The sequence below is a fragment of the Anastrepha obliqua genome, chromosome 1 (genome assembly GCF_027943255.1).
Source record: "Anastrepha obliqua isolate idAnaObli1 chromosome 1, idAnaObli1_1.0, whole genome shotgun sequence".
In the NCBI taxonomy this organism is placed as follows: domain Eukaryota; kingdom Metazoa; phylum Arthropoda; class Insecta; order Diptera; family Tephritidae; genus Anastrepha; species Anastrepha obliqua.
The window spans coordinates 27,604,051-27,666,265 of NC_072892.1; the positions used below are offsets into that span (position 1 = coordinate 27,604,051).

At 37.7% G+C, this 62,215-nt stretch overlaps 3 protein-coding genes across 3 annotated transcripts; 2 read left to right on the forward strand and 1 right to left on the reverse strand.

The window, feature by feature from the left end:
- Positions 1-22,152: 22,152 nt before the first annotated feature.
- LOC129235451 (28S ribosomal protein S5, mitochondrial) lies at positions 22,153-31,588 on the reverse strand. Its single transcript, XM_054869295.1, has 2 exons — positions 31,411-31,588; positions 22,153-23,303 (listed from the first exon to the last, which is right to left on the reverse strand). Exons 1-2 carry the CDS (start codon positions 31,529-31,531, stop codon positions 22,207-22,209), a joined length of 1,218 nt encoding a protein of 405 aa, XP_054725270.1. The 5' UTR covers positions 31,532-31,588; the 3' UTR covers positions 22,153-22,206.
- Positions 31,589-32,267: 679 nt separating this feature from the next.
- On the forward strand, positions 32,268-33,485 carry LOC129248220 (brix domain-containing protein ZK795.3). Its single transcript, XM_054887691.1, has 2 exons — positions 32,268-32,486; positions 32,775-33,485. The coding sequence occupies exons 1-2, from the start codon at positions 32,315-32,317 to the stop codon at positions 33,464-33,466; spliced, it is 864 nt and encodes a 287-aa protein (XP_054743666.1). The 5' UTR covers positions 32,268-32,314; the 3' UTR covers positions 33,467-33,485.
- Positions 33,486-37,264: 3,779 nt separating this feature from the next.
- Positions 37,265-55,791, forward strand: LOC129236433 (trypsin-1). The gene is made up of 3 exons (XM_054870826.1): positions 37,265-37,706; positions 40,449-40,835; positions 55,331-55,791. Exons 1-3 carry the CDS (start codon positions 37,448-37,450, stop codon positions 55,684-55,686), a joined length of 1,002 nt encoding a protein of 333 aa, XP_054726801.1. The 5' UTR covers positions 37,265-37,447; the 3' UTR covers positions 55,687-55,791.
- The last annotated feature ends 6,424 nt before the right edge of the window (positions 55,792-62,215 follow it).

Consider the following 62,215-nt stretch of genomic DNA (forward strand, 5'->3'; position numbering starts at 1 on the left):
AAATTCAGTTAGTTTGCGTTTTTATGCGGAAGACGCCGTGGAAAAAAAGTATATGTGTGTGTGTATAATTTTCTTGCGTTGTGATTGTTCTTGTAGCAGCTTACTAAACCCATTTAACGAGAGACCCAGAAAGCGTGCTCTGTCTCGCCATCTGCTGTCGTCATCAAGGCGAATTCGTGTTTTGTTTTGACAGTCGGTTCGCGAAGTTTCACTATTCGCAACAATATGATCAATTGAAACGAAACGATTGAAATTAAATTTTTAATTAAAGTTTGTTTTTAAAATTTTCGCAAAACTTCTTATTTTCTTTTCGACTTTTAATTCATCATGAGTGCATATGGTTTATGCATTATATTTAGTATGTATACTGATATACAAAAATCAGCTGAACAACGTTCACCCTCACTCTTTGTAGAGAGTAGAAACTGTCGCACATTCACCTAGTGCGAATACAACAGTTTGAGAAAAGAAAACTCTACACTATGAATAAACTGAGGAAAGAAAACCAAAAACTCTGGCACAGGGTGAAATAAATGCGACATTATTGCGAGAAAAGAAAACAGCATTTAATTTAGAATTTTTGTCTTCGTCGAGAAAAATTGGTATATGGACGGCTCAGGCGCTTGAGGTAAGATGAGGTGCGATCGTGTTATGAATGAATATACTTTATATCCAAAAACGTGAGCTTGCACTTATGAATGAATTTGTTTTTTTATTTATAAAATATTTTAAATTGCTGAAAGCCTTCGCGATTAACGAGTTATGATGTATAGTCTGCGTCTATGAAAGTATTTTGTTTTTGTAATCGCAACTCTAACGCAAGTAAAAATTTATTATTAAAATTTATTGCTTATTGTTATAAATACTTTGAGGACAACAACTCTTCCACATAACGATTGCAAAATTTTTTTGTTCGCAAATATCGCGTTGAAGCCAGCTTCTAAAACATTTTCAAAATAGCAGCGGCATAGCAAACATAGGAAACGTAGCCACTTAAAAAATTTGACTGCTATAAAGTAAAAATATATTGTTCGAAGTAAAATTTGGTGTGGAAAAAAAGAGAAAATAAGTGGATTTCTTTTTTTAGACCGATTTTTAATACAATAAGGCTATATCAATAGTTTTAGACTTGTTAAAGTTTTGAAAAATTCTATATTTCAGCCATTGTCCTGGCTGGCAAAACAAGAATGCGTCCACTCTTTTAACGATTAGGCATCTTCTATTCGCAGTTTCTCTGCTCACTATCTCTCTGCTCGACTCACTTGACAAAAAATTTGGATTGAATTTGAAAGCAACAACAAATTTATGGAACGAAATTTGCCACAAACGAGTATGGTTATACCTCAAGAATGATAGAGAAGCAGATTGTGTCTTCCGAATTCCCCGTGTCGTAAGAGCGCATAAATAAACAAGCAAAAGGAGGGGGAATTACTTGTTTGTGAAGAGGAAGATTAGACGAAACTAATAGAAACAACCAAACACATACACACACCTATATACTTGCCTGCCACGGCGTCTTCCGCATCAAAACGCAAACAAACTGCAAATGGAGGCTTCATATTAATTTGTGCTTTAACACACCGCACTTCGTTTTCTTTAAATTGATTAGTTAAAATCTCACAAATCACAAAACTGCCAAGCCATTCACTGAATTTTCACAAACACGTAATTTTTCCTACTTTTATTTGTTTTACCCGTCTGTTTTGCATTGCGAGCTGAACTGACGTCATACTTGTCAAAATCGCAAGCAATTAAGTAACTTAATGCAGCGAAGATTCAACGGCACCGCTGGCTAGGTCATGTCGTTCGAATGGATGCACACGCTTCAGCTCTGAAATTGTTCGATGCGGTACCAGCTTGTGGTAGTAGAGAAAGAGGAGATCTACTTTGGAGAACAACTTGACCAATTATTATTGATTTATCTTGTGTCCTATATCATATTTCTTTGTTGCAAGTGGCCGCCGTAGCCAAATGAGTTGGTGCGAAACTACCATTCGAGAGCGCATAGATTCGAATCTCCGTGCATGAAACTACAAAATGGTAGAAACAGTTTTTCTAATAACGGTCGCCCCTTAGCAGGCAATAGCAAAATTCCAAGTGTATTTCTGCCGTGAAAAAAAAAAAAATAAATAAATAATTGGCGCGTACACTTCTGTTGGGTGTTTGGCCGAGCTCCTCCTCCTATTTGTGGTGTGCGTCTTGATGTTGTTCCACAAATGGAGGGACCTACAGTTTCAAGCCGACTCCGAACGGCAGATATTTTTATGAGGAGCTTTTTCATGGCAGAAATACACTCGGAGGTTTGCCATTGCCTGCCGAGGGGCGACCGCTATTAGAAAAATGTACCGTGAAAAAGCTCCTCATAAAAAACCATTTACCGTTCGGAGTCGGCTTAAAACTGTGGGCTGTGGAAGAACATCAAGACGCACGTCACAAATACGAGGAGGAGCTCGGCCAAACACCTAACAAAAGTATACGTGCCAATTATTTATTTACTTTTTTAAGAGATAAATAAATATTAATATTTAAAGATTTACGCTTCATATCTGCAATGTTGTAACTTTCAACAATGAAGGCAGCTACGGGAGTGTATATGAATATGTTTTAATATCGATAAATTATTGTTAAGATGCCATTTGTTTTCACTTCTATTTTTTTAATAAAACTAAGTTTTTTTTCATTGGAAACACAACATGCATTTGTTTCTTTCTACTACTTTAAAAAAAATAGAACTATGGCCCAAAATAAATTTCCATACAAAATTCCAATACTCAGAATATTAATTGTACATTATTTTGTCTCTACAGAGTTTTAAAAAAAAGGAAAGGAGTTTAAGCTGTTTAGAATTTGTTTCAAATTATTCCTAAAAAAGATTATTATAATGCAAAATTTAAGACCGCTCCGAATCCTACAATTTTTGAATTTACTGTAGAATTCTTGTAGATATGCGAATGCTATAAGTGGTTTGGTAGTACATATGTATAATTGAAACATATAGTATTTACACTAATGTAAGAATATGTATTTTTATGCTATAAACAAGTATATAGAGTATCTAATTTTTCTTTTACTATTTTATATTTTATTTATTTTAAATTCAAAACATTTATGCAAACTAGCAAATCGTTGTGTTATTTCCTGTAATATTTTAAAAAGGAACATGCAAACACACATAATTAATATTCATTGCAAAAGGCCGTCGGCAATAAGTCAATTTGATTGCCTACAGGCCATGAACGAATTAGAAGGGCTTAAAATGCTTAAAATTAAAATTATATGACCAATTTGTTTTAGCTACCTCGATTGTACTGCCTGGAGCACAACGTTTCGGAGAATCTGGCAGAATATACCTTTCATAAGCTGCACTCTCAACTTCCCAATAAATCAGGGTGGTTTAGCAAAGCCCACTCCAACAGTGATGAGAGTCAACTGCAAAAACGCGTGGAAGCGAAATAATTAATTGGAATTAAAACGAGAACGCTGAAATATGTGAATTTAATAAGATTAAATAGTATATCTATGTTATACAACATTAACTTGCATATATTGGTAATATTTTATTAATTTAAAACATTTATTTCAGCATTTTTCCCAATTTCCCCCCAACCTCCAATAGAACAGAAGCAAAAGTAAAAATATTATATATTACAAAAATTTCGTCACATTCCATTTGAATTAAAATTGCAATCCGTCGAAAACTCGCATCATTGCTAGAGTGGATTTTGATGAACTACCTTCTGTGAGTTGATTTACCCAACAGTAAACTATTTCAACTAACACGGCCATCGCCTGCCGTTCTACCTAGTGAAAATTCGATTAACAGTATACCATCATATTATCTGCTAATGTCACTACTGTTGCTGTTCCTGTTGCCGATATGCGCTCTGCTTGTACTTACGCTTCGAATGAAAGTGGATCGACAAAATGAAATGACGCAAAGTATTGTAGTTTCATTTGCACTATTGTATGATTCTAGCTCCAACTAACTGCATGTCAACGGTTCAACGAAGTTTATCATTTTCTTCCCTACTTTTTCCTAATATAAAAAATTTTTGTTGGTCTAGTGCCAGTTGTTTTGTGCGCAAAAAGGCTGGAAGGAGGCATGGGTTCTTTTTTTCAAGTGCCCAATTTGGTAGAAAAACAGTTGGTGTTTAGCAGAGCTTGTTGTATGCAGTTTACAGTGCAAGCCTGAGAGAGGAAAGCATTTATTGCTGAACGCTGTTACATTGCAAAATATAAGCTCCAACTTTATGCCGATTGTGCAGAAGAGATTAAACAATCTCAAGCTAAAATACGTGACAAATTGAGTTAAATTCACAGATAGTTTTTTTTTAATAGAACGGATTTCGGGCTTTCAAATGCTCAGGTTACTAAAGCCATTGATATACAGCCCTCCCTTCTCAACAACATTTCTCTTGTGTTGCCTACGAGTCTTTACGAAATTTTAAAATCTTTTATTAAGCTCATCTTCATCAGGGTATAAGTGGAAAATGGCGCCCTCGAGACACACATCTTTCTGTTGTATGCTAGCCTGCAAAGTCGATCATCGGGAAACTAATTCATTGGTGATACAATTAACCTCTTAAATTGGGTTAAACGAATTCCTAAAATGAATTACAGTAGGTTCTGTTTTTATGCGGTAGATACGTTCCGCAAGAAACAGCATAAAGAAAAAACAGCATAAAAAAAGCTACTAGTTCTATAGTAAAACTATAGATACGTTTCAAATGCTAAAACCGCATAAATCTGAAATAATCGCATAAAAAAGGGCACTAGTCCCATATTATTACTATAGATACGTTCCATAGACCGCATGAATCTGAAATAATTAAATAAAATCGCATAAACAAAATATTGTATCTTTGAAAATTATATCTTTATATATCTTCCATACTTGTAGGGTTAGCATTTCTGATGCAATCTGTGATGAGTTTTTGCTTAGCTGGTTTAGAATCTTGTTTATATGTACAATTCCCCATAGGTCGACATGCATTTTGTAATTTAAAAAAAAAACCGCACTATTTCAAAACCGCATAAAAAAAAGCCGCATAAAAACAGAACCTACTGTACACAAAATAGAAAATTTGTTAGAAAATTTGAAGAAAAATATATTTATTTTAAAAAAATGTTGTGCTCGGCACTAAACTTCCAATACTGATTTCATTATGTCATGCCGCCGTAGAAAGAAAGTGCTGTAGAAAGAAAGGGCGTTGCTTATAGGGCCGCGCTGCGATCGGGCGCAATGTGAACCATGTGGGATCGCTACCGGGAGTTGAGAGAAGACGAGAAGAAACGAGAGGCCGGAGTATGGGAGTGTGAAGAGTTTCAGATGTTGGCCTATAGGAAATGTAAGCTCAATCTATAAGAAGTGTGATCCTGCAATATATACCAAACAACGGGGAATTAGTAATCTAAATATCGCGTACAAGTCTCTATCGAGCGCATTGTGCGAAAGACTGAAGCCCACCATTAACCAACTGATTGGACCTTATCAGTGTGGGTTTATATTTGGAAAGTCCACCATCGACCAGATATTCACAATACGCCAAGTCTTGGAAAAGACCCATAAAATATGAATAGAAACACACCATCTTTTCTTCGATTTTAATGCCGTATTTGGCAACACGAAAATGAGTTGCCTAGATACTGCGATGCCCGAATTCTCGCAAAACTAATACGGTGAAGCAACACCAGCGGTTCGATCAGAATTGGGAAAGAATTCACCGAGCCATCTGATACCCAACGGGATAACTTTCAAACGTGCGATTTCTTACACCGATGTTGGAAATGATTGTGCGAGCCACATAACTTAATCGCTCAGCACTATTTGTAATAAGAGTGTACAATTGCTGGCGTAGGGAATGATATTAAATACATCAACTTAAACAATCGCGCTGTTGGTTCTGCTTTTTCAAAGCTGGATAAAGAACCAAAGGAAGTAAACGAGGACAAAACAAAACACATCTTATTATCAAACAAACAGTCGGCGAACTTGCGTATCAGCATCCACGTTATTGTTGACAGTTATGATTTTGAAGAAGTAAGAGGCTTCGTTTAGCTAAGAACCAGTATTATTATTCTTATTATTATATTTTGCCCCCTTCGTGTATTCAGAGTATTTCTCGGAGTCCAACTTCCTCAATAAAGTTTAGTGCTTATCCTTTTTTATTTAGTTTCATTTCCTCCTCTGGTAAAATATGTTTATCCAGGTGTTTGCCCCGCTTATGTAATAGCGTCAGTGTAGCCAGTCGGATGGTGTTGGCCCCGTTTCACGTCCATAGTTTACAGCTTCCTCGTCTTCTTCGATTTTAAATTTGGATGTGCATCCCTTATACATCTCCTCTACGCGAAGCTCCTCTGCTCCTCCCGTGTGCAGGGCAAGATTTGGGTAGAACCCTTAACTATGGTAGCATAGCTAACATCAAGTTTCTTAGAGCTTAAATTGGTTTTCTGCCCAGCTTGTGGCCAGATTTTTTGCAAGTTATGTCCACCTTTTTGGCACTATTGCTTTCAACTGGACTGATTTCAGCTGTGTCGCATTTCCTCTACTCTGTGTACATTTGAGATTTCGTAGATACCGTTTGGTGCCAGCGCCACTCAGTCCAGTCATTTTTCTATTCTCCCCAAAGCTGGAAGTTTGCACGGACGTTTGTCCAGTACTCATGCGTGGGATAGCCTCGTTAAATGTGCCTAATTTAGGGCCTAATTTCCTTGCACTTTTCTTCCGTAAGTATGCCACTTTACTGGTCACAGTTTCTGTAAAATTTATCATGTATCATGTGGCGATCGTGGACATACAGCTCCCCTAGATCGGGCCGCAGGGATGCGGTTTGTGAACCATCATGCTTTATAATTTTGTCCATATTTTTTGGTTCCGTGAATTATGAGGAAAGGACGTCCGTCATTGGGTGCAGAAGACTTTTCGGATACATGGAAATTAACATGGCATACCCCAATTTTCAAAAGTGGCAAAAATAATGATGTTGCTAGCTATAGATCAATCTCCAAGCTGTCTACAATTTCGATAGTATAGTGAAGCGTATAGTTAAGAGTTTAATCTCACGTCACCAGCATGGCTTTGTCGCTAAACGATCTACGTTTACCAACATAGCGATTTTTAGCGAATACTGCATTGACACGTTTTTATCTGGGCTCCAAGTTAATTGCATACAGATTTTTCCAAAGCATTGCATTCTATTGTGCAAGTTAGTCATGTTTGGTTTCCACTCTATATTTCTGAAGTAGCTGAATTCCTATTTAAGTAATAGATGCTGAGTGGTCTCAATCGAAGGTTTTTTGTCTATTTCTATTATTGCATTATCTGGCGTATCTCGGGGAAGTATCCTAGGACTTTTACTTTGTTCTTTTTATTAATGATATAGGCAACTGTTTTTCGTTTGCTAGACTCTTACTTTATGCTGACGACCTAAGAGTGTTCTCTTCGACTAAGAGTTCTGAAGTTGTCTCTAAGGTTCAATAAGTGATCTATATATTGCCCTTCTGGTGTTGTCGGTCTCACCTACATCTCAACATCAATAATTGTTATAATGTTACGTTTTACAAACTACATAACGTAGTACGATGGTCGTACAGTAGCTCTGATACCAACCCCTTGACGAGATCAAAGACCTTGGTGTAATCTTCAATACCTCTTTTTTTGTTCAGTAATCACATACATTTTATCATATCTAAATTATATGCCGTTTTGGGCTTTGTTCGTCGAAAAAGTTCGAATTTCACAGTTCCCTAAGCTCTAAAATTACATTGGACATCTTTTGTTCGTCCAAAGCTTGAATAGGCTTGGAGGCCTCATCATAAATTTGTTATTGATAGAATTGAGCGTATTCATAGGGTTTTGCTTCAATATACCCTTTCTTCCCTAAATTTCTCCACTCCCATCCCTGCGTACAATTCTCACCTGCTTTTGATTAACCTTAAGTCCTTCGAAAGCAGAAAATATTTCTTCTTCCTTGATTTTTGTGCATGGCTTGGTGAGTGGTGTAGTCGATTACTCCGCTTTACTGCTAGCTGTTCAATTTCTTCTTTCAGCTCGAATTACGCTAGAATCACCCCATTACTGCGTTCACTTCGAGAAATCGACAAGATTTCAAATAACAAAACGTCTCTGACGAATATGGTAGAAATCACTTGGCAATAATATTATACGTGCATAAATATTATTGATAAGTAACTCCTGTATACATAGCCTTACGACCAAGATCGAAAGGCGTTGGCTGGTAAGGATATTGCCCTCTGTACATCAGTTGACATTACGGGGGCATTCGACAATGAAGAAGGTATAGTTAGGAAGGAAATAGATAGACTAATCATAACGTGGGTTTCCAATATGCTGAGGAATAGAACGACAATCTTTGAAACTGGGCGAAAAATATTATGTGTCAAGTCAACCAAAGGATGGCCCCATGGACGCGTTTTATCACCGTTCCTTTGGGTATTAATCATTGACGAGCTCCTACAGACTATTAATGATTTCGGATGCGAAGTTCAGGGCTTTGCTGACGATCTAGTCATCATGGTTAGAGCTAAATTTGACTCTAGTATAACTGATCGCATGCAAATAGGTGTCGGGAGAAAGGATTTTCGTCTAGGGACCCTTAAACAAGGGGACGCTGATTTAACTCTATCTAGGGACATGAAATATCTGGGAGTAATCCTTGATAAAACCTTGACCTGGAAAAATCACTTATCGTTCATCACAAATAAAGCCTTGAGAGTATGCCAAGGCTTTACGGTAAAACATGGGGCCTGCGGCAAAAATGATGGCGTGGTCTTATAAGGCAATAATAGTGCCCATGACCACCTATGCCTCTCTGGTATGGTGGCCAAAAGTAGACCAAACTAAGACTCAGGTAACACGTAACAAGGAATAGCCTGTCTGAGCGTAACGGGATCAATGCGAACATGCCCCACTGCGGCTTTTGGAATGTTCACTAGACTCATTCCATTATATCTTGTAGCCATAGGGACGGTAATCAGTGCAGCTCTAAGGCTTCCTAATCTATTGCATCTCAAAGAAGGCAATCTTACAGGGCATGTAAGGATTCTGGGTTCAATCTTGATCTCTCCGTGCCTGACAGTTCATGACAAGATGGAAAGGAAACTAGAATTCTCCAAGAAATTCAAAGTGATCAATAGTGACCGCTCAGCGTGGAGAAACAATGAAATATTCTGAAAACAGGGCGCACAGGTGTGGTTTACTGATGGGTCCAAAGTGGAAGACGGTAGAGCCGGGGCTGGAATTGTCGTATCACACTTCAGAGAACATAAAACTTTGAACTGAACAACTAACAGGACACTGTACACTTAATTATCACTTGAAAAAGATAGGAAACGATTCCTATAGACTCTGCAAAGAGGCACGAGAAACAGCAGAACACGTTCTATACGACTGCCCAGTAGTGGCACGTCACAGATTAAATGACCTGGGAAATGGGGCTATAGATCCAAACCTCCTGGTAGAAATTAAGCCTACAGCAGTTATTACAGGATTTATTAACAGCCGTTATTACTGGAAAAGCAATTGTAGGGAAATTATAACTTTCTGCATTTTCATTATTTAGGCATGTTCGACTCTTTATGGATGTCGGACACAAATTTATCTTCGCATGCAATCAGTCGATATCGAGACTAATACGACACTTATTCTGAGCTTACTTACATAGATAAACAGCAAAGTGAGTTTCTTAGAGCCTTATACTCGTGTGACAGAAATTTTGTATTATCTTGGAAAACGTAATTGTCCTAATTCTAGTAGTCAACAACGGCTTTCATAAAAAACATTGGATTGTTTGACAATATAAAAGCTTTATGCACATATGTATCTATGAAGAGATATTACAAATAGTATCGTCTATAGGTCAATAAATATTTTCTGAATTGTTTTTTTTTTTTTAATCTGTCGCTTCTTAACATATCAGTGCCAAAAACGGCTTGTGGTCTGAATTTTTTTTTTTTAGAACTTTTTTCTCTCTTTTCTTTAAAGAACTTTTTTTCATAACTATTGGGAAATGTTCCCATAAATACTAATTTTATTTTATTTTACTGATATTTTTTTCGGATTGGAAAAAATCTTAAAATTTCGATTCATGCGTAAAACATTTTTCTGCAATGGGTAAATTAAATCATCTAATTTTACTTTTTAAATCACTGAAGAAAATTGATAGTGTATGAGAGGTTTCTAGATGTCGATCAAAAATATTTAATATAAGGAAATGCTTAAGTTGAAAAGTCCGAATTCGCGTTTTTTTGTTTTAATTTCCTCTTTCGACTAAAGCTATTTTTTTTATAAATTATGGTGAATATCAAGTAAAATTCTTCTCGGGGTTGTTGAATTGGGTTTTGAGTAAACTGCTGAACTTCTTGGTATACAACAATTTACGTAGATATATGTGCATACGTGAGTGAAGGCAAACATACAAATGTATTTAATTAAATATGCATAAGTAAAGAAACCATTGCTGGAATATCACGCCCTAACTTATTTTCCTCTTCAACACAACAGTAATTTTGCCCAATTATTGACAAGGCGTGGCTTAACTATCGATTCGCTGTCCGATTGGCTAGTTGACGGTGATAAATTACGCTTTCCATCTATATTGTGCCGTTTCGCTCAATCGCATCAAAACTACATATAACTTACTTTTAGAAAGTTGTAGGAAAATTACTAGCCTGTGTAACAGCGTATGAGCAAAAATATACTCGATAGAAAATCAGTGCTTCATGATGTCTCTCGGAAGGTTTCACTATCATCTCGCGTTGAAAATATAATCATTTATAAAAGTTTTACCACTGGGAAAATTTTTTTTTAATTTTTATTAATAATAATTTTATTTTTCGTGGATGCAAAATTTGAGTTAACTAATATATTTTTTTATTAAACTCAGCTGCACAGCAGTATTTTTTCTTGCTAATTACGAATATTTGGATATTTCATTAAAATATGTACATACATACCTATGTATAGCTGGAAAAATTACTTATTCGTGAGCATACGCCTCGTAAATGTAAAATACATTCTTTATCGTGATTTCGAATAAAATTTAATGAGTAAAGGGTATTCCGACTTCAAAGGAAAATTCTAAACTTTAATTTAATATCTTGGGTTTTCCAATACTCAACATAAACATAGTAGCAAATATCGAAAGTGATTCAAGTGGCGCTATAGCTAAGAACGTGTGGTGCTACTTTGTAGACTTTTTTATAAATAATTAAAACTTTAACCGAATAACATTTACTAACATCAACCAAATTTTTGCACTGCCTATACACGAATTCCAAATTTTTGACACCAAGATTAATAAATCTGTAGTATGATAATATAATTTGTAGGAAAATATCGAATGGTGAATCTTTTATTCCGTTGTTTTACAACTCAATTGTGAAGAGATGAAGAAACTATTTTTAATTTGATAATTTTGTTTTTTGCAATGGATCGCCTTATATGTAGGTACCTATTGGCAAGCTGTTTCTGGCCAGGCAACGCCACATGCCACACTCTCTAAGACTATTTTTTGTGAAGCCCCGCTGAAATTCAAAGGTAGTGGATATTCCAGCTCTTATAAAAACAATGCACGGCGTGCTATGGCAGAGCATAGGCGTCATATCGTGTCAGGTAGGCGAAATAATTATTGACTATTTTATTGGGTATGGGAATAAGTTTCCGTCCTTTCTTAGCTAAAGTTACGAATTATTTATGTGAAGTATGTGCCATTGGAAGCTACAACTTTACTCCATCTTTTAGGCAGCATACGGATTCCTCTGACGAAAAATTCGAGCTCTTTTGGCTTGATCCATTCATTGAGCCAGTTTGCGACGCTCTCGTAAGAAGTAAACCCTCCTCCAAAAAGGGCTGACTGCATTGATTCGAACAGATGGTAGTCCAAGGTGCAATGTCTGGGGAATACGGCGGGTGGGGCAAGATTTCCCAATTCAGTCCCTCTAAATATTTCTGGACCGATTTAGCAACGTGTGGCCTGACGTTGTCGTGCAGCAAAATCAGTTTATCATGTCTACCGTCCCATTCCAGCCGCTTTTCTTTGAGAGCTCGATTCAAACGCATTAGCTGCAGTCGGTAACGATTGCCAGTGATAGTTTCAGATGTTTTAAGCAGCTCATAATAGATGGCATCCTTCTTATAACCCCAAATGCACACCATAACATTTGAAACATGAATATTTTTTTTCGCTGTCGATGGACCTGGTTTACCTGACAGGCTCCAACATTTTCGACGCTTGGGGTTATCATAATAGATCCATTTTTCATCGCCAGCGACGATGTGATGCAGAAAACCTTTTCTTTTCCGCCGTTCAAGAAGCACCTCACTCGTCACCAAACGTCTCTCGATATCCCTCTCCTCCAATTGATGTGGCACCCAGTTACCTGCTTTCTGGACCATTCCCATCGCGAGCAAACGTTTACCGACGGTTGATCTGACAACATCCATCTCTTTAGACATGTCATCAAGGGTTCGACATGCGTAGTTGAGTATCTTCGGATTTTTTCGGTGCCCCTTCGCGATCTTTATCACTCACGCCGATATTGCCACTTTGGAAGCGTCGAAACCATTCTTTACAAGTTGTATTTGATGGAGCGTGATTACCGTAAATATTGATCAATATACGACATGTTTCAGCTACACTTTCCTTTAAAAGGTAATAATGAACGTCAGGTAAAAAAGGATATTTACGCTTCATACAAATGTCAACTATGTACTGCGATCGAGACCTCACCTCTGTACTTTCATATCACCAGTATATTACTAGAGCGAACACAAAAATAGTATCAACAGCGACACCCCTTTAAACATTTAAAAATTAAGTTTTTAGAGAGATGATTTGGATTCCATTCCGTTCAACCATCTCTGTATCATTGTACGGCAAGATATTTAGTTTTTCATTTATTTAATAATAAACCAGTAAGTATTACATTTAATCAGCTTCTATGCAAAAGATGGTCGGATGAAAGCATGCCTGCCGATTGGAATTTAAGTATGCTCTGCCCAATCCCTAAGAAGGGTGACCCTGCAATCTGTGCCAATTATCGCGGGATTGGTCTTCTAAGGTATAAATAAGGTCGAGCGTATTGTGTGAAAGGCTGAATCCCACCATCAACCAACTGATTGGACGTTATCAATGTGGCTTTAGACGTGGAAAGTCCACCATCGACCAGATGTTCACAATACCCCAAATCTTGAAAGAGGAGAATCGACAGACACCATCTTTTCGTCGACTTCAAACCTGCATTCGACAGTACGAATAGGAGTTACCTGTAAGCCGCGATGTCAGAATTTGGAATCCCTGCAAAACTAATACGGCTATGCAAAATGGCGTTGCTCAATACCAGCAGCGCCATCAGCATTGGGAAGGAACTCTCCGAGCCGTTTGATATCAAACGAGGTTTCAGACAGCGTGACTCTCTGTCGTGTGACTTCTTTAACCTGATGTTGAAAAAGATCGTGCAAGCCCCAGAACTTAATCGCTCAGGCACAATTTTTATAAGAGCGTACAATTTTTGGCGTATGCCGATGATATTGACATCAACAACCGCGCTATTCGTTCCGCCTTTTCCAAACTGGATAAAGGAGCAAAGCGAATGGGTGTGGTCGTGAATGAAGACTAAACGAAGTACATCCTGTCATCAAACAAACACTGTTGACAGTTAAGGTTTCGAGGTTGTAAAAGACTTCGTATATTTAGTAACCAGCACTAATGCCGATAACAATGTCAACCTTAAAATCCAACGAGGAATCTCTCTTTCCCACAACTGCTACTTTGGACTAACTAGACAACTTTGCTATTCAGTTGCCTCTCTCGACGAACAAAACTAACACTCTACAACGCGCTCATCATGCCCGTCCTAACGTATGGCGCAGAAGCGTCGCTTGGAGAGTTTGAGAGAAAGATTCTGCGGAAGATTTTTGGACTTTGGCGCGTTGACGAAGGCGAATATTGCAGGCAATGGAATAATGAGCTGTATGAACTTCACGACGACATAGACATAACCCAGCGGCTACATTGGCTACGTTGGCTGGGTTATGTCATCCGAATGTATACAATCGCTCCAGTTCTGAAAGTTTTCAATGCGGTACCAGGTTGGGATAGCAGAGGAAGAGGAAGATCTCTTCTGCGTTGGAAAGCTCAGGTGCAGAAGGACTTAGCTTCACTTGGTGTGTCCAACTGGCGCCGGTTAGCACGAGAAAGAAATGACTGGCGCGCTTTGTTCAACTCGGGTTAAAACCTCGTAAGCGGTTCTCGCGCCAATTAAAAAGAAGATTACATTTAATATAGATTACAACGAATTATAATTTAAAATTATAAACCAACTAATTATGTCATTCCGTAACAATTGGAAACGGTTTTCTGAGTGAGAAAAATCTAGAACAGAAGAATTTGAGAAGAATTTTACAGCGCTGAAAATAGGAGCATTAATAGTATAAGTCGATAGTTTTTAAAATTTCCAAAGAGAAAATGACATTATTTCTTAAGCATCTTTGTGGAACAGCGAAATGAATCCGAGTAAGTATGGGCAGTCTACGGTAGCACAGCTAAGTTGTAGACTAAACTAAGGATAATAATATTCCTACCAGTCGCAGTCACAGTCCATAGTGAGCCGGCGTAAAAACACCTGACGCTGACGATTATCGACAGGGTACCCTGTTGGAAGCATACCTCCAGACAACTGGACATCAGTCTTAATGGGTACCTCTAAAGTCTGGTCCAGTACCGGTTATCAGAGGGGCCGGCTGTCATCAACGCTGAGTCAATCTTGTATCGTGTGCCAATGAGTGCTCGGTCAAGCTTTGCAAAGAGGTAATTTCCTCTTTGAGTCAGACCTTGGGTCTTTTCATAGGGCTGACATCCCTAACAGGTCGCAGTCCTGGGCCTGAGTGAAAGCTGAATCATCCAAGCAGGAAGATATGTTAGAGCTTGTCCAACGTCTTAACGAAAGACTACCCACCAATGACTAGATGATAGTTCGAGTTGGCGAGTTCAAGGATAAGTAACGTTATGTTGCTTTTGCCATCAACGAAGCTGCGCTCTAAGCTCTCGCCCATTGTGGGAAATAATAAACTACGGCTTCTACTCCATCACAATGAAGGCCCTCGGTACATTTTGTCTGAGGATCAGCTCCTGGGATGGGAACGCTAGAAGCAGATTTTGACTCTACACTCACTGCTGCAACTGAGGACGAGATCTCAGGCACAATGGAGATTGATTTCACTGTCTCTGAAGATGGTACGAGTTCTACAGATTAGCCTACATCACTCAAAGGTAACATCCGCTGTTTTCCTGCTGCGGGCTTACAACATTGCACAAAAGCTCGTTTTTATCCAAGAACTCTTTGTCGTAAAGAAAGGGTTTTGCAGATCAAACTGAGATACCTACCAGGTGGTGACAATACCGGCCTAAGGTTGGACCAGTGCTTGTATTCGCCTTACAAAAAACCTTTCTAATTTTCCAATCTCTCAATACAATGTGTATCAGCGCGGTGCTGGTAATGATACCCATCTGGCTGATGTCACCATACGACAGCCAAGATTTTCCTCCGTTAGACTGCAAGGTATAGTAGAAGAGGCAAAACTTAGGAACATCCCCACTGTGAACAGCGCTGACTTCAACTCGCACCATTTGCTTTAGGGCTCAAAGAACACTGACACTCGAGATGAGTCACTTCCAATATTATATTAATGCATAATTTGAGAGAGCATCAATGGCTGACAATTTTCTGAAGAGTCTTCTCCGATTATCTCTATAAGAACTCTCCGCACGGTTAGCATACCGTTTTAAATCTATGGAGCGTATCTTTCTAAGAGCAAATATGTTTCTCTCGCTGAGCTTGATCCGTCGTCTAAAATTAATAAAGTGGTAAGCTTTGTAACCAAAATATGTATGTATGCATGCTGTCGCATGCATCATGCCCTGAACCCATTCAAAAGGTAGACGGAGATCACCGTTGTGAAATCTGGAGATCTTTGCCTTGAGTGAAAATAGGTAGGTAGGGGAAATGGTTGGATTACGACTCTAAAACTCCCCAAGTAGCAAAGCTCCGTTTGATACCATATGAGACCTCCAACAAACAGATATCTCCAGCCAGCGAAAGCTGTTTCTGTAATGGAAAAGATTGATGGGATTTTGGTTGGCCTAGTTGCTTTAATCGTCTAGCTGCCAAACCCGGACATTTACAGTAAAAAGGCTCAACAGTCCCCTTCTCTGAAAGGTTTCCACAGATTCTGCAATGGGGGTTATATAGTATGATAAATCTAGCTTTTACGCATGTGAACCGATCGTCCTATGACCGTTACACAGCTACGAGTTTGGAAATGGAATTGCGTGGAGTCCCAGGACTTTCTGTGTCCTCGGTCTATTGTACTGGGGCTAAAGGGTTATCGAAATAGCTCTTGAAGAAATGGAGTCCCATCTTTCTTACGCTTTTCTGAGAAATAAACTGTGCAAACAGTCAAGGGGGTACCGATGGCCGGGTAGGAGTTCTCTGAAACCAATTCCGTCCCCTTCCCGGCAACCTTATCAGCAATTTCATTCCCCTCTATGTTCCTATGTCCTGCAACCCAGACCAGAGATATGTTACCTACACACCCAAGGTATTTGATCTCCTCTTTACAGGAGTTGACTAGTTTGGATCTGCACCATGGTGTCGTCAGTGTCTTTATTGCGTAAATGAATCTTCCTAGCATCTAATCTCATAATAAGTATTTAGGTCACCCGCATTCAGAAGAAAATTACACTTAGCAAGACAATAATATAAGTAATGCATAAATAAAAAGCAAAAATAACAAAGAACCTAAGAGACCACCCTGAGGAACACCAGAGCAAGCCACATGCGAATATATTACCAATTACAACAACACTCTTTTTCTTCTTCTTGATCGGCGCGATAACCACTTAAACGAGTTTAACAAAGCGCGCCACTCGTCTTTCTCGTGTTAACCAGCGCCAATTGGACACACCAAGTGAAGTCAAGTTCTTGTCCACCTGATCTGATCCTGACGGATAGCTTCCTCTTCGTCTGCTTCGACCAGCTAGTTCCGCAACGAATACCTTCAGAGTTGGATCCTTATGCGCTTCATTAAGTCTATGCCGGTGTAAAACTCATCGAAAATTGTACAAGTCCAAAAATCTTCCGCATAATCAATCTCTCAAAAACTCCAAGGGACGGCTCATCGGATATTGCATCGTCTAAGTTGCTGTGCGATACAATAGGACGTTCATGATTAGAGACTTAAAAAGTGTTAGTTTTGTTCGTCGACAGAGGATTTTACTACTTAATGATCTACTTAGTCCAAAGTAGCATTTGTTCACTTCAAGGCTGGCATTATTATCGGTGTTAGTGCGGGTTTCTAAATAAACTTCAAAATTATAACTATTATTATTAACAGTGACGTGGGTGCCGATACGTGAGTGCGCCGACTATTTTTTGGTGATTTCCGGTGCGGTTTAAAATCGACGAAAAGATCTAAAGCAATACTGACTCGGTGTTGGATTTGTTGTGGGAGAGAGACTTCGTCGCCAAGTACTTACGTTCACTCCGTTAGACTAGCGTCTCGCAAGAATCCGCAACCTCTCGCTCATTTGCGCCCACACCCAACGGAAGAGAAGGACGATGCGATCAAAGCTTTTTTATGGGTGCCTGGAACGTTCCTATAAGCGGTGCTAAAAATCGTGCTTGGCGACTTCAATGCCAGAGTGGGCAAGAAAGGAATTTTTTGTCCCACAGTCGGGGAACTCAGCCTGCACAACGAAACATCCGGTAACGGACAGAGGCTGGTCGAAACATAGCAGTCTGCAGCATCGGATTCGAGCATAAAGAGTAACACCAGGCTGCGGGGTTATCTCCTAATCAAAGATGTCCTACTTCAAATGTGCGTACGATCCGAGGACTCAACATCGACTCGGATCATTACATTTTTGCAGCCAAATTTCGCACACGGCTGTGCAGCAAAAATTGACATCTGATTACGCAAAGAAGGTTTGACATCGGAAAGCTGCAATGGCAAGAGACAACCAGAAGATTGGCCACCCGACTCTCACTCCTGGTCTCAGAGCTTACATCAGCAACATTTCTCGTTCTTTACGGATCCCGGCGAGCTCGAAAAAACAATTGATACGGCGAGAAATGTCATGCTGGCGCGCAAAGCAGAATGCCGCCTATAGGGCCACGCTGCGATTAGGAGCAACGCGAGCCATGTGCGATACTCTCCGTCGCCAACGTGTAAATGTCCAAAAATCTTCCGCAGAATATTTTCTCGAACACGCCTCATCGGAAATTGTCATCGTTCATGCTTCTGCGCCATACGTTAGGACAGTCAAGAGAGGATCTTACTACTCAGTTGCCTAGGTAGTCTAAAGTAGCACTTGTTGGCAAGAGAGATTCTCCGATGGATTTTAAGGCTGACATTTTTATCGGTGTTAATGCTGGCTCCTAACTAAACGAAATCAACAGTAACATGGATGCCGATACGTGAGTGCGCCGACTGCTTGTTTGATGACAGGAGGTACTTCGTTTTGTTCTCGTTCACCACCAGACCCATTCGCTTTGCTTCTTTATCCAGTTTTCAAAAGGCAGAACTAACACCGATACTTCATCCGACATAATGGGTGGGAATTCGTACTCTGGGAAAATTTCCCGATCAAGTGGTGGTTGTGGGAATAGGTGGTGCCGATTTTTCCAACTTTTTGGTCACGTCTTTGTATTCCAAGCGCCAGGAATCTTTGTCAGCGCTGTCACATAGAGATCTGTAAAAACTGATGCTCTATTTTAGCTCTCTGGTAGTTTCACCTCTACTTTCATGCTACACATTAGGTATCTTACCATGTTTGTGGCTCCCTCTGGTAGTACGTCAGCCAACATCAACTTTAATACTTCTTCAACAATGATGCGTAGTTTTCAGCCATTTGGTTTATCCCTAGGTTTGTTAGCTTTATTAGCATATTTCTTAATCGTGAAGATGATTGCGTGGTGGTCCTTATGCGTATACTCTGCACATGCCTAGTAAGGTCTAAACCCATCTTTTTCAATTGTAAATTGGTCACCTGTGTTTAGGAATATCACATCAAAGGTAGAGTGCTGTAATGAGAGCATTGCCCTTAAAATTTATCCTACGACTCCCCATTCACGAGCCCACACATCAAAACCGCCTCCAATTACCACAGGAGGCTAGGGTTTTATGATAAGTAGCAACTGTATGACACCAGTTCCGAAGCTCCTACACATACAAAACATATGTCGACTCTTAGCTGTTCTATTTTAATACGTATTTTAGCACTGCTCCAAACAGTGGGCATACGTTGCGTAAACCCAAAGATGGCATCACAAGAACTGCACTACACTGGAATCCCCAAGGGAATCGCAAGCGCGGTAAGACCAGCCAACACGTGAAGGCGAAAAAAACGCCCATTCCTGGAGTCAAATTAAATTCCTAGCTCTAAATAAATCATTACCAATTTGTTTCTTAAGGGCCTATGTTCCTCCTAGGAACTATAAGAAAATATTATACACCTAAACATCAATTGACGTCAGCAACACACAGCTGGTTATTTTCAGTCTTATTCTGCTCACTTAAACGGGCGATTTTACATTCTTCTCAATTACCATATTCTCCAGAAGCTCTTGTGCCGCCTTGCAATGATTTAGGTTCAGTTGCAGAAACTCCATCGTGCACGTGCTTTTCTTAATGCCTCTATGCAGTAAGAACATTTTTTCCCACCTGTTTTGTGCTTCGCCAGGAATGAGTTCCTTCAAGAGCTGATAGCTCACCTTTACACTCAACGCCTTTTTGGGTCGTCTCCCGCAGTTGAAACATGATATTTTCATGTCGAACGAGTTGTTACAGCTCGTCTGGTGGCCAAACTTGAGGCATTTAAAGCATTTCATCGACTGGATTCTCACACATATTCGGCCAGTTACCCATTCTGCCTGACTGCACCTGCAGCTAGAATTTGTTAGCTACAGGGACTGGCAGCAGTAGAGTTGCCGTTTTCCACTATAGGCATTTCTAAGTCTTTATACCATCGAACTCTTTTTCGAGGGCATTACAAAGCTCTTGTTTAGTTGTAATCTCATCAAGATCTTTAATCTCTATAACCACTAACGCCTAACGCTTTTTTAACCACATGTTGCTAGCTGGAAAAGTAGGTATCCGCTAGAAGGTTTGCGACTTAGATAATGGCTTCTCTAACTTTTTAAGTTGTGGATCACTCATAACTTGTTCCGAGTACACCTACATACATACGATCTCCCACTATTGCTCTTTATTATTAGCGCATCTGGGAACACAAGTACATATATACGTAAATATGTCACGACATGAAATGTGCTAAGGGCACTTCTGTCATGAAAAAATACTAAATCTAGTACTTAAAGCATCACGATAGATCTACTTTACGTGCGGTCTACACGCTGACGGCATCATCGGTCCTTATTTCTTTCGAAATTGTTCGCATTGTTTGCAGTCGAAGTTCTTCGAAGACTTTCATCATTGGTGGAAAGGGGTTTGATAAACCACCTTCGATGAGGTGATCCACCCATCAAAGTTCCTCCCCTCACATTTCCGGATATTCAAGAAGGGAAATTACGTGTTTCGGTAGAAGAAGAGTCAGCGAAAGCAATGGGAACTGTCAAACCCAAGAAATTATACATACACGCATGCTCTTCTGCCACGGCGTCCTCAGCAAAAAACTCAAACAAACTGCATTTGGAGGTATTTTCATAATTCGTGCTTTCTCAATTTAACACGCTGAACTTCGTTTTCATTACATACAGGCCGCTCGCGCAGCTGATGCACGGGCCGAAAGACGCGATAAAAGAAAATCAGTAATGTATGTAATTCAAACGCAATAGTGTGATTGCATTATATTTGGCTGGAAAATTACAACCAGCGATTGTTCGTGAGCTCGAGCATTTTAAAGTAAATAAAATTTTTGTTTATCGCACCATTACTCATTACAATGATACTGGTAGCGTCGCGAAACGTCATGGTGGTGGTCATCAAAAGACTGGAATGTTCATACAAAAATTTGAGTCATCGATTGGCCCCCAGGGCGTAGAACCCGCCACTGATAATGGTTTGGACCGCTCTCTAATCGTTTTCATCTAGCTTGACGTCAAGGTAAATACGAAATATTATCGCGAAACGGCAGATATATAATATTTTTTAAGGAGCTATTTCATAGCCGAAATACACTCGGAGGTTTGCCATTGTCTGCCGAGGGGCGACCGCTTTTATAAAATAAATTTTTCTTCATTTTGGCTTAACACCGAGATTCAAACCTACGTTCGCTTTGAATTCCGAATGTTAGACCAACCCATGCGGCTACAACGGCCGCGATTTCGTTTTCATTAGGGTGTTTAAAGTCACAAGTTAAAAGTCACAAATCTTAAAATCACAATATTACAAAGCCATTCATTGAATATTTACAAGTAAGTAATTTCTGCCCCTTTTGTTTCGTTCACTTCAAGCAATGACGTCAGGCAGTGGTCAAAATCGCGAAATATAAAGTAGCGGTCTTGGGAAAGCGCCACCTTTATTTTTTGTACACAATGATATATGCCCCCTTCTGTGGGTTTTCGTCGTTCGAATATAGGGCCGCAGAGTTTCATATCATGAAGCAAACATTTTTAGAGATGTGCTCTTTAGCATACCGTTATTTGGCTTTGAGCGAATTTGATAGACTCAGCTGGTGAGCTGACGTCACTTGGGATGTGTTTATGAAAAACTGAAATTGTGTTGGTGATATACGCAAAAAAATGAACCAATCAACTTCGTTGCCGTTTGAATAACGACTAATTGGACGAGTGTGTGAATACATGTGATATGTATGTGCAATTGTATTAGTGATATACGGAAAAAATTAACACAATCTTCACTCATTTTGCTTCGTTGCTATCTGAACAATGACTCATTGGACGAGAATGTGAATACATGTGAAATGATCGTGCAGAATTCGGCTGCCAAATCTCCCAATGGTAGTCGCACACCAGCTCATTCAGCTACGGCGGTAATTGACCATATAACTGACAGTTTACTTAAAAATTTGTTGTATTATAATTATTCTATCGTTTATTATTGCTTCATTTCTTTTCTATAAATTATAACATAACAGGTATGACTCAAGTTAATCTTGTCTCATTTTTCATTTTATTTTTACCATATAATAAAATAAATCAAAAAAATTATTCAAAGTATTGAAGACCGTTGTTAAATGCGTGCATATTAATGCGTAGCTTCACTTGATTTCGCACTTGTTCCGCTCTCCTTTTGTACAATTCGTATCCTTTGGTATTCACATAAAATGGGGGGAATTTCTTCTTATTTAAAATAATTTTATCACCCAAAACATATTGAGTATAGTCCAAAATCTCATTTCTTTCGATTTCATTTGGTGTTCTACAATAATCTGGCTTTGCTATAATTCGTGGCTGCAGACCAGTTTCATTACGAAACTCTACAACAAGCAATTGTTTTTCTCCTGCGATTTTCTCATGCGTTTTCTGTTGCAGTAAACCCAAAAAAAATGCTTTCACTATGTGCTGCAAATTTGTTGAGCCTTCTATTCTGGCGTGTAAATTTTGGATTCCAATAACTTTGCAAATGGTTTGTATTGCACGGTGACAAACTAACCCATAGCCTTCAGGTTTTCTTTCTACAAATATCCTTGTTTGCCCAAATGCAGAAGAAAAGTCGTGAAATACTGTATGCCCGTCACAGAGATTTATTTTCATAACTTTTTGAGCTGCTCGATTTTTGGATTTTCTTAAAGCAGTTCGAACTTCAGGCGCTTTAGCAACAGCGAAACCAGCCAAACCCTGTCCGTTTCCAGTAACTGAGAGAACGGAGTAGCGCCTCTTTCTCCCCATATTTCCTTTCATAATAAATACAATTTTATTTTCAAGCACTCTTGTGTCGAAGTTATCAAAATTTTCTTCACCAATCGCGTCTGGTGGTCCAATGCTTCGACCAGGCATTTTTGCTCCAGACCAGCCACGATCTATTGGGCTTAGCTTCATCATTCGATAACTGCTCATTTGGTCCCGAATTTGATTAATATTTCTATCAACTTTTTCAGGTAAGCTTTCGTGCTGCGTTAAAGCCTTTCCTCTGACGATGGGAGCATTTAATCCAGGCCATAGAAAACCTTTGGTTCCGACACCTATTGTCTGACCTCTGTTCAGATCCTTTGCTATTTTTTTACCAGAACCCTTTCCTCTGCCCCTTTTCTTGCCAGCATTACTGACTGAAGTGACACCACGCCAAATTTCATCAGCCGATACTGAAAAGATTAGAAGATAAAGTAAAAGATTACATTAAGCTGATTTTTTGTTTATAAGAATAACAATTCTTCAGCACTTAATTACAAGCGCGAGAAAATCGCTAAAGGGAACTCATAGAAGATGAGTTCGCTAAAGCAACAACACATTTACATGTATTTTGTTTCTGCAATTTGGTTGTTGGATTGTCAAAATTTCAATGAAAATGTAAACAAACAAATAGGGCAACAATAAAGAAGCAAGTCCAACTAGTAAATACCAAGAAAAAAACAGATCAGTTACTACAGCGAAGCCAGCTCGTTTGGATACGTCTCAAGTTAAGCCGTAGCCGAATCACATTCAGAAGGTTTCCGGCCTACTGAGATAATGAAACATCAAATCATACAGGGTAGATACAGCGGTCGCCGTAGCCGAATGAGTTGGTGCGTGACTAGCATTCGAACGACATACGTTCGAAAGTCCTACAGCAAACAGCAGAATGAAAAGCAAGTGTTTTCTAAAAGCGGCTGCCCCGATGACAATGGCAAACCTCCGAGTGTATTTCTGCCATGAAAAAGCTCCTCATAAAAAATATTTGCCGTTCGGAGTCGGCTTAAAAATGTAGGTCCCTCCCAACATCAAGACGCACACCACTAATAGGAAGAGGAACCTCGAGCTCGGCCTAAAACTCAAAAAAGGTGGAAGCGCCAATAATATATATTATAATTTCCATTTTATTTATTAATTCAAAATCCATCCATCCAAAATACAAATTTTCCAAGCACTGCTACGGTAAGAGCATCAACAACGACTACAATACGCTATTCGTTTTCCATTATTAGCAACGCAAATTGATTTTTAAATAATGTTTTTATATTGAATAAAGCGCATTTCTACTTAAATGGTTATGTTAACAACCAGAACTGCACTGTTTGGTGCGTTGTAATGGTCGAAAAAGTTACCGGCCGGCCAGAAACAATTTCTGGGGTTCTTACTTTAAAATGCTTGCATCCTCTTTTTCTTCTTCTTGATTGGAGCAATAACCGCTTACACGATTTCAGTCGAGTTTAACAAAGCGCGCCCGTCGTCTTTCTCGTGCTAACTGGGGCCAGTTGAACACACCAAGTGAGGCCGAGTCCTCTGATCTTTCCAACGTAGATGACGCCTTCCTTTGCTACTACCAGCTGGTACCACATCGAATACGTTCAGAGCGTTTGTATCCATTCCGACGACATGACTCAGCCAACGAAGCCGCTGGATCTTAATTCGCTGCGCTATATCAATGTCGCCATAAAGCCCATCGCCTACGATACTCGCCGTCACCCACGTGCAAAAGTCCAAAAATCGTCGGCAGAATCTTTCTCTCAAATATTCTAACGGACGCCTCATCGGATAAATGCCTACATCACCCTGAATTAATCAAATGTGTAAATTATTTACCCAGCGTTGATGGAGGCTGAAATAGTGTGAATTCTCTATACGTAATCATAACTTAGTTCCTAAGAATTTAGAGGTCAATACTCAAATTATCAAATCATCTTCGTATACAGCCTCATGACAAATAAATAAGAGCACGCAATTTGTTCAAAGGTTCTTTTTCTCAGTTCCAGTGCTTGAAAAATTTTGCCAACAAAAAGTCGTCCCTACCTCCTAAAACTCTAAACTTGGTTTCTTTATATTGCCCACGAATTTATACCGTTTCATTGGATCGATGGACAACAGATTTGCGTTTATTGCGGGTATGGATCTGTTGATTTTCTCAACCTGCCTGTTGCCTCCAGCTACCGCAGTTGTTGTTGCATGCTTCTTGTTGTTACATCGGCATGAATGCAGCGCCTTTGTCGCTGACCAAACAGCTTGGGCTTCCGAATATGTCGGACCACTCACTTAAGCGTCGAGTTGTTTCGGGTTGCCGTTGTTTTTGTTGGAAATAATCAGACAAATTTTGAGAAACCTTCGACATTTGCGAAAATAAATTTGCAATTTTTAGAAGTGGAATCCATTTGACCAAGGTAATTAGCATGCAACGTATTCAGTGGACTGTCGATTTCATCGATACAGTATACCAAAATACCGTTCTTTTCCCCATCTTCTTGTTAAATATAATACACCTGGCATCAAATAAGGAATGAAATAGTTTTGCCTTATGTTATGCATCGTCCTTTGCGTAGCGAAATGGTCAGTATTGTGTTCTTTCCGTTTTATGTTCCACTCCATAAGTTTAGGTACTACCAACAAATTGTTTCCGTCGACCCTTTCATTGGCCCACCTTTAACTTTATAATCTTCATACGGACCAGTCTTTAAAACCTCGAAATCGCCCTCACATGAGTATCGAAGCTGAGTCTGCTTCAACCCACATTGCTCCAAGAATCTTCGTGTTGCATTCTCCGCCCGCGCGATCTTAAATTTTATAGTTATAATCTTGAAGATATAATACAAACTTAAATTCTGTACCCAGGAAATACAGTCGTTTTACTTTCGCTTCTTGCGATGTCGTTTTTTTTTACCATAAGAAAACTGCATGCATTTCTTTATTTGCCATTTGGAGCTAAACTGCATTGAAACCCTCAATTGATGAATCCTTATAAACCTTCTGTCATAAATCCGCAGTACTGCTTAAGCGTTACTTTTGGCACGCGGGTCGAAATATCTAGGAGCGGAAGAGTGTCGGTCGACCTCGAGCTCAAAGATATATCGGGTCGGGACTCTTAGGAGATGAGACGGAGTCGACTTCCAGCATTGTTCGCGGGAGTGTGAGAGGGCACCCGCTTCAGTTATGAAGAGAGCCACATTCGGAACCGTTGCAGTGAAAGGCAGAGTGGGTTCGAGAGCAACCAACAAGCGTCGTTGAAATCGCGGCTCAAGCGGCAACGTTCTCAATAGAAGGAATGTTCTATCACAACAGCCGCTAAGCAGACCGGCCTCCTTTATCCCTGGGATAAAGAAGAGTAAGACTACGCCATATTTGTGGGGAAATGAAAGAAAGGGGCGTCCACGTCGTGTTATGAGTGTGGGAAAGAAGAACCCTGAACCTCCACCGGGTGACACTTTGGTGCATTCAAGCGAATTGTATGCGTCGATGAGCGTTCGGCTTGTATGTAAAGACCACTTTCCCGTTCCCCAATTCAGCTTGAGTACGGTGAAGCCGAAGTAGTCCTGATCCTGGATTCGAAGCTCAGAACGAAGAATCAGAAGGAACAGCTATTTATTGCTGGTGCATTTCTAGCAACCACTTTTTTTACCTAATCTCAACAATGAGCACAATGACAAGGTGGAGCCACTCCTTTGTTGCTAAGAGAGATCCTAGCTGAGGCGAGATGAAGAAAGACAGGCATCATCATTGGTACCGACGCGAATTTCCCCCACACTTGTTGGGGAATTACAGGCAGTAATGCAAATCACTTCTTGATTTTGCCCTAAGTGAAGTTTTCATTATATGACCTCAGTCCCTTTCTCAGTGACGTACCGAATATCAGATTAGAGGGTGCTTAACGCTCATTCCAGACTGAATAGATCTTCTATAGGAACCTTAGGAGTACGGACCGAAACTACGGACCGGATATTGTAGAAATCTGCAGAATCGCCTATCGGAAACACCGGTGGAAAACTTAAATATTTCGAAGAGATCGATAGATGAATTGGATGAGTCCGTCGCCTCTGCGTGTAACAGGGCCCTCAAGAGCTCTTGTCAACTAAGACTGCCCCTACAAAGTAAAAGGCGACTTGGTGGTGAACTGAACTCCCTAAACTCACGGCTTCGTGTAGACGGCATTGTAATACAGAAAGAAGGATAAAGCCACCTTCGGGATAAGAATTACACAAAGTAGCATTAGGAATCTACAAGACTGAAATTAAGAAAACCAAAGCAGACTCATAGAAGATTCTATGAAAGCAGTGAAGTTTACCATAAGTCCACGAGGCTCAACGTTTCTACGCCCATGCGACTACTTGGAGTGTTTTGAACGATAAGCAGCAATAGAGTGCTCTAGTTGCTTCTCGATCCCAATTTTTCGACAGATGCAAACAGAGCAATAACAGCTAGGATAGCGTGCTAAACCTTCTTCGCACCCAAAGTTGCTTGCTGGAATTCGCCGCCTGGCTTGGCCGCTTTGAGTCCTTGTCTGATGAAACCCTCTGGAGAGGACGACGTTGGTTAAGAAGCTGTAGAGGGTCCACAGGTCTGCCCTCATTGGAATCTATGCACGCATCGGACGAGCGCTAGAGTAGGGCTTAACGCAATGCAGAATGTGGTACCAGTGAACATTAAAGGCAAAACTGATACTAACGAACGCAATCAGATTAGCTGTTCAGGCCACAAGGTAGAATTAAGGTAAGCCCGCCCCACTATCCTTAAAAATGTTAAGTTTATCCGCATGGTGACTGATGCACATTTTCTCTGAGTTTAAGTGAAACCAAATGATAGAAAAAGGTTTTTCTAATAGCGGTCGCCCTCGGAGTATATTTCTGTGACGAAAAGGCTCCCCATAAAAAACCATCTGCCGTTCGGAGACGGATTACACCAGGAGGTTTGCCATTGCCTGACGAGGGGCGACCGCTATTAGAAACAACTTTTTCTTCATTTTGGTGTTTCACCGAAATTCGAACCTACGTTCTTTTTGAATTCCGAATGGTACTCACGCACCAACTCATTCCGGTACGGCAGCCACCGTGACATACGCCATAATTTTCCAGCGAAAGCAGCTGTTCTAGCAAACTAGCGTGGACACCTACGCCAGGCGGATCATAGGTATCCTCGAATAAAGGATTTCAACTTAGAAATTCGGACCTAATAACCCAACATAAGCGGACTGGATGGGTTGAGCACTTGAAGACCTGAAACTTTGTCGTTCGGTCTACCGTAAGGTCCTTGCCGAACCTGACGAAGAACAATGACAGCGTGGCAGTCATTTTGGATGGTTGCACTTCGGATCAGAGGAGTTCAGCTACTTTACGGGCAATTTATAATGCATTCTCCGGTCGACAGTTCCAAGCGTCTTGCTACTAGACGTACCAAACAATTGTGTATGCTTCTTTTCTGCAGACATTGGTCCGACGGTATCAACAAGCACTTACAATTTGACCTTGGCCCTACTCATTATTCCTGGCAAATCGAAAACAGGGAGAGGTGCCCACTATTGAAACCTGGAAAACCCGAAAAAAATCAGTCTTATCGTCCGATAACTCTCCTTCCAGGTTAATCGTGGGCTTAACAAAAACCAACCTGCGAGAGGGCTGTCTTAGTTGCTTTGGGCCTATTGTAAGCCCCCAGTGCGGGAACTAACTAGCAACTCGGGATTCTCTGCACAGTCTGTTCCGGGCGTCAGACCAGAGTATCTCGGAATCTGACATGAGTCAAATGCAATTCCTGCAATGGCTGGTGCCATTTTCGGAGGTACTCCAACCTAGTTTTATTATCGTCTCGATTGAGAGATCTGCCCGCTCATTTCCACGAAGCCAACTGGACCGGCTTCGTGAAATTTACCGAAAACACCTTCGCCGCTCTCCCCATCCGTATTGATGTGCGCGTAGACGACCGCGTATTCAGCGAGCTGCTGAAAGGATCCAGGATATACACATGATTCCCACATGAAGCAGCCGTTTTAGCAAACGAGCATGACCTTCTACGCCAGGCCGATCCCGCGGATTTAAATTTGGAGATTTGGCTACTGGTCACCCAGCATAAGCGGACCACATGGAAACAGCATTTGAAGACCTGCAACTTTACCACTGGTTTATAAGCTCTGATCCACCGTAAGGTCCTGTCGAACCCAACGAAGCACAACCACAAGGTGGCAATCACCTTCAGCAATTGCACTTCGTCAGACCCGAAGAGATCCGCGAGGTATTTTAGTCGGTGATTTAGTTTGCATCCTCCGGTCGACAGATCCAAGCTCTATGCTCTCAGACGACTGCACAAACTGCCGAACAACAGTGCGCCACTTACTTTCTCCAGCGAGGAGGTTCAGGTGGCCATCAATAAAGCAAAAACTTCTTAAGCTATTGGCCTTGACGGACTTAACATGCTGATGCTGAAAAACTTGGGTCCACTGGGAGTAGGATTCCTACCAAGGGTACTCAACTTGTCTATGGCAACTCTCATAATTCCTGACAAGTGGAATGCAGGAAGTGTGGTCGCATTACTGAAAACTGGGAAAACTGACATTACACTCACCGCCATAAACACCCTAATTAACCAAAGGCTTAACCAAAACCGCCCCTGCGAGAGGACTGTCCTAGTAGCCCTAGACCTGAAGAAGGCTTTCAATACAGGCAGCCACTCCACGTTAGTATATGACATTATATACTTGACCCTTCCGCCGGGGCTGAAGAGTTGGTCCGCAAACTATATGAGTGGTCGGGATTCGTCAGTCATCTATGGAGACCATAACTCAAAACAGAGGAGGATAATGCAAGGTGTTCCGCAGGGTAGTGTCCTATCACTCTTGCTTTTCAAATTCTACATATCAATGCTTCCCGTCAGGGAGCACAATAAAATGCTCAGCAGTTTCTGCTTGGATGCTACCGAAGGTTTCACCCCTGCAGACAATTGCTAGAACTTGAGCCACCTCCCAGGCGCATCGGGAGACATCTCTTCGACTATTCTGCCGAGATCCAGGACAAAACGAGCTTACAACTACTGGACCGGACAGTATACAGACAGAAGCTTAATGACAATCATCGGGAGAGACTTACCACCTTCATAAACTACCGACCAACCATTACCTATTGCAGATGAAGACCTTCAGCTGCCTCGTGGGAGACGCGTTACTTCCCAATTACGTTGCAGAAATTGTAGCGGGTTAAACTCCTACCTATCCAGAAGCAACCCCGACATACGCAATATATGCTCGACATGTGATAGTGCCCTGCTCGATACCCTATTCACACGACTCCTTGAGCCCACACACCTAGCACCCCTCTCCCTTTGGATCCAACCGGACGAAACAGCATGTTTTCAGGTCCTATTGTTAGATGAAGAAGACAATGATGACATGTTACAACACCGTACTAGCAGGCGGCCGTCAGGCACGCTTCAAAAAAATAACCCTCATAAATTAAAGAGGCATATGCGTCAAGTATGCGGTACGATAACCCCCATCCCCATCAGGTCTGTTCATATAAAAGTTATCCAGTAACTTGCCATTAATATAATTTCCGAAAATTCACTCTCAAAGAGAAAAATATCGAAAAAAGTACTTGAACACAAAACCAGTAACAATTTGCAAGTTATACGAACAGCTGATTAAATTATTGACAGGAAAAATCACAAAAATTAAATTTTTTCCTCTTGAGCTACCTCATATTAATTAAAAAAAAAATAATAATAAAGCAAATGGAATGCAAAATAACGAGCTTCGGAATTACATGATTTCATTTTGTCCACAATAATTTGTTCCATTTCATCATCGCTGTAAGATGAAGAACATTTCATTAGCAATTGCAATTCGCTAATTTTAATTCATGCTTATTGTTACTTTGTGATAGCTGTTTTTCTCATTTGCAAATTCTTACAGTAAAAATAAATCCAGTAAAAAGTAACCCCTCAAAATGAAATGGCATTTTACACTCTCACTTTCCCCTACTTTGCAAGTTTTTTGGGTACATGAACACCAAAACGTTATAATTTGTAACAATTGTTACAAACTATTTGCTTCATGAACAGGCCTATCATTAAATTCAAACCGAACTGTTTAATTTGTTTGCATTTTTATTCTCATTTGCAGGCTTTTGACAACACAATATTATTGTCAGAACCAATGAAATATTATTTTCGTTTAATATTGGAACGTGATGATATTAATAAATTGATTTACATTTAATTTTCATTAAGGTATTTTTATTATAAATACGAGTGTAAACACGTGTGTGGCTGCATATTTTATGAATTGAAGTCTATGTGCCAACCTGTAGTGAAGATGCTGAAGGCATTTTAGAGGAAAACAATTACAAAACTATTATTTCCGAAACGATGGGAGTTATAAAGGTTATTCAGGAACCCCTTCTCAACATTTTCAGAAGTTTTATCACATAAATCATTAAACTTTTAGTAGTTCATTAAACATTTATTTTCAAAGTAGAATCGGAAGCGATGTAACCGGGAATCGAATATTACGCAATATTTACTTACACTTGTTAAAAAAACTAGTATGCCGCACAGAATTTGTTAAGCCACTATTGTTAGTCCCAATTTTTGAAACCAAATGTTTATAGAAATTACACGCAGAATACTGTAACACTTGGCGAAACATATTTGCGCTAGGCCTACAATAATACTCGTAAATATTTTGTACTCGATTTATTTCTTTCCATTTATAGTAGTTTTTTATCGATATTTCTCTAAAGGGTGAAATGTATAATACAACCGTTTTGTACTGAATGGTACCGTCATACACAAACCATTATGCATCACAAGTACAATTCATGTTTTCTTCGTTACACACCAATAATGATAGAACAGAAGATTGCGTCTCACCATGGGCCTTTCAGCCCAAGAAATCAACAAATGAAAGAAGAGGAAGATAAAAACAGTAAGTGGAAAGCCAAGAATATAGGAAAATAATGTTCGCCTAGTTTCTGCACTGATGTTGTTCAACTATTAAATTCGCTAAAAATAAGGCAGCGACTTTCGCCACTTTCTGTATTTTTCATATCATGGTCGTACACAAAAAAATAGTATAAATATAATTACCAGACTAAGAAGCCTGCAGTGTGCGCACGTAGAGAACTAATTTCCTGATTAAGAAGTCAGCCGCTAATTGGCAGACTTTTTAGTTTCACCGCTTTCACTATTTAGCTGACGCCGATTAAGTTGGTGTAGTATACGTATCTTCAAATCACGTCATGTTATTCAAGAGAATTTTACTAAAGAGTTGGCCGATAGTCCGTAGTGAGCTAAAATTCTGCTCAACATATTGTATGGTGTGGTCTTTACATTATATCGATATATCTAAATGGATGATATCGATAGTTTTTGAATTGTTTTCGTCTCGTGTAGTTGCAATTTGCCAAAGTTTATTTTGAGTTTCAGCGCTATGATTCGAAGGCAAGCACGTTTAAGGCGAGAATTCTTGCTGGAAAAAGCAGAAAGAAGCCGCATTGAAAAAAAAACTTCGAAAAACAAAAAACTAGAATTATTGAAGGGAAGTGTGGCAAATAATCCTTTGTATTCGGCTTCCACAAAACAGAAGCAAATTAAATACGGCGGTAAGTTCTTAACAGAGAAAATTGTGTAGAGTAAGTCCAAAACGCTAAAGAAGAGAACCCTCCTACAGACAGTTTTCCACTTTTTTCATCATTGCGGCTAAACTAAATCAGATAACGTGAAATCGAGTTGAAATTTGAGTTTGTTGTTGAGGTTTCACAAAACGTGTGATACATTTTTTCAGTTTGGAAAGTTAGAGGGTTAATTTAATGTCGCTACAAATATTTATATTTAGTTAAATATCTACTGTGTTGCGAAATATAATTTTGGAAAAAAAATGTTTCTTTCAGATGTGGTTGAAGCTGATGACGAGTACAGATATGCTGGTTCTTATAGTCCAAAAATTATGATAACAACATCGCATGATCCATCTGCAAAGCTAAAAATGTTTGTAAAGGAATTGAGGTTGATCTTTCCAAACGCGCAACGAATGAATAGAGGCAAGAACGATTTGAAACAATTAACGCGGGTGTGCTGTGCTAATGATGTGACAGACATTATAGTGGTCCATGAGCACAGAGGAATACCGGATAACATCGTTATTAGTCACTTACCAAACGGTCCTACAGCGTTTTTCAACGTTTCAGATGTTGTCATGCGCCATGATGTACCTTTTATTGGCACTATGAGTGAACAAAATCCGCACTTAATCTTTCATAATTTCAAAAGTAAAGTAGGAGAGCGGGTGACGAATATACTGAAGCATCTCTTTCCCACTCCCAAAACAGATTCTAAGAGAGTTATAACATTTGCTAACCATGATGATTATATATCGTTTCGTCATCACACATATAAATACGAAAAAGATGGATTAGAGCTGACAGAAGTAGGCCCACGGTTTCAACTTAAATTATATCAAATTAAATTGGGAAAATTAGATGAAATACAAGCGTCCGATACCGAGTGGGTACTAAGACCTTACTTGAATACAGCTGTTAAGAATAAAGTTTTATCGAATGAAAGCGGTTGGGATGGCGATTAAATAAAACATTTTTTATGCAGTTCATGTGTTTTTTTCTTAAATTAGATCCCGTGAGCGGGTTCGGGGTGTAGGAATCATATTATTTGTCATGCCAATTATCCGGCACGGTAACCACTTTGCGTGCTTGGAAAAAGAAATGGAATCATGAGGGGACTTAGCACTGCGGCCTGAATTCCTTTAAAGGAATATATCGTGTCCAAGGAACCTACAAACATTCCTTTAGGAAGGTGAAGGACTGGTGGATCGTCTCAGAAATGGAGCTAGATGATGGCTCTACATAGAGCTGCGTTTAAAATTGCAACACATTAACCAAGGTCGTTGAACAATTTCCTTAGGATGAGTATACAAGAGTTTGATCATATTGATTAAGATCCTGACGGTCGTCTCATCCAATATATTTGCAAAAAAAAAAAACAAGGAAACCAACATCAGTCGCGGAAAGCCTGGAAGTGATTTACCGTTATTTAGTAACCAGCGATAGTTTTTCTTGCTTAATGCGGGTTTTTTAAGTAAAAAATTCATTCATTTTAGTCTCGTGATACTCATCGCATAAAAGCTGCAGAAATACCATGATGCAATAACCAGAAGCAGTGTTAGTCAAGACTTAAATTTAATTTAGTTTCAATAGAAACTTGGAGGTTGTTATGGTGCTCACACTCAGCAACGTAAACGTACACCTCTATCAGCTGACACGATGAAACAACGATCTACGATACTACATAACGAAACGGTAATGAGAATTCATTTACATGGGGCTCTTATTACTCAGCACGTCATATCGATTGTACCAGGGTTGTTTTTCATCGTCTACGTTTACAATAGGCCTCTTCTATTCGCCATTTCTCCGCTCGCTATCTCTATGCCCGATTAACTTGACGAAAAATTTGCATGCGAAAGTAACAACAAAGTTATCGAGTAAGATTCACCGCTAGCTAGTATGGCTATAGCTCATTAGGCCGCACTGCCTTACCAGCACATGTAATTTAAGACAGCTCTCTTCTCGCGTTGCCAAGATATGTGCATTTGTTTCGTCTATCCGCTACTTACTAAGTCTTGGCGAAAAAAGAGGCCTAATGTTTGTGTATTTGTTTAGTTTGTTTTTATTTTCGCTTTGACGCGTTGCCTTGTGTTTTATGTTTTGCAAAAAATAAATTTTGTATAGCATTTTAAAGGAATTTTATTCTAATTATGTGTAAATAGGTGCAAAAATAATATGACAAAATTGTTCCTTCACGGCTTTCTTTGCAATTAGAAACTTTACTTATGAACCTAACACCTACAGCTTTCTAAGTTTATTAAGTTAAGTTTTGGCTAACGGAGTACTGTTTAATAGGCAAGCATGCCCGGAAGATGGCTGTGGAAACACTTGAATTCTGCAGAAGCTGTTTAGATTAAGAAAAGGAAAAGACGATCTCGCACCTTCTGTGCCATTGTACTGCTCTATTCAGACGTATATTTACCATTTAAAGCTCAAAGTAGAGGTGCCTTACCATAAAGTCATGACCTTAACCGTAGTATTAATCATAACGATATTTATGTCGTCAATTACACAGTCCTGCGAGGGTGAGTTTCTAGAATGGCTGTACTTGTTTCTTGTAGTTTTTTATGCGCTGAAAACGAATCTGACCTTCAAAATGCTCCATCACGTCAGGATTTTTGGTAAATGAAGCCTAAAAGGTCAAAAAATGGCCATTTTAGCCATTTTTGATAATTTTTTTGGGATAGGTCGCATAGTGCAACTCTTTAGCTTTAAAACCCATTTTTTTAAATTATTGTACGATTTTTTAAAAAAAAGTTATGACATTTTGAAATTAACAGTTTCAGTTACGTATACGTGGGGTATAACGTCTACGGTTGCATTGTGATTTGCTGCATTCTACACTTCGAAATGCACAACTATGTGATACCATATGTAAATATCAGCTGTTTATGGCTGTGGCACCAATAATTGATTAGGGTTATGGTGTTATGGATGGCATCTCTACCTTGAGCTTTGGGCTTTAAGCCTAAACAAAAAGCCTTAAGGCTACCCGTACACTGCAGATTTGCCTGTCAACTATTTGGTCGATTTCTCTTGAAATATATGAAGCGATAAGAATATACCCGCAGTACACCAGCTTAATTGCCGACGACTAAATAGTGGGGCTTACAGCCCGATTGCGATCAATTATTGACTGACAGCTTGATTAGTAAGTCGTCCTCTACGTGCGCACATCGCATACATACAAATATGCCCATATATTTAAAAATTCTAATTTTCAGAAACAGACAGGCAAGGTATGTAAAATACGTTATATGGAATTTTATGTAACTTTACTCTTGAAACGTTTGAAAATCGCTGACCATTTTTTTGTTATTTAATAACAATCTCCGATTATACATATACTTTTTGTTGTGCTACCCTGTGTTATCGATAATTACTATTACAAATGTAAGGAGAAACGTACAAGTAACATTCAACACATTTTTTTTTTAATTTTAGTTCAATAAAAATTTGGTATTTTATTTTCTTTAAATGGGCATTTTAGCAGGACTAAAACCCCGAGACTAAATAAAAAAAATGCTAAATCAAGTTACGAAAATAGTAATCTGGTCATACTGGTGCTAATACGACGTCACTCATTGTCAAATTTGCTGAGAGCAAAGTAACGGTACCACGATAGGCGTCATCTCATTATTCTTTCCATCATGCAGTGTAGTGTAGTACGCTCCGCTCTTTGTTTGCAAGCCCTTTTGCTCAGATGCAGAGCTATTGTGTAGCGGATTATGTAGCGGAGTTTTACATATGTGAATGGTTTAAAATGTCAAATGAACGAACTGTTGTAGGAGTCTCAGAACCAAGGATTGAAATAAGTCGCAAAATGGCTCCTCGATAAGAAGGTCGCATAGAACTATCGAGTAAAATTAAAATGAACCAAGAGTGTAAACGTGTAAATGAATAGACAGACGAAAATAACCTGCCGTAATAACGGAACATACGAGTACAGTTTTATGATAGAGAAATAAAGAAATGTGGAATACCCTGGCATTTTGTGGATTTTCATCCCGCTACTTAAATTATAGATAAAAAAGAAGGATTGAAAGATATGAAAAGTGAATTGTTGGCAGAGCAAAACGGCTTAGAAAGGCAAAATATGAAGAAGAAAAGTAGGGATCACTGCGAAGCAGTTAAATCATAAGAAATAAAAAATAAAATAATTATGATAAATAAGAATAAAGCCATACGAATTACACACAAATGTACATATACACTGCCGTTATATAATTTTAAAATTAATAACTTTGTCTCGATAATATTAAATTTCTTGTAGTAGTCCCTTAAATTGCGCCCAAAATAATTTAAGTTTGTTTCTTCTTTCGAATAGGTTGGTGCGTTCCTACCATCTCGTAGCGCTCGGGTACCAAACCCATTGCGGGTATAAACATCAAATGATAGAAAACGTTTTTTCTTAATAGCGGTCGTCTCTCAGCAGGAATTTGGTATCCATTTGTACCCTGAAAAAGGGTCTCATAAAAACCTCCTGCTGTTCGGAGTAGGCATACTGTTTTATGTTGCTCCATTTGCGGCCCACCGATTGGTTGTCACGTAAAAACTCACTCGGCTACAACGGCCAACCGGATCATTACTTAATAATAAGCTCATAACAAATTAATTCTATAAATATTTTTGTAAAGAAACTGTTATCCCAATTAAAAAATTGAAATCAGCATCTAAATCAAGCACAGATTCAGCCATAATTATAAAATCACTAGTTCCCTGCATATTATTGTTCAACAATTTTCTTCAAGCTAATTATTACTCAAATAAATGTTAGTGAATTTATTATTATTTACATAAAGTTTAATAAAAACCAAATTCTGCAAATATGTTTTAAAATATTGCTCGAAATTTTTATAAAATGATTGCTTGTGTTTTTAGTCATTGTAAATAACTAAATTATGAAACATATCTGATGAACTCAAAATGCATAAAAGATAAAAATGTTCAAGCAACAAATTATATTGATTCTAATTCTGGGCAACGTGATTCTCGCATATCATTCGTCTATAAACAATATGTCTTATATTTCGGATCAGAACTTGAGCAACACAACAAATATTTTAAAGTCAAACAGGAGCGGCAGATTTCTTTTCGATGCAATATTTCGAATTAGCGCAGGAATTTCAAACGCATTTGGCTATGAAGCAGAGGAATATGCTGATTATAACGAAGATGTCCATATTAAAACCTGTGAATGTGGTAAGTGTTTCTTAAAGCACTTTGCAACTTTAGAAAGGTTAGCAGTAAGTTTGCATAAATAATATGTAAGTAGTATCAGTTCTACCCAATCGAGATATTTTACGGGTAACAATCAGAATGGAGCCATTCGCAGTCCACAGTAAATTATTTGCATTTGCAAAGTGTTACAACATATTAACATAATACACATACATATGCACATATGCATTCATTGGCATTTGCGCAGAAACGAGTTTTGAGTTCAGTTAAGCCTCAAATCAGCTGTTTGTAGAAAAATGAAATAAATCCGAATCAAAGCAACAAAAAGATTTTTAACAAAATTGAGACAAAGCAGATATCTTTCATACAGGTCGAGAGATCATGTTTTAATAATAAAAGGTTATGTTCAGTTTGACAACTGAGTTCGGATGCTACTTAATCCTTTAATACAATTTGGAAGTAAAGAGCAAATTGGCATACGTTTATCCCCTTTCTGAAAAGGTAGTAAAAAATTGAAAAAAGTCGATGTAAACCATAGAACAATTTTATGTTATTTTATGAATGGTACTTAATTATTTATATTGTTAACTTAATTATTTCCATGGTTTTGTCACATACAAAAGTATTCACAATGAGCCTCTTCTTTTCGCCAAGCGGTCACACGTGGCGAATAGATGAAGCAACTGGTATAAATTAACATATATTGGTAACGTGGGAATAGAGTTACCTTAACTTGCATGTGTTTGTAAGATGTAAGTTATACCAGTTTAATGAGCTATAACCAGAGAACGTAAATTCATAGAGAAGGCTCAGGAACGAATGGGCAGGTTAAATGCCAAAACACATCAAAACGAGGGTAAGAAGTTAACAGAAGAGAGTTAACATAGCGGAGCGTAGTCAACAGAAATAAATATAGCGTTTGCATTGAAATGTAAAACGCCATGATTTGGTGTTAGGGAAAAGAAAATAACAGCAGACTTGTACATTTTTCTTTCATGCTTATTTGCCGTCGGCATTTTGCATGCGCAAATGGATTATTTCTTGTGAGATGAATAAATTAATTCTAAGTAACGCAATAGCACCGTAGGCCTAAGTAGCTAGTTTGCTCTATCAATTAGTGTTATATTTCATATTGCTCTAATAAATAATAATAATAATAATTCTAAGTATATGCATGGATGAATATGAAATTTTAAGTATCTAATTGACTAAATTGTATTGAATTTAGGTCTATTATCAAAATTATTCAAATATCATAACACAAAAAATAACTTTGTAAACCATTCATTTACATCAAATTTATTATTCAGCAATATGTTGTACTTTTTTAATTATTATATACATATGTATGTATATTCATATACTACAAAGTGTTGAATATATATGTATAACATCTACCATCCAAATCTGTAAACATGCATACAAATCATATGGACATATCAAATGAACAAATCTGTTCTGTACGCAAGCAAATGTAAAGTACATTTTTTCCTACTTGCCTATCACTCTCTCCCTCTCATTTCTCTCCGGCAGCCATATTAATTAATTTCCTACTGTTAACTTGTGCTGATTTCATTTTCCTACCCGTATTTTGTTAGGAGGAACGGGCCGGGACGGCGCCTTCTCTATGAATTTACGTTCTCTGCTATAACCATACCCGCTAGCGGCCTATCTCACCCGATAACTCTGGTGTTGTCTTCGCAATAAAAACACAAAATTAATCTGCCCGTTTACATATGGTAGATTACCTGCAAAATTGACAATCAGCTGTCAAGACTGTTTTAAAAGGTTTTTTTTTCATAAAAATTGCTTTGGTGGAATATTTTGGAGTTGTTTGTTTGTTTAATTATGATATGATATGAAGAAAAGGTAAAGGGAAGCAATAGTTAATTTAATTGCGCAATTTTTTGCTAATAATAAATAGTTGGAGGAAATCTGTAAACGACGTTTTCTGAGGTTTCAAAAAATTATGGCAGCAATACTCATATGAATTTCAATATTATGTTTTATAATAAGTAATAACAGGACAGACGTTTATGGGACAGCTAAGAGTAAAGTGGGCGGAGGGCAAATGTTACCTTTTGAATCCTTGATGTATGTAGTCTACTATTTCCTTAAAAAAATATGGGTATCAGAACTTTGGAAATAAGGTTGCTTGCAGCTGAGTCTATAGAATCGTCAAATGTGTGAAACGTCTATATTCGAAGACTTATAAAAAGCAGAGCATTAAACGATGCTTTAGTTGCTTGAAGAACGATGCACATCTTTGACAGCAATTAGATGTATCTGATATGTTAATTTTTTATCATTCAGACAATTGATACTACAGGCTTTAGCAAACTTACTCATGGGGCGATACTCAGTTGAAACATTTTATGAAAATGGTCGTTTTGTAAGAAGTGCCTGTCGCAAATTGATTTATTACCCTATAAGGTACATTTTCACCTAACCGGATACGTTAGTAAGCAAAGCAAACTGCCACGTTTGGGGTATTAAAAATACACATATCGATCCAGATATGCGTTCATACTAAGTCATATGTGCTGAGGCAGAAAATTTGAATATCCTTCAATACTTTAGTTTGCGAACCAGTTTTTGGGATTTACAGATGTTTAACTTTTTTTACAAAAACCGCAATCCATTTGGCATACTCGTACATATGTTTAATTTTCATATAGTTTACATATACATGTATTTAATTATAATACTATTATTCGCCAAATTTGTTATCAACCTTCTAAATGATTACCTTTTTCTACATAGATTGTGGATATCCCAACGAAGAAATCAGGATTATTGGTGGCAGACCCACAGGTGTAAATCAATTCCCGTGGATGGCACGCATAGTCTATGATGGAAAATTTCATTGCGGTGGATCCTTACTTACCAAAGATTATGTTTTAACTGCCGCGCATTGTGTTAAGAAGCTACGAAAGTCTAAAATAAGAATTATTTTTGGTGATCACGATCAACATATTACTTCAGAGTCAAACGCGATCCAGAGGGCTATAACTTCTATAATTAAGCACAGAAATTTCGATCCTGATAGCTACAACAACGACATAGCTTTGCTAAAACTGCGAAAACCGATGACATTTTCGAAAATTATAAAGCCCGTATGCTTGCCACGTTATAACTACGATCCAGCAGGTACACTAAAATTAAGATAAGTCTAATTTATTTCATTTTTTGTTTAACAAAATATGCATATTAGGGTGACCGGGTAGAAAAAATATTACATCGGAGTGCTTTCTAAAAACGTAATTTTATCGATAAGAGACATCAGGCTGAAAATCGGTTACGTAAACCTATTCTAAGGTATTCCGCAATGTCTCATGTGTCATAGCAATATTATGTATGTATACGCGTAAAAATCGCTATATTTAAACAGAAAATCAAGATTGAGCACTCAGCGCCTGATCTTTTAGTGTGTTTTATATGAAAAAATAGAGTAGCCTTTCGGCACCTCTTGGAATTGGTCCACGTATTCAATTTTGAGCCTTGGAATTTATACCCAATGTTTTTTCTACGTTTTGATGAACGCTGCAATATAATCGAAACGATTTTTTCGGACACGCGCTCACTATAACATAAATATACAAGGTGGAGTCCAAAATAAAGAAGACTAAGCTAAAATAAAATCGACGGGAGCGTTGTTCTGATAACTTCAGGTTATTTATTCAAAATACTCTCCTCTATCCTCGATACACTGTTTTGCGCGATTTAAAAGCTTTTCGAAAGAGTGTTTCAGGTCATTGACCGGAATGTCCTTCAGGTTGTCGGTATAAGCCTTTTGGATGGCCTCTACGGACGCAAAACGTTTTCTTTCATGGCCAAATGCAATTTTCCGAATAGGTAGAAGTCACAGGGAGCCGTATCAGGCGAATACGGTGAGTGATTGATGGTTAAAATGCGATTTCTAGTAAAAAAATCAGTCACAAGAGTGGATCGACGAGATGGCGCATTATTATGCAATAAGCACCAGCTTCCTCCCTCGCGGTATTCAGGGCGAATTCAACGAAAGCGATACAACAAACGCTTCAAAACGCCAAGATAAAAAATTGCATTAACGGTTTGGCCCGTCGGCACGAACTCCTTGTGGACAATTCCCTTGGAATCGTAAAAATATCGATGAGCATCGAATTGATTTTTGACTTCTGATGGTACGTCTGGGGCCTTCCATTCGGCACTTTGACGCTTAAATTCAGGTTCTTGTTGGAAATACTACGTTTCATCACCAGTTACAATGTTGTAAAGGAAGTTCTCGTCTTTTCTCGCCTTTTTAATGAGGTCTTTCAAATGTTGAATTCTGAGCAATTTTTGGTCCTCAGTTAACTTGTGCGGAATGAAACGTGCACAGACCTTTCGTACGCCCAAATGATCAGTTAAAATGCGATAAATCGATGTTTTCGGTTAATTTTTGATAAATTTACAAACAATTTCTGTGGAATTTTCGGTGATTACTGATGTTGGGCGGCCCGTATGTTCATTGTCATTTGTGCCCTCACAATCATCTCTGAAATGTGTAAACCACTCATGAACTCGGGCACGAGATAGACAATCAACGCCATAAACTTTTTTTATCAATGCAAATTTTTCGGTAAACGTTTAACCGATTTCAAAACAAAATTTGATATTAGGTCTTTGTTCTAAACTCATTTTTGTACCGATGACATGAACATACTGACACTTTGGTTGCAATAACTTCGCTTCCACTGAACCGAGCGTCACCAAGCTTTCACTGGAAGTAAGCTAGGGATGTAACTTCTAACGCACTAACTCATTAAAAAGATGGCGCTATCAAAAATATTCTTATGACGCCAGTCTTGTTTACTTCTCCTCGTACATGCGAGTACATGTGGCTCCATGTGACTTTTTAATGTTTCTCAAGCTCAAGTTGCCGCTCCGTGGAAAACATTTTGAGACAATTGAAGTCATAAAAGAGAATTCGAAGAACACACTCGAGCTTGACTTGTTTACAGTAGCACAGAAAACAAACTATGTGACATATCACGCTGAAATTTGCCATGTAAGCTTATAACAGTCCTACCAAAAAACAAAAAATTTTTTTTTGCCACATGTCATCCGCGGACCGTTTTATTGATAACGTCTCGTCCATATTTGAGCAGAAGTTATATGTATTTATTTTTAATTATGTACAGGTTACACACTTCGAATTCAGCTTCAGAAAACCAATCAAATTTAGTATTTTCCAAACAAAATTAAACTTTTTTCAAGGTAAATTAGACAAATTCACTCTACCAGACTTTAAAAATGGGCGTTGATAACCACACCCTTCTGCCATATACGGGTAATTTTCAAAACAGAAAAGAACGTGATATCTCTGTTGTAGAAAAAGCAAAATTATTCAAATTAAGAACAAAAATTAACAAACAAAAAAAAAAAACGACTTACAAAATTGCTTGCAAAATAGGCGGGAGTACGCCCACTTTGGATGAGCGTGTATACCTCGATACCGACTTAATAAAACTTTTTACATGCATATACCGTACGCTTGCTCGGTGCATGGCAAAAACAAATCGACTGCTTCGCTGCAATGATTCAATAATATTAGGCTCTTTATTTAAGCAGCTTTTTCGCTTCCTCTTGGCATATCGGCTCCCGTAGCGTGTTGGTGTGAATTTTATAAAATATTTTTAAATAGTAGGAAGAACCACACCCCATAAAAAATGGGGAATCGGCATAACTCATTCGTTTTCACTCTTTTTTTTCGTCGATATTATTTCTTCAAAAGGAGTGAATTGAGTAAGTATTTATAAGAAAATCCAAATATTTCGTAATAAAATTATATATTTTCCATTCACTAGGTCATAAACATCTCGTTAGCTGCAGTATTCCATTCAGTCCTTACGATTTTCGAGCTGTTCGTGTTAACATCTGATTTCTGCTTTTTCTTTGGATATAATTGCATGTAGGTAAGTTGAAATCCGGTATTTTTATTATAAAATTGTTGATGAATCCTCCTCCTTACATATGTGATTTCCTGCTGAAATGTAATGTCACCCATTTGAGAGTCTTCATTTTTTCCGTGCACAACCTTTGTTCGAGTTTTCCTGAATTAAAACCCATGAAGCAATAATTAAAGGTGATGTAAGTAGCCAATTTTCACCCTGTGTTAGCCATCTTGAAGCTACTTAATAAATCCGTGTTGTCCTCTTGGAAAAGCTACTTTTTATTTCAGAGCAAATTCTAAAGAAAAAGTACTCAAAAGCGTAGAAATTAAAATTTTTGCTGAAAAAGTTAGCAGGCAATACTGTTTTGCCTATTCCATTTTGCTTAGACTTTCGCATCTTTCAATTCTATTGAAAGTTCTGTGAAAATTATTTATTTTATTTATTTTTAAAAGCTTAAATAACAATACAATTGCTAAATAAACAAAAAGATAACGCAGCGCTAGCAACGGAGGCTTTCAGCTGGCTGGTGCAGAATTCCTGGTTTATATACGTCGTAGAAGATCAGAGTCCTTCAGAAATTTATAGATTTTCGAAATGTTGGAATCGGAAGGGTTAATTAATAGCGATAGTGCATCATGACCGTCAAAATTCTGCTGTCTTTGTCTATCTAGTCCAGGGCAAAAGGCTAACAAGTGCAGGATACTGACTGGAGTATTACAAAATGGACATTGGCTTGGTTGCCTCCCTTGCAGTAGATATGCATTGGTGATTACACTGTGACCAATGCGTATACAAGTGTATGGCGTAGTATGTTTAGATGGGAGGGATGATAGATAAGTTGATTTAGTACGATTAGGATTAATCCTGGAGTAGTGATGGCTACAGTGAAACCAGTCAGCTACTAGTTTGGTTTACCTATGCTTCTCTATAAGTCGATAAACATAATTTTTACATAAAAGGTTTGATGTGATCGTAGGAGTAATGCTCATATCCTTGGCAGTATTATCAGCGATTGTATTGCCGTTGATGCATGAATACCCTGGTACCCACATGATTTTGATATTAGAGGGTGAGAAATCAGGATTTTTCTTATGGTTCCAATAATGTGGTTGGAATTATTATAGTTCTTTATGGCCTGAAAACAGGACATACTGTCTGCGCATATAATGTATTTCCCCTTCGATTTTGACGAATACTGCATGGCGTAGAGAACTGCTGTTGCTTCTGCGGTGAAAATTAAACAAAACGGAAGTAGTAGTCAATACGATATAGGCTCTCCATTCTCTTTCACGACAGCAAAGGAAGTGTAATTCGCTTTGGAACCATCGGTGAAGATTAGCTGCCAACTAGTGCTTTTAAAGCGAGATGAAATTTCTAAAAAATGTGCGCAATACGCTACCGATGTCGTAGTAGATTTTTGCATGTAACTTAAGTCTCGTCGATAATAGTCTTAAGGGCAGTCCATTGTCTTTTGCAAAAGAGGCGCATTTGGAAATTGATGAAGCTATCTAAGGAGCCCGTGCACGCACGTCTGCCGAGTGAAAGCATTTTTGTAGCAAAGCATTAGAAGTGAGAGCAAGCTTAGGATAAAGCTTCCTTATATTGTCCTCCACATTGTCGATTAGTGATGGTAGACCTGATTCTGCCAAGATGTTTTTTATTGGCGAAGTAGGAAATGCACGTAAAGATCGTCGGACAGCAGTATGGTAAGGAGACGCTAGGAGCTTGATGTTATTTTTAGCATGTTGGCCATATATTTCTACGCCATAGTTGATAGAGGATAAGAGGAGCGCCTTTGGAATCAGCGTTTAACCAGTTCAACGGCAGGGAGCTTTACGGTGGGATAACATTTTTACAAAAATTGTTCAGATTAATGAGCATTCGATAAGATAATTGTAAGTAAAGTATGCAATGCTTTGGGCGTCTACTTGTGTTTCTGCGTATATATGAATTTATCTTTTTTTTAACACAGATTTTATACTTGTAACTTTGCAGGTAATCTCGTTAAAAAATCAAATGTATGATTAGCGGACGTGACGAAATAAGAGTGGTTTTTCCTCGTTAAGAGTTTCCACTATTCTCAAGTTGTTTTATTATATTTATTACTTCAGTGTAGGTTTACAAATGGCACCTATAGATTCCAATCCGATGCATGGTCAAAATATATATATATATTATATGACACAAATCCATGGGAATAGTTAAGTTAAAAATATAAATAATTAAGTACCACTTATAAAATAACATAAAATTATTCTATGGCTTACAACGACTTTTTTCAATTGTTTACTACATTTTCAGAAAGGGGATCAACTTATGCCCTTTTTTCCCTTGCTTCCAAATTGCATCAATGGATTAAGTAGCATCCGAAATCAGTTGTCAAACTTTACTTAACCTTGTATAATTGAATCATGATTAAAACCTAACTAGCAATCAATTTGAGTCAGATTCTCTATGCAGCCCTGTGAGAAGTGTGGCTATGTTATTGAATGAGAAAACGAAATGGCAGAAAAACCAAAGATATTAAATTCAACAAAAAAAAAAACGAAAGCCAAACAACGATGGCAGAAAAAATTGATGGTGAATTTAAACCAATTCTTTAATGAAGGGAGCTCTATAATAAACAAAACTTACTATACTATACCATTTTGTTTTAATGCTGCCTGTTTAAACTTTGAAGAATTAGACCGTTATCCCTCTTTTTTTCTGATGAAAGAAATCTATTTTAAGTTAATAAAAATCGTTCTAAATCGCACACTTGCCACACAACATCTAAAAAACAACAAGTCACTGCGACCACTTCTTGCCATCCAGCCAAAAGATAGTATTTATTTTACTTTTTTTTTGTGTTTCGTTTTTTTGTTTTTTACGAGGAGAAATCCTTTACTCCGTCAGTTACTTTACCCATGTGTCACGTTAGCTTAAGACTCCGTTTCTTTGTTGGTTTCATCTGTTTAGGTATCGCTTACCTCGTAGACGGATGCTTCACTCACTTCTGCGTGCTTTAATGCACGCTGTATATCGGTGATTGCTGACGAAATCTTATCCCACACATGCTTTGAAGTTATCCTGATGTCGACTGAGTTTTTTTGTACTATCGATCTTCTGATCGGCTAAATCGTGCATGCTAGCCGCAAATCGTGGGCACACAAAAAACATATGTTATGCATCTTTCCCCTTCATGACATACTAGACACTAGACGTAAAAGTGGCTCAGGAAGCCCAAAGCGATTTAGGTACTTCGGTTTGCAACCATCCGTTTTTTCCGCTGCTATGGATAAGCCTACACTTCAATATTTGCTTTGGATTCAATATCGGACACTAGTTTAACTACAATTACAAGAACCATGCCATCCGCAAAGCCAATGATGTCTGCCTACATCTGAGGCGAATGGGAGGCGAAACACTTATCGTACATAATGTCCCACAACATGTGGTCTAGCACTGAGCCCTGCGGTCACCTACTGTAACCTCATACTTTTTTATTGTATCAAATTTAGGCTGGGACAGCTAGCTTTTCAGGCGCGTTCATAAGGTGCTCCCAGTCTGCTGAGTTGAACGCATTTTTACCCCAGGGTCATGACTGCACAGTGGTCACCATCTACCCGTGTGTGAACATATATGTGGCTGCGCGCTTCCCACAGAAAAAATATCACGATTGCCTAAAAATTCTGAAGAATTTCCATGCGTTGTCAAACGCAAAATGGATATGTGAGCACACGGTATGTACACTGCCTATAAATAACACCACACTTTTGTTTCAAAGTAAAAGACAATCCCATACGTAAAGGTACAATAAATATTTATCTACTGTGAGAGAACAAAAAGAAGTGAATTCGAAAATTTCAATAAGCTGAATTCGGTTTGTTTGCATGTCAGTGCAAGTTTCTGCGCGAACTTGACGTACAGCAGCTAAACCAATCACCATTCGCTGCGGCGGCTGCGTCATGACAAAAATATCACGATTCGCCAAATATTGGTAAATAATTCTAAATAATAGGAAATATTGCGATGTTGACTATTTTCGAGTGGCCGTGAATGATTTTTTCAATTTTAGAATTAGAATTTTTGTCGAGGAGAATTAGCTTGTGAACGGCTCATGTGCGTTAGGGTAAGGCCGCAAGTGGGGATTTAATTAAGTTCACAAAACTAGTCGAATTTAGTTAATTGTTAATTGCAGCAAATCACACTTGCAGTTATTCAATTATTAATCTTAGTGTTAGTAATCAATAATTAATCAATTGCTAATTTTTAATTGTCTTTACAATTAAAATGAGTCCAACGCTCGCTGCCAGCCATAGCTAAATACGTGTTCAAAAATTCAAATACGATTTCTTACGTTTTTCCGTAAATACTAATATCATTGCACATTTATGGGCTATTTTTTTCTTTAACCCTTTCGCTCCGACTTTTGCAGGCGATTTGCTTAAACTTTATTTTTGAGTTTTTGAATACCCATTGGTACTTTATGTGCGTAGAAACTAGATAACGGTATTTTGAGGTGGGACATTTGTGTCCCAACAGTATTTAAAAATGGGATATATTTTTCCCAACAGGGTACAAACTACACCTAGAAAGTAGAAGCATTTTTTTGGTAATAACATATGATTTGCACTTTTATTTATTTTATGAATGTGATGAAGCGAAAAATTGTATACAGAATGGCAAATTACAAGCCCGGCAAATAATTTTTGTTCTTTTCTCGACTTTTCGATTGGGGCATGCTACGCACCGACGTCTTTTAGACTGCTCTATGGGTAAATGATCCCCCACAGTTGTCATTGATTTGCAACTATTCGATGATCTTCCCGACTGGCGGGATCGTTTATATGCGGTAGATTCCTTTCCTTTTTCAATTAGCGACTCAGCAATCTCGACCAGCACTGGTAAGAAGGCAGGTTTCTTCCCATTCAGCTCCGAATATATAACCCAAGTGTTTACAGCAGCCATCATCATGCCACGATAAAATACTTTTTTTCACCATTTATTTGATTTTCTGTTTATATCATACAATCCCGACATTTGATATGCAAAGACCACACTGCCCATTATTGCGCGGTACGTCTTTACGATGTCAGGGCATGGAAACTCTGCCTCATGGTTATACGACATGATAAACATGCATCCAAGTACTCGTAATATATCAATTTTACCGGAGTCCGTCTGAAGAAGTTTTTTTTGTTTCGCTCCGTTATGGGTATTCTCCTGAGCCTCTCATTAGTACATTGGGCAATGTACAAAGACATGCTTCTCGGAAACAATTTGCGAAAAATTTCGTAGGGGGTTGAGTGGCGCCCAATATTTACTGCAATTTTGCATTCGTGGTGGTTACTAACCGATTTTCTTGAAACAAACGACTCATTCGGTATGCTCCAAATAACCGTGCCTGAGGCTTCCTCACCTCGTGCAGGTTGATCGTCTATGCCACCATTCTCGTCACTCAATCCAGTCTCCCTTGAATCAGTGGAAGAATCGTCATTGCCAGTGGTTTTATCTAACTCAGGACTATAAATATCATCACTTTCGTCACTAAAATCAGTTCCTGATTCCATGGATTCATCATCATCTTCTTGAAGTAATGCACTAATTTGATCGCGATTTAATTTCGACATTTTTGCTGTCTACGAGGTTGCAAAAATAAAAAAATTAGCTGTGTGATACATTATGTACAACGTACTGCTGAGACATATATGTCCCTATATAAAGCCCTGCTGGGACACATGCAACCCAAAATTAATTTTCGCTGAATATTTTTCACAAAACTCTTATTAAAATATATATTTGTACTTACCAGTAAAAGGGCAATATTTTTCTTTAGAAAAATCAACACTTCTTATAAAAATACGTATTATTTCACCAAAATTACGCGTAAATTTGATGCAATATTAGCGACTGCTCACAAACAACTGATCAAAACTAAACACGATTGAAACAGAGCGGAATGCGCATAACGGTAAATTGTAAGTATTGTTCGCAGCTACTGATTGGGACATTTTGGTTGAGTTTCGTTTGAAAATTGCAATTTTCAGGGTGAAGTGAACATGCTGTGGGATATCAGTGTCCCAGCAGTAGCGAAAGGGTTAACCCATTCAGGACCAAGGTGACGCATACGTCACGACACCATAGGCCCTCTTTATTCGCCGTTAAAAATAATTGGCTACTGCAGATTTAATTTAAAATGCAACATAATTCCATCCGAAGCGTTGCGATCGGTATTGCACCAGTTGCAGTTGAGTTTTGCTTGTGAATAGATGCACCGGCGTTAGTTTTGTTTTGTGTGTAAATTTACATCAAGAAAAATATTGAGGAGGACAAAGTCTAAAAAGTAAGTATATTTATATAATATTTTTTTACTTTCGTACAACTAAAAAAAAAGTTGTATGAACTATAAATTACAAATATGAGTAGATAATTAGTTCAAAAGAAAAAGCGATAAATTAATGTTTTTACTTGTGTTTGATTAAGTTGTTTTATCGCTGTCACATACAGGTTACGTTGGTTCGAATACTTTGATTTGTTTATGTTATTAGATACCTTAAAAATACGTTTGAAATGCTCGATTATCTAGAGAGCTTATAGAGTGATGATGAAGATGTTGATAAAGTTTACCTAAAGCCGTCCGATGAATGCCTGGTGTTCCATGGAGATTCAGATGAAAAAGACTGTGAAAGATTTTCGTCAAAACATGTTTTTCAAAACATTAGAACAAATTTATTGAGGGCATCTCCATCATCATCAAATCGACGATCCTATGAATTTCTGGTCGAAAAATTAACTATGCGTATGTCTAACAAACTATCTGTGTCTATGTCTAACAGACCGAATTGGCCTCAGAGACTTTCTACCTGGTAATTGGTGCAGAATTAGCTCCATTTCTTCATCTGCTATTTAAAAAACTCTTTGACCCCAGTAGAGTAGACGGAAGACTTTGAAAGTACTGGGAACTTCACGCCATTCAATTTCCAAACTCGTAGCTGTGTTCATCGGTCTTTGGACGATCGACACATGCGTTGAAAAGTTAGATTTGCCATTTAATTTCGATTGCTGAAACTGGAAGGACCGTTCAGAGAAGGAGGCTATCAAGCACTGTCTCTGTAAATATCCAGGTTTGCCAGTTAAACGATTTAGGTCACAGGATGCTTCTTCGACAGACTGGGGTAATGCGCCAATCACAATCCCATCCATCTTCTCCATTACATTAACACTGGCCGTAGATATTTGCCTGTTGAAGGTCTCATAATGATATCAAAACGGCGCTTTTGTGCTACTTGGGGAGTGCCAGAGTGGTACTTCAACCATTTCACCTACCTACTTATCTATGCCTAAAAAACCCCTCCAATGCTTATTCGGTTGAAATGGAAGACCAAACTCTGAGCATTACCATAAATGACCATAATACTATATTAATAAACAACAGTATTATGTGTGCCACCGAGTATACATTTATAAAGTAATATTCTATTAATTGGTTGAGTGCAACTAAACGAATATGGGTTAATTGATTCCGCGGTTATTTGAACCAAAAATTTAGCAATTTTTCATGTGCACTTAAGTGGAGAATATTATATTCCTGTTTTCGATTTTTCATTGGGGTCAGTTTTTCTGAGGTCGGTCACAAACCTCGCAAGCAACCCAAGATGTTGCTTCATCTTCTCACTATCCTAGAGGATACATGGGCGAAGCCTGGAAGTTGTGACCTGCTTGGACCGTATGCAGAAGAATCGTCCAGGCCACTCCCAAGTGAATGACGATCAGGAACTTTCCCTGCGTGGAAGCATCCTCATCCAGAGTAAAGCAAAGTACTTGCTGTCAACATACAAAGAGGACTCTTTACTCATCTTGGACAACACGTCACTGTTGGCAATCACGAATTTAAAGTGGTAAAGGACTCTATTTATCGAGGTACCAGTATTAACAGCCAGAACGATGATGAATAGCTCTTGCCAACAGGTGTTACTTTGGGCTCAGTAGCCAATTGAGACGTAGAGCCCTCTCTCGAAAAACGAAATCAGCGCTGTACAAAAGCCTAATCATCACCGTTCTTGTATATGGAGAGGACGTTTGGACGATGACGACAACTGATGAGAAAGCACTGGGAGCGTTCAAGTGAAACATTTTCTGAAAAATCTTTGGTCTTCTTCGCGTTGGTGAGAATGAGTTTCATATCTGATGGAACAGCGAGCTGTATGAGCTATATCGAGATGTGGATATAGTGAAGCGTGTTAAAATATTGCGGCTGTGTAGGCTTGGCCATGTCTGGAGGTTGAACGAAAGTGGTCCGGCACGGCAGTCGTTCGAGAAAAAATTCAAGCAAAGTTTTACTAGTTCCAAAATTAGGCTTGTCGATTCTCATATATGCCTGGTTTTATATAATATAAAAGAATGTTCGCTTTGCTTCTGTTGTGTTTTTAAATTTGCCATTACAGCGTCTCAGAGCATTCCTACTTCTCTCCTAAAAAATGATCTTTATAAATATTGTTGTACGTAAAGTTTTATCTTCAGGTTGAAAACTATCATTGCTTTGAGTGATTAAACATTTCAAGTGATTTCTTATGAGCCATCGTGCAGTCGGTCTGCACAATTACTTTCGATACATTTTTGAACCCTTTCTATACACGAAACTTGCGAAATTGTTTGACAGAATACTGATGTACTTCAGAATTCTGAGATCCTTTTCAAGTACAGGGTGATGCAGATCTTTGACAACAATAATTTGTGCTATGCTAATTTTTTTAATTTTTTCCAGGCACTTGGTTCTACAGATGTGGGCAAACTTGTTCATGTAGCGAAACTCAGTTGAAGAATGCGTAAAAGTGATCTGAACGTTTTATAAAAATGGCTGTTCTGCAAGAAGTGGAGTTTGCGCATTCAGCTAAGAGGCACATTGTCACCTAAACATTTGGGATACGGAATATCGTATTTGGTGTGGTTTATGGATTGCGGAGTCATCGGACAGTGGTTCTTCTAAAATTATCTCGGTAATGCCGTTACAATGAACCGTAAACATTATCGTGGCAGGATAACAAACTTTTTATGATTTGAATTGAATGGCATGGTGGCTCCAACATGGAATTTAAAATCCCGCCGTGGTTCTTCACAAATTGTGGGTCTCACAGCTTTTGGGGCCTCAATATGGCAGATAATTTTTTATAGGGAGTTTTTCATGGCAGAAATACATTCGAACGTTTTCTATTGCTTACCGAGAAGTGACCGACGAAAATCTATTTTATCATTTCGAGAACGATCGATTACAGTGGATCCCCATACCATAGCAAATCCGCCGTAGACCGGCATCTGACACCGTTAGAGAACAGTCAAACGCCTCTGACTAAAAGCCAACCAGTGGATACGGAAATGCATATCGTCCTGGATTAGAGAGAACGGATGAGAGAGCATTGATATCCTGTGTAAAACAGGAATACTTGTAGGAAGCGATTCTTCATCGTGCACTGCAGTTTTGATGTGAGAGGGGCTAGGCAGATGGACGACCCGGGAACTGCGGAATGCTCCACTCTAGGAACAAACGATTTTATGACAGCAGAATTTCCGATGACTAGTGTGCCTCAGTTATAAAATTCTATTATAAAGCTGATATGGATGTAAAGTATACAGCTTTGGGTCACTACCGGCTCTACTAACATGTCTTATAAGGATTACAAACCAATATATTTACAATAAAACAATCACAGCAGTGCCAGACTACGTTAAAAACTCAAACATACACAAAGATCTTCAAATGTCCATGGTCGATGACAAAATCAACAATAACAGAGAAAAATATCCCAAACAATTGCAGACCCAAACTCTCTTGATACTGTTCTCGCACAATCGGCTTATCACATCTACATACTTTAGAAAGGAAACGACCGCCCCGCGTCAACTGTCTAACAGGCAGATAAATTAGATACAAATTTAAAAACTTACTACTAGGCTTAGATTTAGTTATAACCGGTTCATAAATAAATCCTTGTAAAAGAAGTAAGGAACTAAATTCGGCCAAACCGAACTTTATGTATCTGATACATATGTATTAGTAAAACCTAATTCATTTTATTTATTTATTTAATTTGAACTATTGGTTTCAAATTATACAAAGTGGGCGCTCCCATTAATAATTTTGATGAATGAACAATAAATGAAATACGTAAACCAAGATTGAGCGAGTTTTATTAAGTTGCTATCGAGGTATACGCATTTTCCCAAAAGTGGGTGTGGACTTTCAAGATTTTTTTCGTATTTCTTTTCTTGCATTAGAGTAATTTTGTTTTATTTCTATCAGAGATATCACTTCTTTTCAATTTTAAAATTAACTTTATATGGGTGTGGACGTGGTTATTTACCTTGTACCTTGTACAAAGCGGCAAAAAATGCATCATCCAATTTTGTTTTTGAATAACTTTTTTATTGAATAAAAAACAATTTTTTTTTGTGGTGAAAATCTTTATTTTGACCTTTACGAGCGTCAATTGCTTGTCTGTTTGCATACTGCAGCCGTCTAATTTATAAGCGTGAAATATAATTGACGCACGTTGCCATACGCAAAAATTATAAGTTTTCCGACAAGGTGAATAATTTTGCACCACCTTGAATTATCAAAATATCTATTTAAGTTTTTTCTCGATCTGAATTCGATGAGGAGCAATATGCGTACATGATCCCAAAAGTGGGCGTGTCACTGCCGATTAATCAAAAATTTACTTGCGTTGCATTTATTTTTTTGAAAAATCCACGTTTTGCATGGACAACTGCTTCAGACTTCGTAAGAATTGTGTATTTATGTTTCAAATGGGAAGAACAAAAATGTGTTTATCCGTTTGCGCAAAAATAATAAATCAATAAAAATAATTGGTTTAATATTCTTCTAAGAAAAAAATCTTTTTTACACGAATTCTTTTGTTTTAACACGATTTTGAATATTTTATGAATTTTTCTTGAATCTAATAGAGCAAATAGAGTGAGATTTTTCGACGCATGAGCGAAACGTCTCTGAAACTCCGTAGATTTTGCGCTCGCCGTTTATTAATTTATTTCTTATAAAAAATTTAATAATTTGAAATATGTAATACACGAAATAAATTCTTAAGTGAACTCTAAAAAGAATTTTTTAATATTGTTTTCACCTAATTTTCTTTTTACACGAATTTTTTTGGAACGTAGCTATAGTGTAACAAGAGAATTAGATGTAATTGATTTTACTTTATCTAATACCCACACATGCCGAGTTGGTTGTGAAATAAAATAATATTTTTCTATATATAAAAAAAACATTATAAAAAAAATGTTTGTTTTTCATACTTAAATATTAAAAAAAAATTTTAAATGACACATCGTTCTAATTCTTCACATAAAGCTTCTAAGTATAAAAAATAATTAAATCTGTAATGCACACTTTTTTCTGACAAGAATAAAAATATACATTTCTTGGATAGGATAAATTTGATACAAACCTTCTACAATGTACGTAAATTCATAACATAATGAAAATACTTTTTCCGTACTTTTTACCTTTTTTGGCGCGTTCTCGTTCTGAAACTCTAATATACTTATAAATAAGTGGTGTCATTTGTTTGTACCGCTTGATTTGTTGTTTGGCAGTTATCATGTTTAATATTGATATTTTTTTAATTACATGTTTTACTTTCATTTATGCATATCCATACATATAAACTGTACATGTAAGCAGTACTGTCCTTCCGTTACTTAAGATTATAACTAATATATATATTTTAGGTCGAATTGGAACTGTAGTTGGATGGGGTCGTACTTCGGAAGGAGGGGACTTACCTGCGATCGTTAACCAGGTAAAGGTGCCTATAATGTCGATTACTGAATGTCGGAATCAAAAGTATAAAAGCAGTAGAATAACAACCAGTATGTTATGTGCCGGAAGACCCAGCATGGACTCTTGTCAAGGCGACAGTGGCGGCCCGCTTTTACTATCAAATGGAGTAAAGTATTTTATTGTTGGTGTAGTTTCTTGGGGTGTTGGCTGTGGAAGAGATGGATATCCTGGAGTTTACACACGAGTTAGTAAATTTATACCATGGATAAAATCTAATTTACGAGACAGTTGTTTGTGCTCTTAATAACATAAAACATGGTATATGTATATGTACTTGCATATTTGAGAGTAGACACTAATGAGTGTATTGTAATTATAGAACTGTAAGTTAAATTTTAAAATAAATTTCATCGAATAAATCCGGAGAAAGAACCACTTCTTGGTGGCGAGTTAACTTAAAAAATTGTTCACTTAAATTTCTCAGTTTCATTCTTTTGTTTTCCAAAGCACCAAAGAGTTTTAGTAAGTAATAATTTTGTCTCTTAATGGCCAATAATTGCAGAATATTATAACCTGCATACAACAACAAAATTACAACGAAAATCGACAAAAGTCTACATACACCACCTAATTTCGTTGATTTGAAAGTCTATTTGTGTCAATACAAGTTTGTTTGAAACCTTTTTCTTATCACAATAATCTACAAAAATCCATTCTTTAACATACAATAAACAAAGTTACGGCGAAAGAACGCAAAAACCGCGTTGACCAAAGTCTACATACAGAGTGAACTTCCAAGCGTTCATATGGTGAAGTTTTAAAAAGATTAAACTTGTACCATTGTAAAAAAAAAAAACTTTAAAAAGATTGGGTCTATCGAGGAAACTATTCCGAGGCATCAGTTTGATACTCGAAGAAGTGGACGAATATCCAAAAGTTAATGCTTCAAAATTAGCCGAACTTATAGCAAGCACATAAGAAAAGCGTGCCGATCAAATAGCAATTCGATGAACTCTAAACAATAATGGTTTCTACAGTAGCACACCACACAAACATTTTTTAATTCCTGGAAAAACAGTAAACCTGGAGTTCGGAAGCACATAAAGAAACGGGGATGGATTTTTGCCGAAAAAGTTTGTTTACAGAGGAGCCATAGATGAATATATTTGACAGCAATAGAAGAGCAAAAATTTGGAGAAACAAAAAATACTGCACTTAATCCGAAGAATTTGGTACCGACCGTTACGAATGGTGACGGCAACATAATGGTTTGGAGAGCTGGCGTTGGAAGAATAACATTAATTGAGGGTAACATGTGTCCTTATAAAAACAAATGCTTACTGGAACATAATTTGAAACCTTCGGTGGATAATTTGGAGCTTCGTGCAGGTTGGATCTTTCAACAAGATAAGAATTGGCAGCTTTACTATGCAGCAAGCCAATTAAACATACCCCCGAAAAGCTCACATTTAAATATTATTGAAACATTTATTGGAAATTTGGAGCGCAAAATCAGGGAAAACCAACTTTCTATCTATTCTCCGATTTTTTTCAGTTTATTGTGATTAAAAAAAATGTTTAAAATAAAACTATACCAACACAATTTTCAAGAAATATTTTGGACTTGTAAACCATAGGGGACTGTGTAGACTTTTGCCTATCATGCCGTGTATATGAAACTCTGCTGGAATCAAGAAGCATTTTATTTGCCCCTTATCAGACCGACATAAAGCTAACTCTCCATTATTAAATCGGATTTCACAGTTATTTTAAGTCGGAAGTAATTATGACACAGTAAGTATATACAGGGTGGGCCATATAGCGTTTGCTTTTGGAACCACCTATTTTTTTGAGAATGGCAACACAAATGACGTGTCAAATGTGTTCATAATTTACTTAAAGGTTTGACATTTACGAAATGGGACGCTATGGACGGAAGTAATGTAAGTATGTACATACGAGTATATGGCAACATGAGATCGGCGGATACATAACTCTATATAAACCAAAAGTTCTATTTTACTGCCTTGAGTGGCTCTAAAGGAGAAGATGTACCGTACAGTGTGACTACATAAAACCTCTTTGTCAGTTAAGGTTCATTATAAAAAGTTTAAATTTAGTCGTAAAAAGATAAATTGTAGAGCAAACACTAATCAGGACAATATTTTCACACAAGAGTCCACCGATATCCATTTCCTCACACAATTTTAATTTGGAATTTTAATTAGCAGCAGTGAGAAACTAAGAGAACCGAAACTAATATAGTCAAAGAACCAAATCGGATGCAGCATCACCAACATCTCGACAGAAGTTTAAAGAAAAACAATGTACAAACCCATTTGATAAAACAGGGCAGTACAGTAGTTTTGCCTAATTAAACTAAGAACTCTTGAAGTATGTATTTTCTATATTACTACTCCCTACCTACCCCAAGAAGACAATGCACACTGGTTGCGTCCATAGGCCAAAAATCAAAAATTTCATCACAGAATACTTGGACAAAACGAACACAAATTGACACTAAAATATTCAATCTTCAAAATGCCAAACAGGTTTTTCCGCAAATCTAACGGAACTTTTTAAAAATAGCATTGAAAGAATGAACTTGTGTTCATTTTTGCAGCCCGTCTGAGCTTTGTTTGTACTTTGTCATTGCAAATTCGTACTTCAAAGTGATCAAACGTTTGATAAAGTGGTCCGATATTAATAATTTAAAATGGATTTTGTAATTGAAAATATTTACAGTAGGTTCTGTTTTTATGCGGTAGATACGTTCCGCAAGAAACAGCATAAAAAAAAACAGCATAAAAAAAGTTACTAGTTCTATAGTAAAATTATAGATACGTTTCAAAGTGCTAAAACCGCATAAATCTGAAATAATGTAATAAAATCGGATAAAAAAGGGCACTAGTCCCATATTATAACTATAGATACGTTCCATAGACCGCATGAATCTGAAATAATTAAATAAAATCGCATAAACAAAATATTGTATTTTTGAAAATTATATCTTTATTTAAGAAACGTCAGAATCGAAGAATAAATTTAAGTCAGAAATAGAATCAGAAAATACCCACATGTTGCGCGTTCGTTTAGGATTTGGCGTAAAATCACTTTCGTCACTTGAGGAAATGTACACGTCTGATCTAGATAGTTATGCAGGTGGTTCCATACTTGTAGGGTTAGCATTTCTTATGTAATCTGTGATGAGTTTTTGCTTAGCTGGTTTAGAATCTTGTTTATATGTACAATTCCCGATAGGTCGACATGCATTTTGTAATTAAAAAAAAAACCGCACTATTTCAAAACCGCATAAAAAAAAGCCGCATAAAAACAGAACCTACTGTACTTTAATAAATGTTTATTTAAAGGTTAATTTGATCAATTCAAACATTTTTGTGTGATTTTGAACGTCTTAACCTTTTTTGTGCATTTTGTGTACGTTTTTTTTATGTTTACTAAAAGTTTTAGTTGTGTTGCCCCCGGATGCCCCCATTGAGAGTGCCATCACTGTATTTGTCAATGTTTTAAGGTAATAATCATGAAAAGTTTAGTTGCTAAAAGTTGCTAATTACCTTATATTCATAAATAAACTAAAGTGGTCTTATTTATTTTCATGGGACAAATATCCACCGTTATCAGTTGATCTTTGTGTTGTTGGTTTCGTTTTCGTCGTTTGTTTTGTACCTTTTCTTACATTAAATTTACTGTACTAATTTATGTTTGCTTTGCACATTTTATTTTCTTTGTATAGGAGCATCTTATAACTGTGTGTTTTCACGCATCCACATTTTTGATCTTTGGTGCAAAGAAAAAGGCACGAATGCCGAAAAAATGCAAGGCATAAATAATTTACTGGCACTAAAAAGCAAAGGCTACGAAGTCAATACGATTGACCTTAAGAAATGTATTCAGTACATTTGCAAAAAGATAGTTGCCTTCTGGATTCAGTACAAAAGAATTAGAAGTTTAGTTGTACAATACCAATCTGAATGGCTAAAAACTAAAGAATTTATTGTCCTGAAGCCTACTGGTAGTGCTCAACAAATTGATCTGAGTTCTAGTCGTGGACGGCCCAAAATGGATTTTGTTGAGCCCTCAAAAAGGACGAAACGTCGCCGAATAGCCCTACTACAAAAGCATGATGAGTCTGCAGCTTCTGTTTTGCGCTCATCTGATTCTCAGTCAAGCCTTAATGCAACTGAAATAAATATTGAAAAGGTCTTGTCGCTTGTCGTCGACATTGGGTTGTCCAAACACCAATACTTGGTCATTAGATCATTTATAAATTCAGAAGTTTCCTTTAACTTATTGCCAAGATACGAAAAAATTCTTAAGTTCAAAACATTGAGATATCCAAATAATATTGTTGTAGACGAAACATATGCAGAAGTGGAACTACAAAGTCTTTTAGACAACACGGCTTCAAGTGTTTTAGAGCTTCAAAAGAGTTTAATTGAAGAACGTTTGGATGAAACTGAAGAAACTCTAACTTTAATTGGAAAATGGGGATTCGATGGCAGCACTGGCCACAGCGAATATAAACAAAAGTTTTCCAATTGTATTAATGACGAGAAAAGTTTATTTGTCACATCGTACGTCCCACTTCAGCTTGTAACCGACTCTAGAGTAATATGGAAAAATCCCAGGCCATCGTCTACCCGATATTGTAAGCCACTCAGGCTTCAATTTAAAAAGGAGACCGCCGCACTTTCCGTCGAAGAAGAGCTCTACTTCAAGGAGAAAATAGCTAACTTGAAAACAACAGAGTACAAAATTTGCAATACAACATTTTCTATAAAGCACGCCCTTCAATTAACCATGGTGGATGGTAAAGTTTGCAACGCGTTAAGCAACACGTCCTCGATGAAATGCTTTATATGTGGAGCAAAGCCTACAGAAATGAGTAATATTGACGAATGTGTTGGAAGAGATGTGCAAGAAAAGTATTTTGAATTCGGGCTATCACCACTTCATTCATATATCCGGTTCTTCGAATATTTCTTGCACATTTCGTACAAGCTGGATGTAAAGCTTTGGCAAGTACGATCGGGAAAACTCAAGTCTATTGTATTAAAGAAAAAACATCAAATTCAAGCGGAGTTTCGAGAGAAAATGGGGTTACTGGTCGATACGCCAAAGGATGGAGGTAGAAGAAACTCCAACGATGGCAATACTGCCAGGAAATTTTTCAGTAACCCAAGCTTAGCATCTCAGATTACAGGCATTGATGAAGAAGTTATTGCCCGATGCGCTACGATACTGCAAGCCTTAGCATCAGGATACAAAATAAATATAAAAAAATTCGAAAAATTCGCACTAGATACAGCGAATAAATTAATTGAAATGTATCCATGGTACTACCTTCCAGCAACAGTGCATAAAATTTTAATTCATGCACCAAAGGTTATAGAGCACGCTTTGGTTTCGATTGGAGAGCTCTCAGAGGAAGCTGCAGAGTCAAACAATAAAGAAATAAAAAAGTGCCGGCTGCAGCATACTAGGAAGATGTCTCGAATACTGACAAATACAGATTTAATTAAAATGCTTCTTTTGAAATCAGACCCTTTTATAACAGGTCAAAGAAATCTGCCAAAGAATCAGAAATCCACTTTTTTATCATCTACATATGATTTATTGGATGACGTATGTTAACCTTGTTTATTATTTATCTTTAATTTTCATCATTTTTATTATCTTATAATTAAATAATATTTGCTGTTATATATGATTGAAAAAATGGAATCACGAATTTTTTAAATTATTTATTGCTGGAGCGCAGGGGGGGCGGGGGGGGGGTCGGGGAGTTTCTCTTTCACAAATATTTACTGCATGCTATCTAAATTCATCTCTAATACCCAGAAAAAAATTTCAGCTCTCTATCTTTACGGGAAGTATTTTTGGCCACCAGCCCCATATAAGCGCAACCAGTGTGCAATGGCAAACCTCCGAGTGTATTTCTGTTATGAAAATCTCCTCATAAAAAAACTATTTGCCCTTGTGGAACAACGTCAAGACGCACTCCACAAAACGAAGGAAGAGCTTGACCAAACTCAAAATTTTAAAACCAACACTAATATAAAATATTTTACTTTTCATTTTTTAAGAGAGGTAGTAATTTAGTTTCTTAGTTTATAAGAAATATATAGGTACATTGCGGTTTTAAAACAAAAATTGTTAGGTTAAAATGCGTAAGTTAATGGGTTTTTGCATACATAATTTATATGTAGTTGTACACTGTCAAAAAAAATATTTTTATAATTTATTTTTTTCACTTTGAGGTTCTACCCTTGCTGTAAAAATATACTTGTAGCACATATTTTTTAGAAATTGATACGTCGAATGAAAGTACATTAATTATTCTATTTAACACGATAATGCTGTGTAGCTTACTATTTCTTCAAGAATTTATTTTCGCTGTCAAAAATACTAGTTTCAAAACCTTTATTTTGACCTCTTAATAACCAAAAACGGACATTCGTAGGTCAAAAGTTTGTATAAGAGTGTATTTTTCACCAAAACATTATTTTAAGAGGTCCGAGTATTAGTCAAAAAAGCCATACACCATTTTTTGATACATTTTTCAGCTTTAAATCCAAACTGACAATTTTTTTTCCAATTTTATTTTTCATTACCAACCTATATGAAAATTTGAGGGTTACAAAAATTAGCACTTTCGCAATTATAAGTGCTCCAATGTACAACGAAATGTGTAGTCAGATTTTTGAACTAAGCGTAGCAATGTCGGATATTGGGTTGGGGAATAAGTTCATATCGTTTTTATATTTTCTTTTATTTTACAACGATTTGTTTGCTGTTTGGCAAAGTGTAAT

Bases quoted from the DNA above. Each gene is read 5' to 3' on its own strand.
- LOC129248220 (XM_054887691.1), top strand. From the start codon at position 32,315: ATGATTCGAAGGCAAGCACGTTTAAGGCGAGAATTCTTGCTGGAAAAA. The intron at 32,487-32,774 runs GTAAGTTCTTAA...TGTTTCTTTCAG, and splicing joins GAAGCAAATTAAATACGGCG to ATGTGGTTGAAGCTGATGAC.
- LOC129235451 (XM_054869295.1), bottom strand. From the start codon at position 31,531: ATGTTTCGCCAAGTGTTACAGTATTCTGCGTGTAATTTCTATAAACAT. The intron at 23,304-31,410 runs GTAAGTAAATAT...TAATCTTTTCAG, and splicing joins TACTAGTTTTTTTAACAAGT to TATCGGCTGATGAAATTTGG.
- LOC129236433 (XM_054870826.1), top strand. From the start codon at position 37,448: ATGTTCAAGCAACAAATTATATTGATTCTAATTCTGGGCAACGTGATT. The intron at 37,707-40,448 runs GTAAGTGTTTCT...TTTTCTACATAG, and splicing joins TATTAAAACCTGTGAATGTG to ATTGTGGATATCCCAACGAA. The intron at 40,836-55,330 runs GTACACTAAAAT...TATATATTTTAG, and splicing joins TTATAACTACGATCCAGCAG to GTCGAATTGGAACTGTAGTT.